The sequence below is a fragment of the Gadus chalcogrammus genome, chromosome 6, assembly GCF_026213295.1.
Source record: "Gadus chalcogrammus isolate NIFS_2021 chromosome 6, NIFS_Gcha_1.0, whole genome shotgun sequence".
NCBI lineage: Eukaryota > Metazoa > Chordata > Actinopteri > Gadiformes > Gadidae > Gadus > Gadus chalcogrammus.
Window position 1 is genome coordinate 5,678,105 of NC_079417.1, and position 69,930 is coordinate 5,748,034.

At 44.7% G+C, this 69,930-nt stretch overlaps 6 protein-coding genes and 2 long non-coding RNA genes across 11 annotated transcripts in view; 1 reads left to right on the forward strand and 7 right to left on the reverse strand.

Moving 5' to 3' along the window:
* whrnb (whirlin b) overlaps window positions 1-7,769 on the reverse strand; it is a 30,212-nt gene extending 22,443 nt beyond the window's left edge. Inside the window, exons 1-2 of the mRNA XM_056592376.1 lie at window positions 7,379-7,769; window positions 6,978-7,288 (exon numbers count right to left, since the gene is read on the reverse strand). Coding sequence (XP_056448351.1) covers window positions 6,978-7,288; window positions 7,379-7,769 — 702 coding nt within the window. The remainder of the gene's footprint in view (window positions 1-6,977; window positions 7,289-7,378) is intronic.
* Window positions 7,770-11,509: 3,740 nt separating this feature from the next.
* Window positions 11,510-20,755, reverse strand: noxa1 (NADPH oxidase activator 1). Of its 2 annotated transcripts, none has more exons than XM_056591907.1 (16): window positions 20,493-20,755; window positions 19,772-19,946; window positions 19,395-19,477; window positions 18,983-19,091; window positions 17,947-18,081; window positions 17,600-17,707; window positions 17,028-17,087; window positions 16,898-16,935; window positions 16,453-16,591; window positions 16,211-16,279; window positions 15,762-15,849; window positions 15,199-15,335; window positions 14,067-14,218; window positions 13,090-13,207; window positions 12,816-12,939; window positions 11,510-12,325 (listed from the first exon to the last, which is right to left on the reverse strand). In XM_056591907.1, exons 2-16 carry the CDS (start codon window positions 19,943-19,945, stop codon window positions 12,222-12,224), a joined length of 1,638 nt encoding a protein of 545 aa, XP_056447882.1. In that variant the 5' UTR covers window position 19,946; window positions 20,493-20,755; the 3' UTR covers window positions 11,510-12,221. The 2 variants fall into 2 exon arrangements, with proteins under 2 accessions (XP_056447882.1, XP_056447883.1); XM_056591908.1 differs by having other exon boundaries at window positions 11,511-12,325; window positions 15,241-15,335; window positions 20,493-20,754.
* A 942-nt stretch (window positions 20,756-21,697) lies between these two features.
* Window positions 21,698-27,626, forward strand: dpp7 (dipeptidyl-peptidase 7). The gene is made up of 13 exons (XM_056591909.1): window positions 21,698-21,879; window positions 22,047-22,179; window positions 22,273-22,412; window positions 22,828-22,991; window positions 23,387-23,522; window positions 23,760-23,841; window positions 24,191-24,357; window positions 25,103-25,163; window positions 25,647-25,765; window positions 25,951-26,107; window positions 26,411-26,475; window positions 26,553-26,623; window positions 26,732-27,626. Exons 1-13 carry the CDS (start codon window positions 21,799-21,801, stop codon window positions 26,832-26,834), a joined length of 1,479 nt encoding a protein of 492 aa, XP_056447884.1. The 5' UTR covers window positions 21,698-21,798; the 3' UTR covers window positions 26,835-27,626.
* On the reverse strand, window positions 26,049-40,641 carry man1b1b (mannosidase, alpha, class 1B, member 1b). Of its 3 annotated transcripts, none has more exons than XR_008895863.1 (15): window positions 40,412-40,641; window positions 39,589-39,732; window positions 38,564-38,672; window positions 37,531-37,661; window positions 36,810-36,976; window positions 36,383-36,486; window positions 35,703-35,882; window positions 35,133-35,281; window positions 34,527-34,715; window positions 33,708-33,898; window positions 31,955-32,075; window positions 31,040-31,234; window positions 30,265-30,396; window positions 29,700-29,974; window positions 26,051-29,564 (listed from the first exon to the last, which is right to left on the reverse strand). XR_008895863.1 is itself a non-coding variant. In XM_056591906.1 (14 exons), the coding sequence occupies exons 2-14, from the start codon at window positions 39,691-39,693 to the stop codon at window positions 29,762-29,764; spliced, it is 1,986 nt and encodes a 661-aa protein (XP_056447881.1). In that variant the 5' UTR covers window positions 39,694-39,732; window positions 40,412-40,641; the 3' UTR covers window positions 26,049-29,761. The 3 variants fall into 3 exon arrangements, 1 of the variants encoding a protein (XP_056447881.1); XR_008895862.1 differs by having other exon boundaries at window positions 29,696-29,974; XM_056591906.1 differs by having other exon boundaries at window positions 26,049-29,974.
* A 2,675-nt stretch (window positions 40,642-43,316) lies between these two features.
* Window positions 43,317-45,417, reverse strand: si:dkey-61l1.4 (collagen alpha-1(II) chain). Its single transcript, XM_056592377.1, has 5 exons — window positions 45,256-45,417; window positions 44,763-44,869; window positions 44,244-44,324; window positions 43,839-44,021; window positions 43,317-43,472 (listed from the first exon to the last, which is right to left on the reverse strand). The coding sequence occupies exons 1-5, from the start codon at window positions 45,413-45,415 to the stop codon at window positions 43,317-43,319; spliced, it is 687 nt and encodes a 228-aa protein (XP_056448352.1). The 5' UTR covers window positions 45,416-45,417.
* Window positions 45,418-48,117: 2,700 nt separating this feature from the next.
* LOC130383792 (uncharacterized) lies at window positions 48,118-48,590 on the reverse strand. The gene is made up of 3 exons (XR_008895851.1): window positions 48,555-48,590; window positions 48,327-48,380; window positions 48,118-48,159 (listed from the first exon to the last, which is right to left on the reverse strand). It is a non-coding gene; the product is annotated as an uncharacterized LOC130383792 (long non-coding RNA).
* Window positions 48,591-54,757: 6,167 nt separating this feature from the next.
* LOC130383961 (uncharacterized) lies at window positions 54,758-55,505 on the reverse strand. The gene is made up of 3 exons (XR_008895861.1): window positions 55,462-55,505; window positions 54,910-54,963; window positions 54,758-54,784 (listed from the first exon to the last, which is right to left on the reverse strand). It is a non-coding gene; the product is annotated as an uncharacterized LOC130383961 (long non-coding RNA).
* Window positions 55,506-62,383: 6,878 nt separating this feature from the next.
* The window catches only part of LOC130384268 (collagen alpha-1(XI) chain-like), a 14,253-nt gene continuing 6,706 nt past the window's right edge, over window positions 62,384-69,930 (reverse strand). Inside the window, exons 5-15 of the mRNA XM_056592382.1 lie at window positions 67,837-67,875; window positions 67,529-67,582; window positions 66,434-66,487; window positions 65,132-65,185; window positions 64,569-64,596; window positions 64,102-64,211; window positions 63,863-63,907; window positions 63,364-63,417; window positions 63,015-63,059; window positions 62,845-62,898; window positions 62,384-62,389 (exon numbers count right to left, since the gene is read on the reverse strand). Of these exons, the coding sequence (XP_056448357.1) occupies window positions 62,384-62,389; window positions 62,845-62,898; window positions 63,015-63,059; window positions 63,364-63,417; window positions 63,863-63,907; window positions 64,102-64,211; window positions 64,569-64,596; window positions 65,132-65,185; window positions 66,434-66,487; window positions 67,529-67,582; window positions 67,837-67,875 (543 nt within the window). The remainder of the gene's footprint in view (window positions 62,390-62,844; window positions 62,899-63,014; window positions 63,060-63,363; window positions 63,418-63,862; window positions 63,908-64,101; window positions 64,212-64,568; window positions 64,597-65,131; window positions 65,186-66,433; window positions 66,488-67,528; window positions 67,583-67,836; window positions 67,876-69,930) is intronic.

Genomic DNA, 69,930 nt, shown 5'->3' on the forward strand with positions numbered 1-69,930 from the left:
GGTTGATCTTCCCTGGGAAGCTGATCTAGCTGGGCTCACCATCCTGTCTCACTCTGCCGTCTCTCTCTCTGTCTCTCTGTCTGTCTCTCTGTCTGTCTGTCTGTCTGTCTGTCTGTCTGTCTGTCTGTCTGTCTGCCATACACTGATGTGGAATACGGTAAGGTCACAGAGAGACAGGACTAGCATCTCTGAGACAAGAGCGATTTCCAGAGACTGTTCAGCTTTCAGACAATTTCGCGGAATATCAAATCCAAACGAGGAGCTGCCATAAACTAAAACCCTTCAGACAAAACAACCGAAGAATTGTTGACAGTGACCTTGGTTAGAGGTTGATTGACAAGGAAAACTTCCAGATGCTGCTGTGATTCATTATTTATGTTTATAACTTTATGTTCAGTGCCCAAACTTCTGGGGGTACTAAGCACATATTTTCATTCATTAGGCATGCATAGATCTGGATTAAGTAGAAGAGACTAGAAGAGCAGGACACCTGGCAAGGGACCTCAGCCATCCCCGATGTAAGCTAGAAATAAATGTACTCCATGTTGAAATAATAATGATAACAATACAAGATTTTATAATAAGAAGTGCGTTATGCATATTGTAGGCCAAATATACATATTCATATACAAATGTAAAAGCTGATGTTGTTCATTTGTGTTATTCTCCACTTGGTGAGACAAGAGTGACCCAGATAAAACAAGCAAAGTAACTGTGTTAAAAATGAAAATATGGAAGGGAGAGGGGAAGGGGAGAAGAGGGTTAGAGATGAGGAGGGGAGAGGAGGAGGAGGAGAGGGAAGCGTGGAGGAGGAGGGGAGAGGCGAAGGGGAGAGGAGGTGAGGCGAGAGGAGAGGAGGAGAGGAAGGGGCAGGGCAGAGGCGGGGGAGAGCGAGTCAGACTTTAATAGCAGATGACCGTGGGTGCTGTCCATTCACATCGCTGCCATGCCATTACATCACTACCACAGATGTAGTCACCAAACAGGAAGCGGGATCGCATCCAGGCCGAGTGCCTACAGGTTTGGAGCCGACCAGCTCCGCAGAGTGGCTGCATAATGGACAGACTAGTGGTACTTTGGAGTGCGTTGTGGACGATATATATATCTACACACGCATTCTCTGCCCCCTCCAGCTGATGGCACCCGATGGAATAACTTGCTATTCTTATTATAGTCCAAACAAGGACCATGTGACTTATCCATTCAAGTTCAACAATGCAATTGTTTGAGTGCACATGTATTTTAGTGACTCCAAAAACACACACCTGATAGATACAAGTTTTTTCGGTATATATTGATTCATGATTTGAATGAGATCTCATTAGATATTTGATGTTGATATCATTATTTTAAATCATGTTCAATTGTTTACTGATGTCTTTTGTGACTGCTGTCTTTTTTTGTGATGTCTTTTGTGATAGAAAGTGGCACTGGTGCTAGGAGAGAGAGAGAGAGAGAGAGAGAGAGAGAGAGAGAGAGAGAGAGAGAGAGAGAGATTTTTCTTTCAAAATAAGAAAAATGTAACTAAGCCGGTTAGAAAAGGGCAAAATAAAAAGGGCAAAAACGAAAAAACAAAAGAGAGAGCAATGGTAGAGAAGTGCGACAGCAGAACTGGTTTGAAAAAGTGCCAGACTCAAATAGGAGCTGTTCTTCCCGTATTACAGCTGAAGTGTTTTATGGCCCAACCGCTGCTGCACTGCATCATGGCGGAAGAGAAAGAAGTCCGCTAATGGACTCCCACTCTCTTAGCTCTCTGCCGTTTTGTCAGACTTTTCTTGCCCTTTTGTTGTTGCTGTTTTTTTTACCCCAATGAAAGAGAGAAAGTAGGGCAGCTTTTAGCACCAAGTCACGCAGAACAGACAGGCCAAAGCAAACTCACATGAACTGCTGAAATCCAAAAATAACTGCAGGTTAAGTTTGGTGGTTGTTTGTGGGGAAAGGGGTGGGTATCTGGTGGGTGTGCAAGGTGAGACAACCCACACCCTCTGGACTGAACACTGCCCCTAAGCCCCCCTCGACGCTCCTCTCTCTTCTTCTGACCAACCCACCACCTGCAGGACAGCCTCCTCCATCACCCCTAGTCAAATGTCTCTATTTCTCTCTCTCTTGCTTTCTTTGTTTCTTTTTCTTTGTTTCTTTTTCTTTGTTTCTTTGTTTCTTTGTTTCTTTTTCTTTGTTTCTTTTTCTTTGTTTCTTTTTCTTTTTCCTCTCTCTCTCTCTCTCTCTCTCTCTCTCTCTCTCTCTCTCTCTCTCTCTCTCTCTCTCTCTCTCTCTCTCTCTCTCTCTCTCTCTCTCTCTCTCTCTCTCTCTCTCTCTCTCTCTCTCTCTCTCTCTCTCTCTCTCTCTCTCTCTCTCTCTCATGAGAGTGAGCAGGTGAGTTGCTTCCTTTCGTGTTAGTAAGTGAGCTGGTGAGTTGCTTACGTGTGTGCATGTGCGTGTGGTTGTGTGAGTGCGTGTGCATGTGTGTGTGTTGAGTTAAATTGCCACTTTTAATTTCGGCCCACCAGCTGTGTCCCCGAACGCTTTCATCTATCACTGTTACCACACCTGATAGACCCAGAAACACATGATCATTCAGATGTACAAACACAATCAAACACACACACACACAATCAGATGTACAAATACAATCAAACACACACACACACACAACCACATACAATCAGATGCACACACAACAATTATTGCATGTATCTGTACACACACACACACACACACACACACACACACACACACACACACACACACACACACACACACACACACACACACACACACACACACACACACACACACACACACACACCTGTGTTGTAACTCCATGAACTGCAGCTGGTCATGGTACTATTTTCCATCACCTTAAGCTTGTTTCCCATTGGCTACCTCCCACACAAACACATACACACACACACACACACACGCACACAGAGACACACACAGATGATTGTTAACAAGAATCAGCACTTTGAAAAATGGAGAGCTGTGTTCAAGGACACTCCACAATAGCAGCAGCCAACCAACAGCCAGAGATTTTAAAAGAAAAAAAACACCCAAGGAAATCAGGGGGCGGCGTGGGCGTGCGCATGTGTGTGTGTGTGTGTGTGTGTGTGTGAGGGTTTGTGTGTGTGTGTGTGGGTGTGCATGTGTTTGTGTGCGTGTAATCTATATTCTCTAGAGTCAGCGCTCACAGATTCATCCAGCAACGAGTTGTACTGCTGTGGCGAAGCTTCAAAACATGCGGTACGTCTGATGGTGGATCTACTAGATCTACTCAGATCAGTGAGCTGTTTCATCCGTGTGCGGACCGAGTACCAGACCCGTATCAGAGCTCAAAGAAAGGCCCAGCAACTCCTTATTTCCCACTGCTGTTATCATTACATGTTGCTCATCCTTTATCTCTGCAGGGAGATATCGTCTGTTTTCTCGAGCCTACGTCAATCAGGGTTTTCTATCCGGATGTAATCCTATGCAGATTACTTTATTGATCCCACGGAAAAATGTCTACATTTTCTACTCAGGAGAACACCAACTAAAAAATGAAAAGTAGTAAATAAGGAAATAAAAATTTAACAAAATGATGCATTTGTACAAAAAAATAAATGTTTATAAGGGCACATCATCGATGACTGGGCCTTCTGTGCAGGACTTGTGTAGAGGTAAATGAGTGTAACACGGACCACCGTCTGCGAGTGCCTACGCTACGTCTCCACGGCGTCTGCCAGAACGCCTGCCAGTGGCGCGACATGATTAGCACGCCGCTACAAAAGATGCTATTGACTGAAACCATTTTGTGCCATAAACCATCACAGCGGTAGCCGTGGCGACCTGCCCGCTGGCAGTGTTCCAGAGAGAGGACGAAACAAACAAGCTCCCACGACACAGTGATGAGATTAAAAGGATAATTAGTATTAATGATCATTTAAGTATGCTGATAAATACATTGTTCAGAGAACAACAAACCAATGGAAGAGGCTGGGAATGTAAAGCAGAGAGCAGCTGAAAGACAGGATGGATTAGGTGATAGTGAAACTTGAGAAGATACCAGGGGTTCAGGTGCGTAGGATAGTCTCTCTAGCCCAAAGCTCCTTGGTTCAAATCCCAACATTGAAGGCCTACCTTAAGGCATTCCTGAGCAGGATGCAGAACCTATAGCTACTGTAGGGGCTATGCTAACTGTTTTGGATGAAGGCGTCCCATGACCGACACACTGTAGCCGGTATCGGATAGACAACCCAGCAGTTGTTCACCTGTATTATCCCAGCCAAAGAGAAACACAAGTCTTGTGGAAAGAAAAGTCCTGCATTTGTGTTGCCTAATTTATTCTGTCCTTCAGTATATACACACTGTATATAACTATATAAATACTGTATACTGTAAAACTATGCACACATCAGCTTTGAAGTAAAACTGTAGATGTAGAAGTTGGCCTTCAAAAACACACCCACGCACAGACAACAAGATACATGCAAATATGCATGCATACACACACACACATAAAACACAACCATTCTCACCGGGTTATTTAAATGTTGCCGGTGTCATTAGCATATCCGATGAATAACTCGTTTGATGAGAGAAAAAGACAGAGAGACTGAGACAGAGAGACCAAGAGACAGAGACAGACACAGAGAAACTGAGACAGAGAGACTGAGACCGAGAGACAGAGAGACTGAGACAGAGAGATCGAGAGACAGACATAGAGAAACTGAGACAGAGAGACTGAGACAGAGAGACTGAGACCGAGAGACAGAGAGACTGAGACAGAGCGACAGAGAGACAGAGAGACCGAGAGAGTGAGAGAGTGAGAAACCGAGAGACCAAGAGAGCATCTGGGAAATAACACATATGAACAGGGAACATTATTGTTTTAATGACTTCATTAATATCATGGCTAGAGGATTGGGAGCTGCAGGACATTATTAGTTTCTTGACCTTAAGCGGCCTGCTGGGTTTACAACAATGGCCTATTTATTGTTTTCAGGGCCACGGTACATTGCTGTGTACTGTATCTATCTAGGGCAATATCGGATTGACACACCGCTGTAATACACCTCTTGTTTTACTGCAGCCGGTGGATTTAAAAAGGCCCGTCTGCCTTGGGACATGAAAGCTAAAAACACCTCCTCCCCCCGGTGTGCGTCGAACGCTGTACTCCGTCTCCGGCTGAATGATTGTTAGATCATTCAGCCTCCTCTTTATCTGCAGCTCTCTGGGCGGATGAATAGAGAACCCTGACCGTGTTATCCTGCGCCATTCCGCCCTTCCGTAACAACAATCCCCCAGCCTGCGCCTTTGGTGGCAGACTGAGATACAGGTCAGACTCGGGGAGAAAATACTGCAAACAAGGCTTCTTAGACCAAACCGCTGGGAGGACACAAATAAGTTGGGTGAATTGCAGGCTGCCCATCCCCCTAAAGCTTATGACACACGTACAGATGACATGCAGACGCACGGTGACTACAAACAGCTCACAGCTCGCATTAATATTCCAGCTCTGAGATTCTGTGTGGCCCTGAGAAAGTGGCGCTTTCATAGGCTTTACACTCCTCTCTCCTCTCTCCTCTCTCCTCTCTCGTCCTCTCCTCAGCTCCTCTTTTTCCTCTCCTCTCTCTCCCTCCTCTCTTACTCCTTTCCTTCCTCTCCTCTCCCTCCTCATTCAACTCCATCCCTCTCTCCTCTCCTTCATCTTCTCTCTCTCCTCTCTCCTCCTCTCTCTTCCTCCACTCCTCTCCTCTCTCTTTCTCCTCCCTCTCTCCCTCCTCTCCTCATCCACTCTCTCACCACTCAACTCTCTCTCCCTCCTCTCCTCACCTCTCCTCTCCTTATCGCTCCTCTCTCCATGCACTCTCTCTCGCTCTCTGTCTTGCTCTCCACATTGTATGACTGTTACATAACAGAATGAACCACATCAAGAACATCACATAGTGCTCGTGGACAGTGGGAGGTTGGCCCACCATGAGTTTATGATGATTTTTTTCAGAACATCTTCAGCAGAACCCCTTCTGAAAATGTCATCCACTGATGAATTTCTCTTCGGTAAAATATTTCCGAAACAAAGCGTAACTCCGCCCCTTGCAGTTGTTGGATTCTCGCCGTAAGATTTTGCTATGACATAGCGCTTGATCAGAGGATGTGTTAACACAATAGGATGGCTGATTTGCAAGACTAGGGCTGCAACATCTCAGCCTAAATTGGGAGATGGCAAGCGTCTACAGGTTTCATGGCAGGGGACTGGTTGTGTCAGCCAGAAGGAAAATGGGTTTGATCCCCAAAGTCCAGAATCTGTATAGGCATTCTTGACCCCAAGATGACCCTTAACCCTACCTGCTCATTCATAAGATGCATCTGAATTCACTATGAGTCACTTTGGACAGTTACGAAATAGCAGCAATTAAAAAGAAAGAACCAATAATTAACTAACCTTTTGCTCTCACAGCTTTATACAGCTACTCAGCACTTATTTTGTTGTTTTCTAGTTTGCTTTTCTTAGCAAAACAGAAGTATTTTGTCTGGGCTCCGATATTGATTGCACAGCGTTTGATTTTGCTAAGCTTACCTTTGTAAAATGATTTGTATAAAAGCTAAAGGAACAACACTGCTGGAGGGCAACAACGAACACAGAGCAGGGTCAGAACCTCCTGGAAGCCTTGACCTCGTTAAGATGACTGACGACGGAACAAACATAGATGTGATGAATGTGACACACACAAACACACAGATATGTTGACCTACACAAACAAAGAAAAAACACACGCGCATACACCCACACAAACAGATGACTGATTCCTTGTCTGTATCCTTATTATAATAGCCTTGTAAGAATACCAGTAACACACACACACACACACACACACACACACACACACACACACACACACACACACACACACACACACACACACACACACACACACACACACACACACACACACACACACACACACACACACACACACACACACACACACACACGTTACCTTGACAGCATCTATGTGAGTGACTCGGTCGAACACCACGTCGTTGACGGCCACTATCTGGTCGCCGATTCTCAGCCCCTCGCGCTCGGCGGACGAGCCCGGCTCAACGAGAGACACGTAAATCCCCACTCCGTGCTCCGACCCACCGCGGATGCTGAACCCAAGACCCTCGTGGCTCTTGCTCCGTCTCAGGGATACCTGGCGGATCTCCCCGAACGGCGAGTCCAGGAAAATGCTGCTGCCGAGGGTCTGGCCCCCTGGAGCGGTACCGGGCGCTGTCCCGGGCGCCGTCTCTGGAGACGCGCCGGGAGCTGTTCCGTCAACCGCGGTGCTGAAGCCATCGGGACATCCGGAGCCGCCACACTGCGCGTCAGGATGTTCGAGGAGTCCCGCGTTGTCACCACGACCAGCGCTTTCCAAAAGCGCTTCAATGTTGTTGGTTGGACTGTTGCTCTGAAACAGACCCAGGTCGGTTTTCAGGTACAAGCCCTCCGAGGTGTACTGGTCGAAGAGCAGCTGGTCGGAGCGCGGGATGACCAGGCGCAACATGGGCAGCAGTTGACGCTTGGTGTCCGTGTCGAGGATCACGCGCAGGGTGTGCACCAGGTCGCACACGTTGCGCTTGGCGTGGTACACGTTGAGACAGTGGATGAACCGCTCCCTCTCGGGGTCGCTGAGCAGCAGGTTGAGCGCGCGGTGGAGCCGGCGGACGTTGGCCGACAGCTTGCGGTCGCCCGAGCCGCTCGAGGTCACCGACGTGTTGAGTGAAACGCGCTCCAGTTCTGCGCTCATCCTACAGCACCGCGAGACTCACTGCGCCCTCGTCACGTTGGCAGGACAGAGACAGAGGAGCAGGGGTCCGGCTCGGGTAGCGCGTCCTGCCGTTGGTATCCCCGCGGTGATTCATTATTCAATGAGGAAATAATAATTAAACAGTGCCCCAAAGAAATGATGTTTTTCAAGCTGGGAATCCCTTTTGAATGTAATAAAAACAAGGAAAAACACGTGTGAATATTGTTCAGGTAAACTCGGTGATAAATATTGATCCAAGGTGATCGGTGTGTTTAGTTCATCTGAGAAAGTTTCAGCTCATCCAGGAACAAACAGACACAAACATACTCAACATACCTTTTCTCCTGACCACAAAAAAAACGGTCAAACGGTGTCCAGAAACCTGTCTGTCTTTAGATCCGGGACGGTAACGAGGGGTGACGTGGAGAGGAGACGGAGCGGATGGATTCACCTGCGCGTCTCCCGGAGGACTCGGCGTCTCGCGACCAGCTCCGAGGTCACCGGCGAGGAGGTTCCTATGACGATCGACATTTCCAACTCGCTCGCGCAAACACCGTCTTGGCAAAGGAAATGACGCAAGCGCAAATGCGGTGGGTACTTTTTCATTTAAGCGCGAGAGTGAGTGTCCGCATGTGTGCGTATACGTGTGTTCGTGTGCCTGTGTGTGTGTGTATGTGCCAGTATGCATGTGTTTATGTGTGAGTTCGTGAGTGCATGTTCGTGCTCGTGGGTGTTCGTGTCTGCGTAAATGCGCGTTGCTTAGGAACTGACAACACATATCCACACTTTTGAAAATGTTTATTTTTGGAAAGCATTTGAACCGATGACGTTAAGGGGTTGAATGGAAGCAGGAACCACAGAGGATGGCTTGTCGACGGAGAAACTCTCCGCATTATAATGAAGTCGCCTGTGTACACCAAGCCTCCCGACAGAGGCGCGCAGAACAGACGCGCACGACGCATCTAACCAAAGACCCTCGTAGATAACAGCAAAGCGAACATTACGGGCCTTTAACATTCATTGCTACACATTCTAAAAGTTTGATGTGCTTGTGGTTTTTAATACTTTGAGGTTTTATCAAATACGCGGCACAGATTCCAGGATCCGGTAAGTGTGTGGTTTTATCAAATGCGCTGTGTTGAATCCAGGGTCGAGTAGGTGTGTGTGGGGGTGATGGGACTGACAGCTCCTTAAGCTGATCAAGTTGCATTAGCAAACTCCTTCCGTCATAACCCAAGCCCGGATCTATTTATACACGGTTATTTATAGCTTTCATTATTGCTTCCTGTTTTTCATTCCCTGAAGGGTTGTGTGTGTCTACAGGTAGGGCTGCAAATCTCACACTGGTCTAAACGGTTCAGCGTCAAACTCAAACACAAAGCTGCCAATGAAGCGTCGGTAGCTTCATGCCAGAGAGCATGGCCTTGTGCCAGTGTTGCTGTGTCCAGTCTTGGAAGTCATTCATCATTCTCACAACGTATTTGGTCACACCTTCTAGGGCATTGGATATAGATGTGGAATCATGTGAATAAACAGACTGTTCATTGAATGGTAGGTTCATGTTTGGTCAATTAGGACAGCACATTGGTACATTGGAGATGGACTTTCAAATGTTGTGGAATGAGCATATAACTTAAGGAGCCTAACAGGCTAGACCAGTATCTTCTGTGCCAAGACCAGTATCTTTAGCGGTCTGTAGAACGTCTTTAGACTCACAATACTGGGGTCTATACTGAGTTCTAAAGACCATCCCAACAAAGGATGGGCCACATGTCAACCAGGTAAGGGCTGCTAACCCTAACTCACTCCTCCACAAACCACCAGGGATGTAACGGAACTCTTCTCAAGCTTGTTCATTTCTTGAGCCACTCAACTGTCCAGTATGGCCATGTGCTATGAACCCTGGATTCTGTAGTGCGATGGAGGCAGAAATACACAAAGGATGAGCTAGAGCCTGTTATATATTTTAATAGAGTTTAACTGTTCTTGCCATTAAGGAGCGCTTAGTTGGACACATTTCATCTCAAGCTTAAGAAGAAAGTGTCGCTGAAATGAGTCATATGATTGTATATGATTATGATGATTGGGAGATTTACACCCCAAAAAAGACGCATCATGTATCAAGGGAAGCTCATTGTCTGTCAGAAGTACAGCTGATGTACAGCCGGCTCATGCCAGAATAATGCCTGTATATTTAACTCATGAAATAAATAGAACTACAATGAATTGTCCCCAGTATAAAAGCTAATCAAAAAGGCATTGGCAAAGCTGGATAAGCACTTACACTTTAGTAAACAAAGAACTAAAGACAAAGGTAAACTTGACTACACTATCACTGGACTTAACTTAACTCATAACTATCATGAGTGTAACTCTTTTAAACCTATAAGAGAGCATTTGTCTTCTCGAACCCTCGCCAGGTTTAGGAATCAATCCGAGTGACTCTCCGAGTAGCAGTAACCTAGAGCCAGCCGCTGCGTTTGGTTTAGCCCAAAGGGAGCCAGGGCAGCAATTTGTTTAATTTAATGGGGTGTGGGCCTTTTGCTCCAGCATGGGTCACTTGGGTTCCCCAAGCAGTGGGGAGGGAACACTGGCCACTCATTAACAGGTGCTGCGCTGCACCACAGACGGGAGGGTAGACAGATAGGAGAGCAGAAAGACAGGAGGGTAGACAGACAGGAGAGCAGGCCGATGGGAGGGTAGACAGACAGGAGAGCAGACAGACGGGAGGGTAGACAGAGAGGAGAGCAGGCCGATGGGAGGGTAGACAGACAGGAGAGCAGACAGACGGGAGGGTAGACAGACAGGAGAGCAGACAGACGGGAGGGTAGACAGACAGGAGAGCAGACAGACGGGAGGGTAGACTGACAGGAGAGCAGACAGACGGGAGAGCACAAATTGGCAGAGCAGACAGACGGGACGCGCGGGAAGACGGGAGAGCCGACAGAGGAGGGGAGACAGACAGGAGAGCAGACAGACATAACAACCCAGTAACAGTAATACCCGGAGTAACATTAACCTCAGCTGCTAGCCTGTGTTGAGTGGTGGAGGTGGGCGGTGTTTCTCCCGCTCAGGGGAATAAAGCGGGTAATTAGGGGCCCGTGTTTCGTAACGCGTTTCAATGAAGCTCTCAGCGTCTCCGTGCCCTCCACCTCTCTGTGGCGGCTTTTTTTTCACACCTCCGTCGTTTGTGACGCCAGCTAAAAGCACCTGACATTTACCTTGTGGCAATTAGCACCCGGTCTGCGCCCCCCCCCCCCCCCGACGCACTGTCCCCCCCCCCCCACCCCGCAATGCCTGATGATGACAATAATGAAGACGATGTGATGTACTGCTGCAGCTGCCATCGCCTTTAGGAACACAAACACAGAGCTAGCCAGACTGGAAGTGAGTCACTTGTGTTTTAAAGGCAGATAACGAGCTGTAACTTTTCTCGGAGAAAGGGTTTGTTGGTGGATTGCCGTGATCTACAGTTTATCACCGGCAGTCGCAGGTTTGATTACAAAAAGGGTTAAAAGCGGAGGAGACTAAAAGAGAAAAGGATGATCCCATTTGGACATACACTGTGTGTGTTTGTTGAGTTATCCAAGGGGGAAGGGGAGGTCCTGACCTACAGCTCGCTTGTGTTGCGCGGTTCTACTGACTGTGGAGGTCAGCTGGTGAGTCAGGACACACAGCTGCCACCGTTTTAACACATAACCCTAGATGTGACCCAATATCCCCACTAGGGACCGTATCCTGAGAGCTGGGAGATTCCTCGATAAGAGTAAAGTTTTGTGAGCGTGTCTGGTGCTTTGGGATTAATAAAGAATGGCAGCCATCGTGTCACCAGCATTTTCCCAAAAGATAATTTATTCGTCAAACAGTAATCTTTTACGATTTTTTTTATGTATTTTAAGATAAGATCAGACACGATCAAAGGACCAAACCACATTAATCTAGAAGAGAAGGTCCCTAAATTAATTACTTGATTAGTATCAGAGAGTGGTGCATGACAACAGTTTGAATGTATTAAAAAACAAACATATATAAGGAATTCAGTCCGAACATTTTCTGTATAATAAGTAATAAGTCATAAGTAAATAGTAATATGCTCACTATAGAAAAATAACTACACTTGTATAGACAAAACCACAGCTTAACCCCCTGCAATAAATATTTCTTCTGTTTGTAGTTGTGGGTTGTTATAGTCTGGTTGCAGCCTGGTTTTGCTGTGGTTGCGATGTAGTTGTAGGCTGGTTATGATGTGGTTGTAGGTTGGTTATGTTGTGGTTGTAGGCTGTTTTTTCTGTGGTTGGGATGTGGTTGTAGGCTGGTTATGATGTGGTTGTAGGTTGGTTATGTTGTGGTTGTAGGCTGTTTTTTCTGTGGTTGGGATGTGGTTGTAGGCTGGTTATGTGCTGGTTGTAGGCTGGATAATGGCGTGGTTGCAGTGTGGTCTTAGCCTGTTTTTCAGAGGATGGATTTCTCCGCCACTGCGCTTTCACTGTAGACGAAACACCGAGGGAAGATGCCGATGTTTCCAGCACAGTGTCCCTCCAACCACTCGTCATTAACTAGAGGGAGCGAGAGAGAGAGCGAGAGAGAGAGCCAGAGCGACAGAGGAACAGAGAGAGAGTGACTGAGACCGTTTCACTGGCAAATAATGGTAGAGTCTACACAGTTAAGAAATCAATCATTTTGATGATCTTGTCCCTATAATCACAAAAAAACTGATTAGCAGAATTTGATGGAAGAGTGAATCAATTTCTCCTTCTTTTGGGAACTTTCACTTAATTGAGCAAATGATTGACATTTAGCCTCTTAATAACCTGATAATCAGTACATCAAAACGATTTAGAATATATATATATATATATATATATATATATATATATATATATATATACAAAGAGAGAGAGAGAGAGAGAGATTGACAACATCATTTGACAGAGAGGAAGAGAGGGTGAGAGAGAGAGAGGGGGAGGGGGGGAGGATGGGAGAGAGAGAATGAGGGAAGCTAAAAGGCAACACAGGTGTTTATTAGCAGTGTGTCTGTCCCCTCACCTTCTCCAAGGATGTCTATGGTCTCTCCCTCGCTGAACTCCAGGTCCTCAGGACCCTTGCCTGTGTAGTCGTACAGCGCCACCATGTGGTAGAGGATGGCACGGCCCGCCAGAGGGTCCTCCAGCTACAGTACATTATGGTATAGTCTTCACATTATCTCCTGAGTGTTCTCCTGTGTGTGTGTGTGTGTGTGTGTGTGTGTGTGTGTGTGTGTGTGTGTGTGTGTGTGTGTGTGTGTGTGTGTGTGTGTGTGTGTGTGTGTGCGCGTGTGTACCTGGCACCACAGAGTAGCTCTCCCCTCCTCTACCACGGGCAGCAGTGGGTACGACTCCTCACCCGACCCGCTGCCTGGCTCAAGGGGCGTGAGCAGTTGGGAGCCAGACGCTCGGTGCCTGGCGCGCAGTGAGGGGGGAGAGAGAGAGTGGTCAGCCTTAAGGTCACTGGTTCGATCCCCAATGTCCGCAGTCCAACCCTAATCTCTCGAGGATGCCTACAGATGACCCCTGAACACTACCTGCTCTTTGATGACATGTAGCTGAATTCACTATGAGACGCTTTGGATAAATGCGGCTGATAAATGCACATTCGATAAGTAAAGGTGAATAATAAAATACTTCATCTATTAGTTTAATTAATTACCAAAACTTCCAGATGGCGGTTTTTGAAAGGGACATTTTGAAGCGCCTCGTCTGTATGATTCGTCATGTCAAGAAATAGCAACGCAGAGCTGCACTCATTTGATGACCTACCTCCCATCATCATTTTGGGAAGCAACATCTGGTGTTCATTTACAATTCTTACCAATGAAAGTGACAGCTCATTCGTTTTGGTGTTTTGGCTTGAGGCCCATAAAAATGCTGAGGTGACGAAATCGATTACAGTGAAAATAATGCTGAGAGAGAGACAGAGAGACGCAAATACACACAGAGACAGACATACAGAAAGAGAGAGGTGGCTGGAAGAGGGAGAGAATAAGAGCAGATATTGAGAGAGAGAAATAGAGGATGGATCGAGGGTGACAGGTAAAGACACAGGGAGAGAGGTGGGGGACAGACAGGTAGGGAGAGAGATATTGATGGGGATAGGGAGAGAGTGGACCAAGAGAGAATAGGAGTCTATTTTTAAACACTGCAGGGCTCCTGTCGAAATTAAAGGTGACAGAAGTTGGCTGGAGGAGGAGGAGGAGGAGGAGGAGGAGGAGGAGGAGGAGGAGGAGGAGGAGGAGGAGGAGGAGGAGGGATCACTGCTCACCTGAGGCGGAGGTTGGTCGGCGGCTGGCCCAACTTGCGGGCAATCCTGTCCTGGAGCTCCTTGTAGGAGGCATAGGGGTTGATGCTGAGAGCCAGGGTGTACGTGAAGTGGACCTTCACCACCACCTGCTCCTCCCCGTCAGGCACATCCTCCTGGCAGGGGGGGGGGGGTCAGGTGCATATCAAACTCCACATCTCTCCACAAGGATGTATCTGTCTGACATGTTGCTCCATGTTGTTCATGTTCCACCGTGTCATGCTTTCGGAGATCCAACCAAATGTCCGTAGACAGTAGAAGAAGTAGAACGTCTATTCCGTTTCTCGGAAAAGGATGCAACTGAACCAAAGCAACAACGGAACCAAAGCACCTCAAAACTAGAAGCACTGTTAAAAGTTTCCGATGGTTAAAGTGAATCTCCACATTTATATTGTAGCCTTTCCCTTTTGGTTTCAGAATATTTTATATTACAGTTTTAATGGGTAATAACAAAGAAACCACTCTGGGGTGTCCCATTATTTGAAAATAATGCTGCTTGGTTGCTTATAACCGCCAAAGTACATTAATTTGCCAATTACAGAACACCCAAGGTTCATTCAGCTTATTACAAAGTGAAATAAGCAACAAAAAAAAGATTTCTTATGGGTGACTTTCATCTTCTACATTATAGTGTTATCGACCTTATCAGCTGAAATTTAAATATTCTTCCGCTGTGCGCAGTGATGTTTTTGCGTTGTTAAGGAAAATCTAATCATTAGTTCAATTTAAGTGTTGCTGTTAATGTGTGATTTGTAGGCCATTGATCCGAGAATGTAAAAAGGCAGTGTTATCCCGTCATTGAAAGATAATGGCCATCCTTGGAACGATATCGACCAATCAGGATCAAGTGGTTTGGTATCAAGTAATATATAGCATATTGAATTTTACATTAATTGAATTATGTTATGTTGAATATGGATGTATTATAATAATATTGTGCATAGTTTTATCTTGTTTTATTACCCTGTGTACATTTACATTTTACAAGTAGTCATTTATACATGTCTTAATAACGAAAACTATTGCAAATTAATAAAAAAAAATTAACTGGAGAGAGTGCAGAGTAGCCACAGGAATCGGACTATAGGATACGTACCGCAGTCCATCCCCTGTGTGGGGGTCCGGGTAGAGAGAGTACCTGGTCGATGCTGTCGGAGTTCGGCAGGAAGACGGGAGGGTCTTCGCTGGCCTGATTCCTCAGCGTCGCGTTGGAGTACGATGGGGGCGGAGTCTCTAGGGCCACAGAGAGACCAGAGGAACTCTTTAAGTCTTATTTCTTATTTTGTATTGAGGGAAAGCTCACACTTCTACCAACTAGCCGTAAATAAAGTGTAAATAAAGGTTTAAAATAAAATGCAATGATCTCTGGTACTGGGGAGGCCGCTATGTTTGCAAATGTTTGATTTGCTTTCACCGAATAGCAAAAAGATAACGAATAGGATGACTAAAAGATTTAAAAAAATGTTATTTTCTAAAAAAACGAAAGAAAAGAAATGTGATATGTAATTAATTTCTCCTATAAGTCATTCTGACATACGTTTAATAATCTCCCTCAAAGACAAGGCTTGTTCCCTGGGTGTGCAGGCACCAGGAGTCCCTCTGGCACAGAGAACCAGAGCTGGCAGGGGGGGGGGGGGGGGGTAGCAGAGTGAAACATACCTGGGGCGGGAGCAGCTGTGCTGGGCTGGGACCGTGGGCGAGTGGGTGGTTGGACGCCCGGGGGTAGGGGAATCCCGTTGGGAATTTTCTGGAAGGACAGAGAGAGAGAGGGAGAGAAAGAGAGACAGAGCGACAGATAGACGGAGAGAGAATGAGAGAAAGAGAAACAGAGCGAGAATGGAGATGAAGATACATCGAAATGACGATCTCTGTCTTTGAGTGATGAAACCATTGCAACCCGTGTCAGTTTATGATGATGACAGGTAAAACTTATATTTCGACACTATTTCTAGCGCTCCTCTCACAATGAATCTACTTGACTATCTTAAACATGAAGTGAAAGAAATTAACATGATCTTGAGAAGTATCTTAAGACTGCACTCCTCAAAGTGACTGCATGACGCATTAATTCGGTAGAATCACTCAGATACTTTATTTGGGGTTCTTACATCTCCCCTCTTGCCTTTGGCTTTCTTCAGGTCGATGGGGTCAAGCAGGGTCATGGGTAGAAGTCCTCTCTGAAGCGGACAGGGTCAAGAAAGGTCAGCAGAGGTTGACTTGCAGATAGGTATGCTATCGGCTGAAGCAATAGCTCGCCATCACTTTCCAATCAGTGGAGAAAGAGAGAAGCTAAAAAATGAATGACACCTTCTCCCTGAATTGAGAACCTTAAAAAGTTAGCCTTGCTCACCTGTCCATCATATATTACAGTTGCCATGCCGTCTTTATCGACCTCGTCGTAGAGGAAGACGGTAGCTCCGCCTGGAATCGTCAGCTGACCCCGCCCCCGGGCCATATAAGGAGCACGAATGCGCATGTAGCGAGTTTCGCTAGCATGAATTGAAACAGACACAAACACACACACACAAACACACATAAATACACATACAGAATCTGAGCTACGATTGAATGCATGTGAAAATATATATAGACACACAAACACACACAGTAGCCATCCTCCATTTATTCACTCCATCTCTCTAGGTCACGGGAAACGGTGGGTCACCTTTACTTCCTCTTCAAACAGGAAGTGAGGGATAGGCGGGTCGTGGATGCGTTACACAACACCACGCATCACTGCCGCCAAGCAGCACGCACGCACACACACATGCACACAGACACACAGCGCTACTCACTCTGCTCCCTCTTTTTTGGGTTCGTAGTATCCTGGTTTCTGTAGACAGGTCAGAGGTCAGAGGTTAGAGGTCAGAGAGTCTCAACCCTGGGACAGGCTAAGAATGGCGCTGGTCTGGGGGGTATTCTCACCTGCATCCTCAGTGGTTCAAAACCTCCGAAGTCATCGTTGGGAATCATAGAGGTGATTACCTAAACACACACACACACACACAAAGACTTAGACTAAGTTACAATAGGTAAAGTACTATATCACGTTCCATGTCAAGTATGATGTCAAGTACTTTGTGTTCGCAAGTAAAAAGTAGTATGTAAAGTAGTATGTAGGTACTATTTGATTATATCATGTATATGTGCCGTGTAGTAGGAAAAATCTGTTCTGTTAACATAGTATGTGACCGATATTTAACACATTTCTAACAATTGATTTTGAGTTAGTTAGTTGTATTCTCTCAGTCAACAGCATGCTGTGTAGAGTCTATAGTAACAGTGTAGACGGACAGATAATGATAGTGAATGAGAAAGGCATGTACTGTATGTGTACCGGTATCTCATAATTGTCGGTAATGACCATTATGCACTTAACAACCACAATTAAAAGAGTTCCTACGAACCATGTGTTCTGATTCTTATTGCATACTATAGCCGTTTGTCATGATGAGTAACTATTGATCGTGTCTCTGGAGATAAGGGCTCTCTGGTACCTTGGCCTTTCCAAGAAAGTCCTTCTGTTGGAGCTGTTCTACTTCCTGTTTCCTGGGCCTGAAGACAACCCCATCTGGCACCAGGATTGGGTTCAGAACCTCCCCCCTCTGACACACACGTACAGATGATTACATTTTCATGCATGTGAATATATACAGATATTGCAAAAAAAACTAAGCACACACACACACACACACACACACACACACACACACACACACACACACACACACACACACACACACACACACACACACACACACACACACACACACACACACACACACACACACACAAAATAAAAATAAAAATAAAAATGAGTGGATCTTTGAGGTTCCAGACTCACAGAGATGCTCTCCAGGCCAGGCGCGATACTGCTGCTCCGCATGGCTCCTTTCTCTAGGGAAGCGGACAGCAAGAGCTCCCTGGCTTGTTCCCACTGGCCCATCCGGGAGTACACAGCTGCTGAGTTGTACACCACCTGAGACCCCACAACGACCACAAGATCATCACCACCGTCACATTCATCACATTCAACTCCATCTGTGTCCCCATTTTACTGCTTCTTTTTTACAAGCTACAATAAACGGTTTTATCTGTAATAATAATTTTATGTTCTTATTTTTTATGTTAACTTTTTTTGAGTTTTTATTTTTATAGTTCTTTACCTTATTCTATCATCATTTTTGTTCATTTATTTTTAATCATTGTAAAGGGCATGATAAAATGTACTCTGTCTCTATATGGAGATCACATGTATTTCAGGTAGAATGACCAAATTGGGTCAATCATTAAATACCGTTAAAAATATTATTCATCAATTCTAGCATTGACTTTCATTAAACTGAAATAAAAAATACAAAAAAATATATTGTTAAAGGCAGATAAAGTCTGTCTCCCGGAATGAAGAAGGAGAAGTGCTGCCTTGCTAGGAGAGATAAAGGAGTTCCCTCATAATAGAGATGAGGAGTGGTCTAACCTGTCCTGTGAGTTCAAACAGAGTGGTAAGATCTTGCAACTCATTCCTTAATTCTCTTTCAACAATCTCTTTGTTCCCCTGAGCTGGACCGGCCTGTGAAACCGAAACTCCCCTCTGCGCATCCCTTAAGACCGCCTGAGGGGTTGGAAGCGCTGACTAAACACACCCGGATATTTATAGTTTGATGGGAAACCAGGGAAGTTTGCCTTTGAGTTGTTGTAACGTGTATATAGTGTGTGTATACATGTGCTGTATGTGTATGACTGTTTTCTGAGGTCATACACACAATGTGTACTTGGGAAAGAATGAGGAGCGATACATAAGTCGGGAAGAGAAAAAGTAATCAACGAAGAAAACATGAAGGGAGACAGACAGACAGACAGACAGACAGACAGAGACAAACCTGCCAGCTGAACAGTTTATGGGGTAGGCCCAGCTGCCTGTAGTCTATCACTGTATTATCTCTCATGTGTTTCTTAGCCCAGATGCAGTCAGAGAGAGCATCATCCAGCCTGCGGATCAAATGAGAAGTCATACAAGCATGCTGATTGGACCCAGAGATTAGCATTACACTCCTTAAAGAATGCAGATTTATTACTAAATGCAGGACTCAGCTTGTATGTATGTAATAGAGGGAGGATCGTTTTTTGGTTAATGATGAATAAGTTTAAACAATAATAGCTAGATTGCTAGATTAAACAGATTTCTAAATAAAGTCAGGTGTATCAGACATACTCTCAAAAAGGGTAATCTTGGCAGCAAGAACTGCCGGTTGTGATATGGTTTTGCAACTAGTTCTTCTGGTTGTCCCTTACCTGTCCAGCTGCAATAGCACTGCAGAGCGCTGGAAGAACGCCACCGCCAGACGTCCATCCTTGAGGATGACTTGGTTCAGCGCCTGGACGACATCGCAGACACAACGAAAACAAGACTTAACAAGGCTTTATTTCTAGCGAGATCTGGCAACTAAATCTCTCGTTGGGATCCCAGACTCAACATCAAGACATGTGTTTTAATACGTCATTCTTATTTTTTCACTTCCTCCAATAAGTGACATTGCATCGGTAAAGCCTGATTTACAGTTCTGCATGCCGCATGTTACACCCGGATACAAATCGTCATGGATCTTCACACCGGTGCCTTCCTTTATACTTCCCCGTCAGGTTAACCTGCACACAAGGAAGCAGTCTACCTGTAGCGCAGGCTCCAGCTCCTGCAGGGCGAGGTGGGCGGAGGCCTCTATGAACAGGGTGCGAGAGTTGGGCTCCGCGACCGTACCCGCCAGCTCCAGGGCCCGGCGCCAGTCACGGGCGTCCATGGCCCTCACCGCCTCGTCCCACAGGCGCAGCAGCTCCGTGTACAACATCCTGCACTAGAGAAGAGTGCAGGGTTATAGTAGAGTAGTAGTAGAGTACAATAGAGTGTAGTAGAGTATCCGAGGGCCACCCCATACCACAGCCGCCACAGCTCTGTGTGCAACATCATGTAGTACAGAAGAGTAGTAAACATTTGATATACTATCGTACAGGATACTGTAGTTTAATAGTGCATCAATATTGTTTTGAATAAGTATTAGTGAAGCATTATAAAGTATTGTACAGTATCCTGTAGAATGTATTAGTATAGTATCATATAGTAATGTACAGCATACTGTAGTATGTAAAAGTATAGTATTATATAGTATCGTCATACAGAATTCTGTAGTACGACTTTTATCTTTATCATAATTTTACACCTAATTTCATGTAGGTGTGTCCCGATATATAACTAAGTCTACCCGAATGAGTACTGTCAACTACAATGTGAATGTAAAGTGTATAGTTATCTAAACACGCCTGTGTTTTGCGTATCATAATTTAAGAAAACACTACACCAAATGTTAAAGTAGTGTTAAATGTCTTAGTATCACTTACCTGTGACAAACGAAAAAGCAAATCAGAGTTCAGTCACTTTTCACTTCGGGCTGGAGCAACTGTTGTGTCTGTTCTCTATCTAGCAGGCATCCACACCTGCGGAACTGGCCGACCGGGAACGTCCCACCCCCTCTCAAACCAGCTCCCTCCTACAAGGAAGTCCACAGTCCTCAATCCTCAAATACACCTATTAGTCTGGAAGCTGACTGTGTGCACGTAGCCTAGTGCCTGGAATGCACCAGGAAATAAAAGCAGTGCAGTCAAATTGACAATTGGGGCATGTGTTCATTTCCAACAATCTGTGTTGTATCTATGTTGTATCTTTATGGCTCATGCAATAACGCGCCTGACTATCCCTGAAGGCACGTGGGGTTACTTTTTTAATTATTACTATTACTTTGACTGTATACTGACTCTCCGTTGGGACGTAATGCGGTTTGTCACCAACACAGCTACATGTGTAGTAAGGTTAATGTAGGCCCCTATATATATATATATATTTTTTTTTTTTTAAGAAGCAACTCTGATGGGCATTCGATAACAATTATTTTCTCCGTTAGAGTTTTTTTTTTTTCACCGTTCCATCTACATCAATCCCTTGATTTGTCCCTACCCTAAATAACAAGGGCAAATTAGATATATTATTCTATATATTTTACTTTTGACGTACTCATTTCTTATTGTCTGAATGACATGATTCTTGAAAAGCCGCATGATGGTTCTTGGATTCGGACAATTGGGCCTATAAAATTCAGTGACGATCAACGGCGTTGCAACACACATCATGAAAACCGAAAACGAGAATAATGGTGCCTTCAAGTCATTTGGATGGATGGTTGATTAGCGGTGGGAATTTTCCGATCGTCCATGTTCCCATCTTTACAACACTAGTAGACCTCCGTTTAATTGCACTGCTTGTGTTTTTCTAGCAGCATCTTTGAATAGTTAGAAAACTGTGGCATGAATGAAACGACATCATTATAACTACAATAATTACGATCTACTTACATTGAACGACAGGTTTCAGCTGAGGAAGTGTCCATTATTAGTATTTACTCATTATTTGTTAGCTATTCAGTCACGTCATTATTATTAACCATTAGGTGTGGGTTGGGGTAAGACACACGATTCCTGGTTCTAAATTATGAATTGGTCGTTATTATATAGTTAGGTTGAACGCCGTTTATAAGTCGGAGGTCCCATATTACTTGAACGCATCATTCAGCATGTGATCCATTCGTTACAACTACCACAACAAGCTCTGAGCACTGAACTGATTGAATGGGAAATCAAACACTCCTTGAAAATGAATTTTGTTGCAATCATTCTAACCCTCCTGGGTGTTATGGCAGGGGTGCAAGAGAGTCTGCCGAGCCGTTATTTTAAGGTAAATAGTCCTCCGACTGTGCGTTCCCCCTATTGTTTTGTTCTTACGATTCCCTTGAAAACTTCCCCCTTGAACATTTTTCTTGACTTTTCACACATTACAAAACAGCAAACAAAACAACAATGACACCATAACGATGCAGCCCTAATGTGTGGTTTTTATTTTAGTCTAAAGGACACCATGGACGTAAAGCAGAAAATGAACCTCCTTTTACAGAGAAATATTTCTCTCAGATTGTGGACCACTTTAACTTCAACAGTATGGGCAACGGGACGTTTAACCAGCGTTACCTCATAACAGGTAACACATTTGGTGTATTCTGTTCCCACCGATTCACGTTTATTTATATTGGGTCCATGAACCGAGCCCTTTGTATTTTCTTCCCCCGTTTAGAGAAGTACTGGGATAGGAAAAATGGCCCTATATTCTTCTACACGGGCAACGAGGGAGACATCTGGGACTTCGCTCTGAATTCAGGATTCATCACTGAGTTGGCCGAACAGCAGAGAGCCCTGGTCATATTTGCTGAACATGTAAGAGAATGTTATTAAGTGGATGGATTAAAATTACTTATAGCGTGGGGATATGAGAATAGGGTCGAGGTTGATATGTGTGATCAACACTACAGTATCTTAAGACTTGTTCCCCTATAATATAAAGTTCTCACTTAAGGTGTAATTTTCCTGGTTTAATCCTGCCTCTCAGTATTAGGCATTGAGTTGTACTGTTCTTATACACTCCTTTCTTGTTCCGGTTTCACTTCCTAGTAATTTTGTGTTGCCGTTTTGCACGAAAAGGCATTTTTTTAAACAATACATAGACAGTATTTTGAATATTTATATTTTGTAAAATACAAAACCAATACATTGGGCAATAAATATAGTTCTATGTTGAACTAACCAAGAGTCATCCTTTTTGTTAATCGTTTTGTGTTTTCGATTCTTCCAGAGGTACTACGGCAAGTCCCTACCGTTCGGCCAGGAGTCGTTCAACATCCCCCAGGTGGGGCTGCTGACAGTGGAGCAAGCACTGGCTGACTTCGCCCTCTTGATCTCCCAGTTGAAACAGGAGCTGGGGGCCTCAAACTGCCCGGTCATTGTGTTTGGTGGCAGGTGAGGGAGAATATCTAAAAGAAAAACGACGTTGTCTTAGTTTTACATTTAGCCATTTTACATACATTTAGGCTTTTCATTCAAAGCGACTTACAGGTGAGACTGAGAAGATAAATGGTGATTTGATCAATGTTTTTGTAGCTAGACACATTGTTAAGTGCTGCATTGCCTCCGCGAAACAACAGGAAGGTTGCAGAGTTGAGTGTTATACAGCAGACGTATCATCCCCCAGTGAGTCAAAACGGTACGCTGCTTCTCATTTGACGCAAGGTTACGTGAAAAATACCCTAGATCCCCAAAAGTTGGAGTACGCCTTGAATGACAGGTATCTGAATTCAATGCAAGTGGCTGTAAAAGCGTCCTTGTAACAGCCTTTCATTAATAATCTCCTCCAGCTACGGAGGCATGCTGTCGGCCTACATGAGGCAGCGGTACCCCAACCTGGTGGCCGGGGCCCTGGCGGCCAGCGCCCCGGTCCTGTCCACAGCCGGGATGGGAGACCCCCGGCAGTTCTTCAGAGACGTCACATCCGTGAGTCAAACCCCTCATTGCTGTGTGTAGGCATCCCAGAGCACATCTTGCCCTGAGATGGCTATCTACCTAGATAGCGGTCATGGGGGGGGGGGGGGGGGGTCAAACCCAGAACCTTTTGGCAGGTGGAAATAATCTGGGGAAGTTGTTACGGTTCGCTTTCATGCACTCAACACCACATCACCGCATGAGGTTTTGATATGTGAGGGTTTCAGTGTGCTGTATGTTCTGCTGCAGGACTTTGAGGGCTATGCCCCAGAATGCAGTGCGGCAGTGAGGGGAGCATTTCAGCGTGTGCAGGACCTGGCAGAGCACCAGGGTAACAAGAAGAAGAACAACACTTGCAATAATCAGAGCTATTTACTATCCAGAATACATTTATCTCACACAGTTTTTCACTTACACTTAAGTCTTGTTTTACAATCTGAGCCTGATGAGAATGAGATGTGGTTAAGCCAAACATTTTGGATACGGACGATCATCCCACGTATAATAAGAATAACTGATGAAAGTACTTCTGTGTCTGTACCGTCCGCCTATCTCTTCGTTCATGCTAACCATGTACGCTATGGTTTCTAACTTGTCTGCTGCACTGAGGATTACAGTTGGATATGAAGTCATTGATGATTACATTACCCCCCCCCCCCCCCCCCCCCCCCGCCCTCTAGCCTACGATCGCCTGCAGTCTGCCTTCGCCCTGTGCAAGAAGCCATCGTCACCAGGAGACGTCAGGCAACTGAAAGGCTTCCTGAGGAACGCCTTCACCCTTCTAGCCATGCTGGACTACCCCTACAGCACCCACTTCTGGGGGGACATGCCCGCCCACCCTGTTAAGGTACCACCATGATAGTTGTTACTATTATTATTATCATTAAACAAGCAAGGTTATTACAGCACACACTTCTGGGGGGGACATGTCCCACCCACCCTGTTAAGGTACCACCATCAGTTTTCATTATTATTATACCCAGCAAGGTGATTACAGCCTACACTGGGGGGACAGGCCTGCCTCTGCACGGCTATTGGGCCGATTCTAGCATATCTCTGGCTTTCTGACGCTCTGCAGGCATATCTCGCAAACCGCACGTCCACACAAGTGTTACAAACCGCGTATATAAATGCCGTGGCTTTGCGTTGACTGTCCGCACGCTTCACAAATGGCACAACTTTCAATGCACGACCTTGCATCACAATTAAAAAAAATATCTCACTACTACCCAACATTAGGACATAGTTGCTTGATTCTTTTTTTTAATCTTACTGTTGTATACAACGTCTTACTGACGTGACAATCAGCCAATGCTCGGAAAAATAGGTTAAGGTGCAGGATAGTTTAGCGGTTAAGTAGTCTGACACCTAAAGGTTCGGGTTTGATCCCAAATGTTTACAGTCAATGAAAGGAGCTTTGGCTAAAAGCGTCGGCTAAATGACTGAAAGCGATTCACTCCTCTACAGTTAGCCAGAAAAACGATAAGGGGATGGCTTGTGCTGCAAGCACATGTATGATATCTTTGTTGTGTGCTCACCCACCTCACCTCATGCCCGTGTTGTCATGGTAACGTGCGCCGGCTGCTCCTAAGGTGGCGTGCGAGGCGATGCTCAGTGGACCCGACCTGCTGGCTAACCTCAGGAACACCTCAGGTGAGCAAACACGGGGGCGTATGGGAACGATGAATATGTAATTTAGTGGAGAGAAACGTATATTATGTCACATTTATAGATCCAAGGAAGAATGTGTCCCGTGTCCACAATCGTGTTCAGAGGCAAAGACAAAACAAATTGACATACATTATCAAAGACATATGTAATATGTACCTATCAACTACTATACAGACAGTTTCCACACTATGACATTGCGTGTGGCATTGAGGACAATACAACACAACCCAAGCATAAATGCTGTAGCATTGAGTTTTACCTGGGAGCTCGGATAACTTTCCAACAAGCGCCCTGAAGAGGGCAGTATTGCACTTAAAATAAATAACCTCTTCTCTGCTTATATTTTTTCAAAGTGTTCTATAGTATAATATATTGTACAGTATTATTTGGTAAATACTACTTTACTGTACTTGTGCATACCGTGCTACGGAAGGGTTGAACCCTAACGCGTGTGTACCAATGCAGGCATCGTATACAACTCTACGGGGGAGCAGACCTGCTTTGACCTGTACAGTCTGTATGTGGAGTGTGCTGACCCCACCGGCTGTGGCCTGGGGTCAAACAGCCTGGCCTGGGACTACCAGGTGCGCGCACACACACACACACACACACACACACACACACACACACACACACACACACAATAACATTACACTAAATTCTGCCTGAACATCGCTGGTATAGTCAGTTCCCTGATATGAGAGGAACCAGAGGGCGAGAGTGCCTCTCGAAAAACAACCACTCACGTGCGTCGGTCGCCTCTCCACAGGCGTGCACAGAGATCGAGCTGTGCTACGAGAGCAACAACGTGACCGACATGTTCCCGGCCATGACGTTCACCCCAGCGGAGCGGCTGGCCTACTGCTCCAGGCGTTGGGGCGTCACCCCGCGACCGGGCTGGCTCCGGACCCAGTACTGGGGAGACGGTGAGACCCCCCGGGGACGCCGGGCTCCGGATGATGTGGAGCCACAGCTTCTAGACACAAGACTCTTGAATGACATCAGGGATGAACGCAATGATTCACTGTAATATTCTAAATTAATGAAGCGTGATTGGAGGGGCATTTTGGTTTTAACATGATTATGATTAGCGGGTTGGATTCCCCCTGGAGCCAACCATGCTCGAGATTTAAACACCCATGGTACTGCAATATGTTTTGGATAAACGCTTTCCCTTAACGGCATATATTATTTATAATCACCTTAACCATGTTGTTTTTCCCACCCAGCCCTGTCTACAGCCAGCAACATAATCTACTCCAACGGAGATCTGGACCCTTGGGCCAATGGAGGGGTAAACACACAGGCCTCATCTCTTTGATTATATGTGATCGTCCGGGTTATAGTAAGATCTCCATCTCTTCACTTCAGGTGCGGACGTCTCTTGGCCCCTCAGTGGTGGCCATCAACATAACAGACGGAGCTCACCACTTGGATCTGAGGTAAAGGGAGGGGCGTTCATGACTCGCTGGGAAAACCCAATTTCAGTATCCGTACCCGTTCAATCCCGCCATAACTCCTATTCATACCATTCTTCTTCTGGCCTCTAGAGGATCAAACGACGCTGATCCAGCGTCCGTTATCAGCGCCAGGAAGACTGAAGCTAACCTCATCGCTCAGTGGGTGGCAATGGAAAGGTTGAGGTTGAAATGAAATGTAATGAAATATCCAAAGTGTGCAATAAAATCTTTTTTTAATCTCATTTCTCTTAATCAAAGCAGATAAACCGGTCTGTAAACAAGGTGACAATTAAACATTGTTGTGTTCATGGCAGTCGATGTTCAAGTGAACCAACACAAAATGGAGATCTCCGTGAAAGCACAGCCCTTGAGATTGGAATAAAGATGAACTACACACTCAACATTGAGTTGGCTACCATCTGGAGAGGTTAACAAAACAGCTAGTCAGATTTAGTGCTCTTTGAATGTAAACATCAAAATACTCTCAAAACAAAATTCCAATATTAGGATTCACTCAAATTTGACATTGCAACAACATTTGTTTTTTTAATTTATAAAAGATTATGCATATAAACAATTATTAAACGCAAAGAGAAAACCCAAACTACTTCCGATTGACCTTTGGTAGAGCAGTAGTAGCACCAAATTAAGTTTTTGGTAACTAGGTTGTGAAATTTTTTGACCTGTAGATGGTAGCAAACTCTAAAAGATGTGGTCTCATGTAGTTGAGCTTTAAACCTATTTTTGGAACAGACCAAGCTACGATTTCTGGACCCGAAGTGAATTCAAGGTAATAAAGATACACAGGAGTTGTTAAAGCACATTTGGAGCCACTTTTTGGCATGTAGTTCGAGCAACACAATCAACAAAACCTTTAAAATATGCCTTCCATTAGGCAGTTTGTACATGTCATGACTACTTTACCTGTACTCATTTCATAGTGATTTCAAAAGGCTTTCATAATAAATACCTGAACATTGTTCATTATTAACCAAGATCCCCAAATATTATTTTGAATAGCAAGCCACAAAGACAGCAAAGCTTTACATTTTTGCAATGACATACAATTCAAATTGTAAAATGCCATTTGATGCACAGGTAAGGGTCTTAATCAGCCAATCTGTAAGCTGTAGGACTGCTACACATTTTCAAGTGAAGTCGTTAAGACTAGTTTAAGACTTTATCAGTATTTCAGTCGTGATATGACACGTTTACATTTTCATGACCACACAAAAGGGCTAATTGTAGGGGAATAAAAAATAACTTGTTTTTAGACATTCAACATTTCAAAGTAGCATGAAATGGATGTTACCTATGAACCATATTTTTTCTCAACATCTTGGCATAAGTGACCAAAATCCCCTAACTTGTGGTCATTCGAAAAAGCTATTCAGCAATGTCCAAAATATAGCCATTACTAAAGAAGAAAGTTGGTGTTGTTTATAAATCAAAATTTTTGAATTCCTTGCCACTGTAGTGAGCTATAAAACCTAAAACCTACGTTTTGAAAATACATTATCTTTGACATTGCCAGTATTTAACATACTGAGCAGAGGTGGAACCTTCAAAACATATTTCTGGGGCACCATATCAAAAGCTCTGAGAACGTAGTCTTCATCACTGTTTGAAGGGGACAACATGGCTTTGAAATTATGGCTTGTCTTCAAATGTTCAGAATCATCCAGAAAGTTGGGCTCAGGAATGTCCAAACACGTACGAGGGACTTGTCATTTAAGAAGTGAGCCCTTGTTGACAGGACACGCAAACCCGGTTTAGACTTTGTTTTGTACACTTAAAGACTTTCTTTAAAAGGAAACTCCAGAAAAAAAAAAAAAAAAAAAAAAAAAAAAAGGTATTCACATTTCTTGTTGCCAAAAAATATAAAAAACATTATCCTCTGTGTTCATAATATCCAACTGTTTCGATTGCAAATGGAATTGTAGTGTCTTAGAAATGTGTATACCGTAGACATGGACAGTTAATAGTGGTGTTGTAAATTGCTGTCTGAAGCGACTGACGTCAAAGGCACGCAGAGAGACCACGCACGTTAAAGAGGAAAGATCAAACCATTTCTGATAAGGGGTGGGTATCAAACCGGTGTGTTTGGTCTCGGTACAAAACTCTTTCAAAATAAGAGTCCCAGCTTATCTCTCACCAACACTATTTACAAGAAAGATAGCAATTTTCTCTTGACTACAATCAATACATCCATCAAGCCAAACAATACAAATATAATGAAAGAAAATCCACTATCTAAACTACCTTTTACACGACACAAGGACACATAGACATACATCACTTGAATATATAATTATATGAACCTTAATCTCAGGTACAGCTGGTCCTCTCACTGAAACAGCACACATCTTTACCCCTTACCACCACCGCGATGGGGTGGAGGAGGAAAAAGCTTCAGACATTCAGTAAAACGTACATAGCAGCAGCTCAGACAACAAAAAAAGCCACCAGACAACAAAACCAAAGCTACACGCATACAAAGTGCTTCACAGTATCAAAATGGCAGAGTTCCTGATTTAAGAAAGAAGAAGTAAAGGAATCAATCCACCAATCATGTGAAAAGCTGAAAATCCCTGGACCAACTACTGAGAAGTTCAGGTTTCAGCAGTTGTGCTCCTTGCTACCAAACCGTGATGGTTGCTAGCAATGGCCATTTAAAATGTCACACAAACACCAACAAATCAGACACACACACACACACTTCAATACCAGTGTTGTTTGCATCTTTAAAAAAGCAGGTCCGGTCAAATGTAACCGATTAAGGAAATCATGGACTGAAATTCATGGAAATTCTCGAAACCCCCCCCCCCCCCAAAAAAAACATTGTCTGATGACGCTGTGTCTCCCCAGCGTCATCAGGATATGTGGGTGGTCTGTCCTGACACACTAACCGGACATGTCGAGCCTTCAAAGAAAAAATACAAAAAATGTCAGAACCAAGGATTCATGACGACAAATCTAGGTTTCTTCAAGCCCTGAGACAAACTGCCAACCCTCCACCCCCCACCCCCACCACACACACACACACACACGCACCTACACTCTCTGCCAGTCACAAGCCTCGATGTTGGCTGAAGTCCACGGTGAGTGTCGGTGAGGTCTTCACTCCTTCGGCTCAGAGGGCCATATGGGTAGGGGGTGCGCCTCGGTGTTGAAGACGTAGCGGTCGAGGCTGATCAGGTCCAGGTCATCGGAGAACAGCAGGTACATGTACTTCAGTGTCTCCCCCAGAAAGAAGCTCTCCATCTTGTCCCGGGGCAAGGGGAAGTCAGGGTCGCGCACGTTGTTGATGGAGGTGTACCCCCCCGTTGACACCTGCGGAAAAACATGCCAAGATATAATAGTGTATCGTTTCACTGTCAATGAGAAAATAATACACCCGCAGACATTGATATCGGTAGAGGTCATTAATGAATCAAGATACATCAGGTGACCCAAAGGTAGGGCGGGAGACGCTGCTCTAAGCGCTGCTATTGGGTGTAGTTACTAGCCAATTACGCGCTTCCAGCAACACCATTGGTCGAGGCACAAAATGCCACGTTCACCCAGATTTTGCTATAGGATTTAACATTATTAAAATTCTGTTAGACTAGCTATAAGCGTACCTTGGTGTGCTTGTTGAAGCTCTGCAGGATCTCCCAGCCCCAGTCCCGGTACTTGGGGTCCTTGGTGAAGCGGTATAGGTAGAACAGACTCTCCACCGTCTCCGGGCGCAGCAGGTTGTGTCTGTCAGCAGGCTGGGGGGGGGTTGGGGGGGGGAGGATGAGGCAACTCACATGAGGTCTCATATTCGCACCTGATATGCATATTGGGTTGCAGGAGAATGCTCAGATAAGAGATAAATATTTGATGATCCAAATATTCAAAGACGAGTCAAAAGCCACGGGCAATTCAGACAGTGTGTGGAAGGACCATGTGATTACGCTGACAGCGACATTACCAGATGTTGATTGGGAACAAACAATTTGCGTGGCAGCCGATGCACAAAAGTTACATTTTCAGAGCTATAAATGAGGCCCTAAGGGGTAGGGCACCACTGCAGTGCGGTGTGTCGGGTCACCCTGACCGGAGACAGACGTCGAGTCTCTGCAGACCACATGCAAATACGGTGATATGTAAATGCACACCGGGTACACACACACACACACACACACACACACACACACACACACACACACACACACACACACACACACACACACACACACACACACACACACACACACACACACACACACACACACACACACACAGGGCTTTTTCCGTTTTGCTTGTTTTCTACTAGAGGAACAACATGCGAGAGGTCGCCATGACAACAAAACCTTGCCATGGCCCATGACTAGTTCTCCACATTTCCCTGCTAAAGGCCTCCTCTCTCACCTTGACCTCCACGTCCCGGGTGCTCCCCTGGTGGGTGTTGAAGTGGACGATCTCGGGGCTGAGGCCCGTCTCCATCTGGGCGTACATCTGGTAGCAGGTCTCCATCAGCAGCCGTGCCAGCTCTAGGTGGTCGTCAGGGAGGCCGTGGTGCGCCCCCAGGGCCAGGGTACCGGGGAGGAAGCACACCAGATGGTCCTGGACAGGGGAGGTTATCAAACAGGGTCTTCCTTAAGGAGCAGGTGGGACTCAGGCCGGTGGTTCCCAAACAAGGCAACATGGCCAACTTAGGGTCCCCTGATATTCATACGGGGTCGCAGGAGAATGCTATAGATGTTTGATCCATTTTTTTTTTGATCCATGGGCAAACAAGTACTTATCACTTGATGTGAAGAAGAGCCTTGTGATTACATTCACCGGGATACTGAAATGACCGGCCAGTTGTGTAAAACCTTTTGTGTGGAAGCAGGTGCAGGAAAGTGAAAAAAATGTCATCGCTAGAAATTGGGTCACGGGCCAAAAAGGACTTGGAACCACTGGGTTGGGGGGCCACTTGATCTAGGATGCCTCCAAGCAGACTGCTAAGCCTGGAAGTCAAACCCCCAGGATATACCAGCTGGGAGTCCAGTCGCAAGAGGCAGGATGTGAATAATTAATAAGAACAGAGATCTGCTGAGATAAACAAGCCAGCCAACTCAACTGGAAAAACAAGTTTGTGAGCGAGGGGATATATGATATATGACTGCCCCACACACAGTGTCGATAATAAATGTTAAGTATGAGGCAAATACGTTTTACAATGCCGGTGGGTCACAACGCTCAGAGCGTCGATTTAGATTGTTTAAAAACTAAATTCTGGAATGGATTTAGACATACTTTTCCCAGATGAATTGACCAGGGACGCCCTGGACTACTGACCATTTTGGGGCTGAACTGGCCGTGGGACAGTTCTCCAACGAAGGTCAGACCGCTGGGAGAGGACTTCTGGAGTAGGTTCTTCTTCACACCTTCTATAGCCTGCAGGTAGTCCTCCAGAAACCTGGTGTCACACACACACACAAGAAAAAAAAAAACATTCAATCACTCACACAATATACGCTATATAATGTTATGTCATTTATTTGAAGGTTAAAAAAATATTAATTTACATGAATGGGTTGAATTAAATGACCCTGTAGGGATTAAAGAGAAATAATTCCTGTTTGACCCAAAGAGCTCAAGTTCTTTTTTCGACTAATCCTAAAGTCACTCTCCCTGCAGTGTATTTCTAATAAACCTCCAGCAGCACAAATCTGCTTAATCTCAAACAGTCTCCTCTGGCTGGGCCTGGGATTGGAGTGAGGACTGTGTGCGTGTGCGTGTGTGCATATGCGCGTGTGCGTTCGTGTACGATCGGTGTACCACAGCTTGGATTGCTGCTACGACAGTGCATGAATCTTTCATGTGTAGGAGCTGCTCTGAGCGTGTTGGGCAAATGAATCCAGACAGAGAGACATTAATATTTCAACCCACTGCTGGTTGTGATACCAGGGCAGGTCTGATGGAGTGGCGGAGGGATTAGCTCTCACATACGGCACATCTTACTGATAATTACTAATGAACTGTTTAGCAGACCTGCTACGGAGCCTAGTGAGTAGCATATAGGACGGGTTTACCACAGCATTTTATTAGAATGCATGTCTGCACTTAAAATCGTATTTTCTAGTCTCTAACACATATGATACATGAATGTATCATTGATTTGTCAATATGCTTATCAGGGCAAATATCAAAGCAAAAAAGTCATTGAGATGGTATATCTTCATGACTCAGCGTGCTAGTGTGCTGACCACGTAGTTAGTATGTACTGGTAGAAAGTTCCCACCTGTGTCAAGCACTATAAATGGCCTGACATATTGAACGCATTTATGTTATTTGGAAAAACTCAAGACGGTATTTAATCCCCACTTCAGAGGTTCATGCCACACTTATTTATACTGCCAGCATTAGATTCTATGGATTTTCTCCGGATTTATATACAAAAGGTCAGACTGGTGTCAGTTGACTTCAGTTGAAAGTGTGGACCCAGCCAAAATGCCTATAGTCCAAAATGTCAGCCAATTATTTTCAGAAACTACACGTCTGTGTTTAAAGTGTTTGGTGTAGGGGATGTACGCATGAGTTTATGATATTCTGACTGAAAGAGCGTATGAGCGATGCAGTCCGACTGGGTACAAACTTATTAAATTACATGATCATTACTTTACACCAAGTCTAAAGTAACAGCCCTGGTCGTATCTGGTGACTCAGGTCATGTTCATCGATATCATTAAGCACATTTGCACTGTTTGTAGGAACGCACGTTGTGTTGCAGTTTTGCAAAATAACCACAAAATACTGGAAATAAAGTTGAATTGAGATATGGTACTAACAATTATTCTATCACAAAATATGATAACAAGGAAGTGAGCAGCCCCACTAGCTGTATAGCAGCCCCGCTAGCTGTATAGCAGCCCCGCTAGCCGTATAGCAGCCCCGCTAGCCGTATAGCAGCCCCGCTAGCCGTATAGCAGCCCCGCTAGCTGTATAGCAACCCCGCTAGCTGTATAGCAGAACACTACTGTATGTCACAGGAAGGTTAATTTGCTAAGCTGTAGAGGATGGTGAGAGTGAGTGCTAAACAAGAGCTTACTGGTGCTCCTTCTTGCCCCCCTGGATCCACTGCTTGAGCAGGTACTCGTAGTAGCTGTCTGCGCGCGCCCCCAGTGTGAAGATCCCCTGGCGGGTGAACTGTCCGCTGTTGGTGTTGATGAACATGGGCACCAGGCCGTCCTGCTTTCCCTCCAGCTGGTGGACCTGCCTGGCCACCTCGCCAACCGCATCCTGCAGAGCCAGGGAGAGGTTACCGGTTCTGCCTGGGGGTCACGGCCAGAGAGAGGGTGACTGTCTGGGGGTCACGGCCAGAGAGAGGGTGACTGTCTGGGGGTCACGGCCAGAGAGAGGGTGACTGTCTGGGGGTCACGGCCAGAGAGAGGGTGACTGTCTGGGGGTCACGGCCAGAGAGAGGGTGACTGTCTGGGGGTCACGGCCAGGGAGAGGTTACCGGTTCTGTCTGGGGGTCACGGCCAGAGAGAGGGTGACTGTCTGGGGGTCACGGCCAGAGAGAGGTCACAGTCTGGGGTTCAATCTCCAGACTGAATTGTTTATTGATGATCTTTAAATGTTACCCAAAAATGCTGAAGTTCAGACGTTTGAATAACCATGTATCGCTGAACATCAGTGATATTTCAATTATTCGTTTTTTATATATAAATATATAAAGGCAGTGCCTTTAAAAGCCTTCATTATCCATAGACAGGTAATCGACCTCTGACATTAACGCTAGGCGGCACCACCGTGCCGACTAGGAGGTAACAGCAGGTAAACAGTCATGACAACATGATCTCTTTGACCGGGTGTATGCCCTTGTGTCATATGGGCATGTTACCTGCTGATGTGTGAGTGTGTTTACCTGGTACTGCTGGTCGTGGGTGAGGCGGGTGAGCTCTCTGAACTCCAGCTGGATTGTGGTCACCTCGGCGACAGTGCTGTCCGAGGTCCAGCGGGGGGGGTGGGCGGTGCCCTTCCCGATGTTGACGTCAGAGTACGGGATCTTGGACGGGGTCTTGAAGGCCGGCATCAGCCGCGAGCCGATGTCTGTCTGGAGGACGGAAGAGACAGGGAATTAGGCCATTAATCATTCATTCATTCAAGTCTGAAGCTTCTCCCATCCGAGCAGTTTCAAAGACGGCACAAAGGGCTGATAGGCTCGGGGAAGACTCAAACGGGGGTGAGTACTACTCAAGCAACCCAAAACATATCCTGAATCTCAGAACAGTTTCAGAAAGGATTCAGGGGCTTGAAGGAAACAAAAGAAAGAAAGCTTCCGCGTAGGGGGAACACAGCCAAGTACCGGTACATTTGATTAACAAATGAAAGTAAGTGTGTGTGTGTGTGTGTGTGTGTGTGTGTGTGTGTGTGTGTGTGTGTGTGTGTGTGTGTGTGTGTGTGTGTGTGTGTGTGTGTGTGTGTGTGTGTGTGTGTGTGTGTGTGTGTGTGTGTGTGTGCGCGCACTCACAGCCTTCTCCAGGAACATCGGGTCCCCGCTCAGATGGTAGGTGCTAAGCAGACCTCCCAGGATGCGGATGGTGGTCTCAAACAGGTTCACGTCCACATTCTTGTTGAAGGACAGCTCAGTGCTCACCCACTCCCTGGCCTCCGCAAACTCTGCAGGCGGAGAGGGTCCACACAAGTCTATTATTCACTTTTAAAACACAGCAAAATACAGAGGACAGACTGAAGACATCTCCCTCGAGTACAGACCTACAATTATCTTGTTGTGTTGTTGTGTGATTATTATCACAACCAATGATGGAGAACAAGAGCAAGTGCAAGTGGGGATGACCAATTCACATTCCTTAACCATCGGAATCTAACTACCCTTGTTCATTAAGTTGTAATCGTTGTAATCCATGTTTTCTCTTCCCGCCCAATCAAAGATTAATACTTTGCATTTTACATTCAAGACATTGGCTCGAGCATTTTAATACGAATACACATCGGCCCTGTTCCTGTTCTTTGTTACTTGGCTAGCAGCCCAGTTAAATAATAATGATAGCTTTAATTATTGAATGAACAAGGAAGTCACCCTCTTTCAAGCCCAGGATCCACATGGTGTCCAGAGCATCGATGAGCGTGAGGCCCAGACCGAACCACTCTGCGTAGGTCTTGCTGATGGGCTTCAGCTCGTCGTGGCCCCAGGCAAACTCCTTGTAGCCCCGCCAAGCGTGCCGGAACGACTCCCGCACGCCCTCGAGCCGAAATGTTTCTGAAAGGCGCAACACAAGGCGGGAGTTGGTTAGGCCGGCAGGTACTAGCGTACAGACTTTCCCCTTTAGGACAGCCTAACGCTAAGCCTCAAACGCTTTGAAATTGGTCCCATTGAAAGGCGCATTGGACATTTATTTATTATTCATAATTCGTGTTATTTTTTGCGTTGTTTTTAGGAGCATTTGGTGGATAGTTCTACTTGACTTTCGATTTTAAAGTTGGATTTGTAGCAAATTGACGTTGAACGGTTCAAAGGCAGAGTTCAATTTTGAACGTAATTGACCAATCGGGATCAGGTATTCAACAAGACTGTGGTATAAACTCTCAATAATGTCTACCTCAACCGTTGATAATGTTTATGTATCTAGATTTGTAATACTCTTAAATTGTGCTGCATCTTAATGTCAAGGGGGAGACAACACGCACACCTAAGTGTGCATCTAGCATGGTGCTAACGAGGGCCTGGGGAGCACACTGTTGGATAACAGCCTGTATTACCCATCTCTTTGGGCGTCTTCTCTATAGGCAGCGCAGGTGAGCTCTCCTTGCTGTTCCCAGCCTCGGGGTCGTCGATGGGCTTGTCCGCCTCAATCCCCGCCCCCCTTTGGTTGGAGAAGAGGAAAATACACGTTTCTGAAATGCTTATTTTTCACATAATTAGAAAGTATACATTGCACAATCGTCACCCGTTACATTTGTACAATCTTGATAAACCCAATAGAACAGAAATGTCCACACAACTCACGGAAAATAATAATATTTACAAACATACACACTTCTTTATCATAGCATGCTTGTGTGTTTGGATGAATCATTTATTTCAAACCGCATTCTATGAAGAACGGACACTTCATTGATCAGGGAAACTGTGTTTTTTTAAGTAATAATTCTATAAAAGCTGTTCTATCATTTGTTTAGTCCTGACCTGATAACAGGCTCCACCCCCTTGTCATTTGACTCCTTGTTCTTCTTCTCCTCCTGTCCTCTTCCTCCTCCCACCCCCGCCAACAGGGGGCCCGACATGTTCTCCCTCTTCTCTTGACGCCCCAACAGCACTGGGGGCCCGCGCTTCTGGGGCCTCTTCATCGGACTCTGGAGGAAGAGGAGGAGACGAAACCAGAGGAGAAACAGGTTGAGGAATGGAAGTGGAAACCGGAGGTGAAACAGGAGGGGAAAAGGCAAAAAGACAGCTGGGGTAATGAAGTAAATATCCCTCTGCCCAGCCCCGGGAGACATTTCCATCACATTTCCATCAGTCATTTAAAAGACGCTTTTAGTCAAAGCGGCTTCCAAGGGAGGCAACAATCAAATCAATAGGTTAATTATATGTAGTATATACTGTATGCAACCCCATTAAGCCACAATGTCATTCACGCTTTACATAAGGCAGGATACATTATAAAATACTTTTAACAGACAATGAAGACAATACATAAAAATCCACCTGCTATTGTGTGCTATCCATGTGGGCCACCCGGGTTAGATTCTGATGGATGGTTTATCACAGGATGTCACGTCTCTCTTTCTACCCACGTTCTGCTCTGTTTTCAGTCACTAACCTTTCTTTAAATAAGGCATAAAAAGTGTTCCCCCAATCCCCCCAACTGGGTCTATGTGACCAGGTGATACATTGGACCCCCTCCTACCTGAGAGGGCAGCAGGGGGGGCTCTGGTCTTAGAGGGACTTCAGGTTGGACCTTCACTGGCTCCTGCAGAACCCGAGGGGGGTGCGGCAGCCCAGCCGCAGCCCCCCGTTCCTCATCCACATCGACAAGGCCTGGAGGAGAGAGAGGGGTTTCCGTACGTTAGCTGGACGTATCAGGGGTCACAGCTGTGGACGTATGGTCTCATGGAAAGGGACCGACTTTGCATGTCGGTCTCTCTCCAGTTATTTTGATAGCAAATTGTTGTAGGCCGTTAAAAAACGAATACATTCAAATGTGATGTATGTATGTCGTACGTATTTGAGATGTTGTAGTATTAATAGACTTTGTTTCCGTAGCACCTTTAAGAAATTGTGAAAAAAATGTGTTTTCAAGTGCTTAACATGATTAAAAACAGTAACAGATAGACATTATCCATTAGGATTAAAAATACAGGACACAATGAGAGATGGTTTGTGAACCAGCCAGGGAACACAAATAAAGCAAAATTAATGAAATGACTAAATTAGATAAATATTTAATGAAATTATTAATAATATAGAAACGACATATCATAAAACACTGGTTGTTCCAATTACTCTGTTAAATTATCCACACACACACACACACACACACACACACACACACACACACACACACACACACACACACACACACACACACACACACACACACACACACACACACACACACACACACAGAGTAGTAGAGAATACAATTCAATAATGAATCATTTCAAATTATGTGCATAACCACCACCTCAACTGTCTGTAATCTTTACATTTATTTTCTGTAGATTACCAGAAGTTCAAACCTTATTTTAAATTAGTTTTTATCTCGTTGCAGTACTCTTCTGTACTTCCCGCTGTGACACACACATGTCGTGTCTGGGATAACCACATGATATCTCAACTCTTATCCGAATGTAGTAGCTAGCTACTGCACTACCTAGCGCAGAGGCTTGTAGCTACCGCTAAACCGACCACCCTGAGAGGTGGGTCGGCCTGCCTCGTACCTCTGAAGTGTTGGTGGACGGCGGGGTAGGAGGTCATGCCGAAGACGAGCAGGAGAACCAGCGCAAACAGGGCCAGGCTGCGCTGGAGTCGGGACAGCTGCTTCCATTTCTACAGTGGCAGAACCGCAAACACATTATTGGCAGGCTGTCGCGACACATGTTCGTTATTGACATGGATGAGGCGTTATAACGAATAGAACGCAACGGCAACAACAGGGAAAAATACGCGGAGGGGAAAAATATACGAGAACCACGGAGAGAAAACGTTGGGACGTCAGATGGAAACTATGTCTAGCTTCATCGGACACAAGAGGTTGTTCATCAATCGAAAATGATCGGATTCATTTAGCATATTATGTTTTAATTCACCAGCAGCTGACGTTTAGGTGCGGTACATATGTAACTTTTATAAGTAAGTCAGTCAAAACCCTGTAGTTATATGAGATAAGATCACAAATATCAGCTGTACAGCTGAGCAGAGAAATATCTCAGACTATACCCAATTTATGAGGATATTGGCAATATTAAAGGTTTGCTAAAAATAATAGCATGCAGGAAATCTACCACCTGCTTATGCCTTGTGTTACCATCTGTTTGTATACCCAAACGAATCATTGGTGTGCGTAGAAGGAAATCTAATTGTGTAGGTAGGCTGTTTGCTTATATTTCCAGGGCAATATGGATTGGTTCAGCATAATTAGGCTTGTGTGTATTAACTACGTAGACAAAATTTCTGCAGTACAAATGTTGTGTATCGGGAAAGTGGGACAATGGTGGAGTCTAGTCATGTTATTTGTATTTGTCAAGCCCTTAATTAGAGTTCCAGTCTCAAAGAGCTTCACTGGACCCAATTTACACAACAGTCCACTAACTCCAAGCCCTGTGAAGTGCAAGGGAAAAGGGAGTATTCATTAACCTTGAGAAGATACACAGAAGAAGAGGGGTCCCTCCTCTTCCTTCTGACTTGCGTCAGGGAAGGAAATGATAAGGTTCCCAATAAAAAATAAAGGAAGTTTTGTTCTCACCCTCCAACAAGAGCGTCTCCGCAACTGCTTGCTGTTGTTGTACTTCCCGCCGCTCTGCTCACCGAATGTGACCGAGACGTAATCCTTCCTGGCCGGGGGGTGCATGGCTCCAGCACAGTCCACCGGGGCACCATAGACACCCAACTGTGTACAGCACAAACATAGCTTGTTCTTTCATTTATTCTTTGATCTCAGCAATGGTTTAAAATCCAAAACGAGCGTTTAAGCTTTACACTACTTGTTGGACGTGATGCTGTCAAGAATGTATAAATGAATCAAATAACAATAGCCTGTATACAATGATATTAATCATACATAACGTAAACAAGTCAAATATGATGCTGGGCAATTTGACATGCATGATACAAGTAACGTTAGGCTACTAACGTTATCTATATTATGACTGTCAGTCACATCCGTCCATCTGTAGTCTAAACATCCCCCGTGCGCTTGTTTACTTAATCAGAAAGAACAGATACCGACAGGACAAATAATATTTATGAAAAAGTATTATAATGCACCATTGTTTCAACTTAAAAAGGTTAGATTTATGCCGGAAGGGATTTACGCGTATTCATACACAGTACAGCACTTGCGACGCGCCAGCAGAGCGACCTCCCAGGGACAAGGAGAGTCTTCGCCGCCTCACAGTTCGACTACAGACCGAGGCTTCAAATGAGGCCTTAATGTATCCCATGCGCTCCAAGTAAAAGAGGCGTGCTTTAAAAAGACATCCAAAATATGCCCAAAAGGTATGCAATGTATGTGGTCATTACAGGGGCATAGTTAAAAAGCGACTGGGATAGAAATTGTATATACATACCTTGTCAGGGTGAATGTGTCTTGTGGTAAGTATCAGCAACACACTTTACATCGCGTCCTGTGTTGATATCGAGGCGACAATACACACTCTTCTGCGATCCAGTCAAATAGTACGAGTGAAATCGCTGCGAATGTGACAAATGATATCCACTTGTAGCTTTGGCTGTGTCCAGTTCCTTGTAACGCTGTTGTTGAAGTTGACAGGTCCACCTATTACAGCGCCGCCCCACCGGACGCGTAAGCGCAAGGAAATGTGGCCATTCAAAACACTTGCGTGCGATAGGCTGCGAGTTATACCGACCCATTTGTGTAGTGATTGTCCTTGGTTGCCCAGAAAACTATAATTTATAGTTATCTGGTCAACCAAATGACAATCACTATACAAACCAGTGTTTTGTTTTCAAAATACTAGCTTTATAGACGGAATGAAGCTAGTATTTTGAAAACAAAACACTGGTTCAGTTGTATTACAATTAACTATCATTGTCAAATAGGAATTAGCAAAATGCTTTAAAACCATGGTAGCATTCGTCCTTATGCTAAAATATATGATTTCAGTGTTAATAAATTACCATCAATACCATCAAAAATAAAGAATGTATTGTAGTTCTGTAGCCATCTATTAATCGAGCCATCCATTTATTTATTCATGTGCAGCATCAGCTGAAAATACAAAATATTGAGGAAAATAAAAAATATTTAAATTGAGGCAGAAATAACAATTGTCCTGAAACAAGAAAACATAAATACTTAATTCAAATAAATGTCAAAACATAATAGGATATATAAAATTAAATTACAAAATAATACATTCATTGAAACTGAATGTCATTAAAATTCCCACGCACTCATAAAACAACTCCTAAAACAATATTTACAGCAGTTGCCTTATGCACACAGTACACACAGTATTTACATTTCCGCTATGACGGGTACATTTAATCGTATTAAAGTGAACATTAATTTACAACATCAACATGCACATGCACAGAAAAGTTCCTGCAACTTGCTGGTGCGTTTAATAGACAATAGGAATTGTATTTGAGACAAATATGTAGATTATGAGATCGAAATTCAGGAGTGTTTTTACCAGAGGATACATTTGAGATCGAAAAGGTTTGGTGCCACTATGTACTAGTGGGATGTCGAATGGACTACTGAATGTCTAGGTTAAAGTGAGGTCACACCTGGACAAAATTTAACTCCTTGCGAAATCATCACATAGATTTAGGTAGCATAAACATTGACCATAAAACGTCAAATGGACGGCTTTGAAAGCAGGGGTGAATCATTGCAGTCAAGGCTCATTGGAGTCTAATCATCAGCCAATCACTGCTGATCACAGAGCAGGGGATGGATTTGACCACACTGGCAGTGCAGTGTGAAAATGAGCATTTCCAAACACATTCCAGGATGCATTTTTGCATGATCTGTCATCACTCATCATCACAAAGTCTATTTATAGATACACAACTTAAAGGCAGAATTTAATGGGTTTGCTTTGAATATGGGTGCCATGGCAACAGTAATGGGTAGAGCGTGTTTTTTTTGGAGAAGCAAAATGCTGATCACGACATGACGGGTCGGGTGTGTTTGATAAGGTGTGTGTGATCCCGCTCAGAACTCAGTTTCACTTGTGCCCTCATTCCCCATTCCCCCACTATTTAGGAAAAAAGTATACGGTGAATTAGGACACCAATTAAGCACCAGATATCTATTGGCAGGATGTAAATGAATCTCATAAACAGGCCGACCCTTTATAAGATGTCCACCTGTAAGAGCTCATTTGCATAAAACAAAAAGTATCTGCAGACTATCTCTACCGTATGATCGGATGATAATGAAAACCTCTGTGCTGTAATAACTGCATCAGCACTGTACACTTATTTGATGGTGTATTACGGTAATGAAGTAGTGCACTATATACGGAACTAGGTTTGTACATTTTAGACAGCCCTCAAAATGGTGAAGCCCTAAATAGTGCAAGTAGGCCAAACCGAACCAAGCACAGGTAAAGGATCCCAGGCCTGAATAGGGCTTCTTAGGGGGTTGATCACTCACGTCTTCATGTTTCACAAGCACTTCACCCCCACAGGCTTTCACGAGCTTACAGTAAATATCCAACCCTGCCAGTCGAGTAATCCCAGTGTTTCTCTCTGAACCACTGAGATTGGACAATTCTTGCAAAAGTTGTTTGCGATGTAAATCTCTTTTCTTAGGTTTTAACTCGGATAGGATTCTTACATAGCTCAGTCATTACCCAGCAATAAGATGTTTGCGATGTAAACAACTAAGGTCTGTCAAGCAACTATTCTTGAACTTGGTTAAAACTCAATCATTACCCTGTGTCATTTTTCATGTCAACACCTTAAATGGGTAAGGGAATGAAAGCTCTACTGAGGCATAGGCAGGAACAATAATAAAGACTTTAGATGTATGATCATTCACTTTAGGTGACATTGAGGTTCATGGAATGCTTTAGAGGGGGTTATGTTGAGGTTTAGATTGGCCAAATTACTGTAAGAATCTGGAGCAGAGCAACGCGTCTAGGGAATGTGTGTAAAGTTGCAACCAACGAGGGCTTAACCACAGCAATGTGGCTTAGAACACGAATACCCGAACAGAAAACATGTTTGTAGGAATGACATAAATAAACAGTTTCAACTATACAAACATGTGAACACAAATGTACAAATGATAGCTTAAAAAAAAAAATCTCAAAAGGCAGCTCCGGTATAACCTCCCGTCTCAAATAACGTCTTTGACTGAAACCTCCGACTCCTCCTGGCAGTATGGGCTCCCCAGCTGACGCCGCGGTGCTCTCTCCTGCCGGGGGGGGGGGACCGACCGTCGGACCCGCATCCTGGCTGCAACCCCCCGTCGCCCCCCACCCCCCCCTGACTCCCCTAGCTGAAGCAGACGGGTCCGACGGTGAAGCCGAACCCCTGGGTCAGCCGGTGGTTGCCCAGTACCCCCACGTCCCTGAGGGGCAGCAGGCCCAGGTCCTCGCTCTCAAACAGGAAGACCGACTCGGGCTGCTCCGGGTCCCGCCCGTCCCATGGCTGCGGAGAAAATCATCAATGCAGTTTTTTTTTCCCCCCGGGGGCCGTACAGAGTTCAGTGGATCTCCTCTTAAGTCCCGGACGGCTGGATCTGAGTTGGCAGAGTACCTGCGACTGACTTTTTTTTTGTAAAAGGATTTAGCTTTACATTTATTTTCAATATGCGTGTCAACGCAATAACTTTTAGGTATATCTTTAATCAGGGACTTTTTTTTAATCAGTAAAAAACGCCTTCAAAAGCGACATTTTGATTTGTTTCGATCGAGGTTAGGGGTTTGACTCTCAGTGTGGCCGCCCATGCAAGAAATAAAAGCACTGCACCCGTGCATTGTGTGACTGCCTCACCTGACACGGTGCATGGCTTACCTCACAGTCGCTGAGCGCCGCCAGATAGCTCTGTCTCCGCGTGTCCGCCAGGAACTTGACCTGCCTCTCCCGGGACCCCTGCCGGCCCCCCGGCCCACAGGAGTAGCTGACCCTCTGGCTGCAGAACCGGCTTCCCAGTCTCAGGAACCTCATCTGCACCACGTCCGACCCAGGGTACTCAAACTGGGAGGAGAAGGGTTTGAACACAGGCTGGAGATGAGAGAGGGTCGGGTTTCCCAACAGGACTTTCAACGCAACGCAAGTGGATTGATAGCGCTATTTAAAAGCATATAGCGTTGAGGCAGACCTCCTATCTTCTGGACGCTGGCACTAGATATGTGGTGCGTAAAAAGCACTTCATGACAGCCAACTGCTTATTGGAAACATTGGTTGTTTGGTACGAACCTGGAAGCCACCTTTAAAGGTGCTTAACCACTGGAAGGCCACGTCGGTGCCGGCGTCTACCAGCCACGGCTTCACTGGAACCTGCAATATTAACAATGTTTGTGTTTTTTGTCCCGCCCTAAATATTCAAAGGTGACATATTATACCACCAGGTGTGATTTGTGATTGTCCGTTACAAGCCGTTTTGAAAATCTGCCTCTTCTGACATCACAAGTGGGCGTGTCCACCTAGATGTGTGCTGGATAGATCAGTCTACCAGCATACCCAGTGGACTGTACCAAACATCGCTCATCTATCCGTCATACATCTAGTTGGCACGCCCACTTGTGATGCCAGAAGAGGCAGATTTTCCAAACGGCTTTTAAACGGCTAATCACACTCAAACATGGTATAATATGTCACCTTTAAGGTCCTGATAATGGACCTCATATTGACTTAGCATCTTAACTATGATACAAGAGCCCTCGTAAACACATACAAAACATGCAAAACATGCTTTGTGTGTGAACATGGTCCTACCTGAGAGCGCAGCGGCCTCAGGCAGGTCTTTGGTTCCTCCGTGAAGTCGCAGTACACCTGGAAGGCATCAGCCGGGCTGCCCTGGTTCGGATCCACGTAATAATTCCCTGGAAGGAAAACCCTTTCAGCAGCGTTGCATCATACCAACTTTGTGTACAATATTGACAATATCTCTGCATTTTCACGAGCAACTTTAAATGATATTTGGTATACGGTACTGGTATATGGTAAATGGTATAGATTGTATACACATATTACTTCTTTGTTTTTGCCTTACTGTATTTTTGTGCCACATGTTTTATTTAAATGTATCTATTTTTCTATTATCTTGAATTCAGTAATTGTAGCCATTTCAACCAGGACACCTGCGCTGTAGATCATTCTGAATGTAAATTGTAATCAAATGTAAGGCTCCCTAAAAAATTGTTTCTAGTAAACATACATGTAAAAAACCAACACGCTGCGATGGAGCGAACCCCAGCAGTGCCCTCACCATTGGAAACGTTTGGGTTGACCAGCCACAGCTCCAGGCAGGTGGTGGCGGGGTGCTCTCTGCTGCCATCTGGTGGATCCAGGAACCAGCGCAGGTCTCTCTGAAGGGAGGCCAACAGAGTGCGCACCAGGAGGTAGTTGGGTTTGCCTGACACGTACATGAGTTCCTACAGGTTGGTATGGATATTCATAGGTTTTAATGTATTGAAAACATCACATGGTTAAAATCCCACTTTAAGTTGACACACTAGCTCATATGGGTGTGTTCACTGTCATTCATTTAAAACACTTGTAGCCAGGAGGTATATGTAACTAAATGTACATTCTAATGGTTTTCGGTTACTTGCCTTTATATTGGTCAGGGTGAGGTTCAATGAGGTTCCAGGGGGTCCGGGAGGGCCAGGAGGTCCCTGATACAAAACATGAAACACAGTAAAGTTTATCTTGGTTTCTCCATACTATGGTTAAATAAGTAGGGACATGTTCATCTAAAGAGACTGACAGTGATTTGTTTTTCTTGGATACGGGTCATGAAGGAGCAGATAGGGTCTTTGGTTTTATTTTTTCAGTAAAGAGGTGTCAGTGTCAAAATGATGTACTTGAAAACATTTGTACTCACAGGTAAACCTCTCTTTCCTGCAGAGCCGGAAATTCCGGAGAAACCTTTTAGACCCTGATAGAAACATATAGCATCCAATGAAAATATAGCATTCAGTGGCTTACACATAGAAGTCAGATGCTAACACAGCATTCAGTAGCCACCACAAAGCATGGTGCCTATCATAAGGCATTTAGAGACTACCACGTAGCTAAAGGAGGTTCACTTTTCTCCAATTTGTTTAAGGTTGACCTACCTTGTGTCCAAACAGCCCCTAAAGAAGGTGCCATGAAACCAAAGTTAAAGTTTGTCACCTGAACATTGATTTCAGGAATAAACTGAAAATGTTGGTTTGTGATCCAGGAAATAAGACTTACAGGTAGCCCTGGTAGACCGGCCCTGCCCCACCTCCCATCTGGGCCGATATCTCCCTAAGACACCAGACAAACCAACAAACAAATAAACACCATGGCCCACAGGGCCCCAACAGTGCTGTTCTCCACAGTGAGTGAATCAGGACAGTGTGGTCAGACGTGGGGGTACCTGCTCTCCTTTCGATCCTCTACTGCCTTTCTTCCCAGCAGATGCTCTGACTCCCTGTGGGGACAGCAAGAGGCCAGACTGAGACTGTGTCCACACTACTGCCATTAAAGGTCAATACGTTTCCATCCATAACAGCATTGTCCGCACCACACTAAAACAGCGTTTTCAGTTCATGCCCGGACCACTTTAACCGGCCAAATCGATACATTTAGGAGGCAATCTTAGAACGTCTACATTTATTGTGGACCAAAACAGGAACATGCAAGGAAAAGAAGGTAAGAAAAGTGTTTTCAAATGGATCTGCACTGACATGGATTTAAATGGATGGTTTGAGGCAACTGTGAGTCCATGTTCATCAGTGAACCACAAACAAAAACTGGACATGAACACACACCCAGTACTAGTCTGTACTTTGTCTCACCTTCAATCCTTGTTTTCCAGAACGGCCATACAACCCTCCTTGTCCAACTTCCCCCTGTAAGTGAAATAACAAGTTTCATATTTGTTTTGAAATAACAAATATATTGGTAAGTATACACTACAAAGTGAAGGAAGGTTAGAGATGGGCACGTACCTTTAAACCCCCTCGACCCCGCTCCCCTTTAACGCCTCGTAGCCCGCCTGCACCCTACGCACACACACACACACACACACACACACACACACACACACACACACGCACACGCACACGCACGGTAGTAGTACTAGTATTAGTAAGATACGGTTCCAATAAGATCTACCTGATTTGCATTATCTATTTACCACACAGGATTCCGATTAACGTTTTAACTTAAGTCTTAGTGTTCGGGTTTTCAACCGGAAAGTCAGAGACAGGGAATAGAAGACGTACGTAAGCCCCAGGTCTTCCCAGAGGTCCGAGTGGACCAGCAGCTCCTCTCTCCCCCTGTGAACCAGAGCAGACCCCAGACCCAATGTTGAGGAACTTTAACCTCCGGAATCGGTCAATGACCCATTTCAAATCATTTTACATACGATGGTTAGATCAGCCAACCAATTGGACTACACTTACTGGTAGGATAGATAGATCAACAGAACAGCCTACCCAGCGGACTGTACCAACTGGAATAATAGAAAGACGGACTGCACCACTATAGGGTCGATTTTTAAATGAATGGCATTGGCTAATCAACATCACAGCTGATTTTGAAATAGGGGGCTTTTAGATATCAGGACCATAACTAGTCTGTAAACAAGCATCATGACCATAACTAGTCTGTAAACAAGCATCATGACCATAACTAGTCAGTAAACAAGCATCAGGACCATAACTACAGTCAGTAAACAAGCTTAATGACCATAACTACAGTCAGTAAACAAGCTTAATGACCATAACTACAGTCAGTAAACAAGCATCAGGACCATAACTACAGTCAGTAAACAAGCATCAGTACCATAACGGACCGTAATGACAGTCTGTCAACAAGCCCCAGGACCATTACTAGTCCATCAACAAGCACCAGGACCCTGAGTACAGTCTGCAAACAAGCATCAGGACCATTACTAGTCTGTCAAGCACCAGGTCCATAACAAACTAACTAGAACTCACCTTCTCCCCATGGTCTCCCCTCAGCCCTCTGCTCCCAGCCTTCCCTCTCTTGCCCTGGGAGACCGGATACAAAATGAGGGTTCAGTACATTAACTAATTTCCTCATAGTTCCTGGAACTCAAACGCGAGACACGTCCCCTCACCCGCTTCCCCGTGCGTCCTTTCTTCCCTGCTTTCCCGATCGGACCGTCGTCACCCTGGGATGGAGAACAGAAACATCACCAGCATTACAGATGCTTTTAATCGTGTTTTCTCTCCATTTGTTTCAGGTCAGCCCAGAAAAGCTTATAGCGTACATATGTGGAGTGTGATTGTAGAGAGAGAAAGTAGAATTTTAGAGACTAAAGATGAGATTCAGTCTGACCTTTTGTTTTTTCTTTCCTCGTCTCCCTTCAGGTCCTTGTTTCCCTTTAGGGCCCTGAATAAAAAACAATGTACATATTTTTAAGTAGACTAAATTGGCTCAAACACTTAAACGTTTTAATCACATTTAAATTACCACGACACATCCTTGCAGAAAAAACAACAACATATCATCATAAAACCAGCCCAGGAATATTCTGGAGACAAAGATAAAGAAGCAATGACCTACCAGAGGTCCCGGAGGTCCAGTCAGTCCTGGAGGTCCCATCTCACCCACCGAACCCTAGACCATCGAGAAGACCAGAAACAGCTTCTAGAACATACCCAAACTACTTGGTGTGACCTCACATTTTATGTTTCAAAAAACAAAGGTATGATCATTGTCACGGATTTTGGATTATCAAGATAATATTTAAGAATAAATGTATGAATGAATGAATAAATGAATGAATAAGGTATAAATAAGGCATTCCCGTTTGTGGAAATGTATATGTGTCACATGACCAAAAACCAAAACAACCGGTTCCGTTCTCTACTTAAGTGAAACGACAAAAAAAAGAAATGCTTTCAGAATAACAGTCTTGTCATCGCACATCTGTTCCTGATGTTCCCGTAGGTCCTTTGTCTCCTGGAAGCCCTTCGGATGCCTGAGAGAAGGTGAGAGGAGATGTTCAACATTCATCCATCCATCAGGGTCAGCCATTCGTGAGGACTCAAAAGCTGATCCCAAAACGTTACCAAAATGTTGATTATTTTCTTTGGGTGCTATAAATACATACACATAAAGACAATAAATACTATCGACTCCATCAGGGTTGACGTTAGGGTTGGTGAAGAATCTATCTAATTTGACACAAATTAATCAAGTCTACACTTCAGGTGAGTGATCAAGGTGGTCCAGGATAAGCCAAGATTAACAGAGGAAGTGCTCCAGACAACAACATTATAACTTTGCAGATCGGTGAGGAAAATGCATACGTCACAAATATCTAAACCTTGCAACAGAATACGGATTTCGATGATCTGACTAATTATAAATAACGAATCTGCAATTCGTTGCTGTATTCTTGAATTGTACCACCGCTTTTGCACTGCATAGTTAAAACTAACTACAGATATAGTAGGGCAGGCTAAAACATTTGTCGTGTGCAACCCCAGCTCCGAGTACAGCAGCATCAACACCATGAGATTCCATTCTTTCTCATCTACAACTTCTGCACTGCACAATGCTGTACCAGCTTACATCAAGTCAAACCCAACCCTGAACAAGTTCAAGGCAGCACTTGATAGCTTTCTGCATTAGTTTTCCTGACACTCCTCATAGCCCTGGCTACACTGGGGTAAACTGAAATCCACTGTTGGAGTGGGCTGGTAGCAATGGGCAATAATTGCTATCTAAGAGAACGGTAGTGGTGGAGCTACTCCATATCTTGGCCTGGAAGATCCAGCTCGAAACCTACCCTAGACACCCATGCCGCATCCTTCAAACACAAATATTTTTCATGAATCAGACCCCCTCCTCACCGGCTCTCCTTGTTCCCCTTTCACTCCAGTCTGGCCCCGGGCCCCCTCGGGTCCAACAAAGCCCTTTGGCCCGAGGTCGCCTCGGACCCCTGTGGATCCTGGAGTCCCCTAGGATGAAGAACCGTTTATTATTATGCTAACCAGGTAGGGGACACGTTGCACGAGGACATGGCTTCCGATGTCCTAGGCTGTGGACATTCGGGATGGAACTCAGAACCCTTCGGCCAGAAGACTATCATGTTGGTTAAGTTCTATTCTTCTTCTGCTCACCTTTTGCCCCCACGTTCCAGGATCTCCTTTCGTCCCCCTCATCCCTGCGACTCCCTGTGGTTACACAGTGAACAGGCATCCAAAAAGATGTTCCATTACTGGCTGTCCTCTTTGCTGTGTAGTCCCGACTAATACAATGAGGTAGTGGACATTGGACTAACCTTAGGACCTAGGGCTCCAGCAGAACCGGTCGGACCAACGAGACCTTTAACTCCCTGAAGAACCCAGGAAGGAAGTAGAACGGAGAGGAAGTTGAACAGAGAGGAGGGTAAGAATAATCAGTATACATCTTCCTATAGATTATATATATATGTATGTATATGTCACGTTTTATAACCTCTGACCTTTTGAAATGAAAACAATTTACAACAAGGTAGAACAAATCAAATGGGCGCCATCTACCTTCGGTCCGGGTATTCCATAGTTTCCAGCCCTTCCAAAATTACCTGGGAAACCCTTGAAAAGAAGAGATGCAGAATGCCATTAAAGCTCCAGAATACAATAGCGAAGAACCGTTATCCTATACTTTAACATGGTGATGCAGTTGTGGCAACGGCACGGTAGTCTAGTCCAGGATCTTACCCGCACTCCCATCAGACCGGCTATTCCTATCTTTCCAATGAGACCCGGTTGGCCCTGAAGACAAACGACAGGACGATGTTAACGCTTGCTATTGGGTGACAAGACAGGCTGACCAACAGGCTGACGGACGGACGGACAGAACGTACCGTTAGTCCGCTGTAACCCTTCTCTCCCTTTGACCCCCGGGACCCTGGGTTGCCAAGGAGACCCGGGCCCCCCTCAAATCCAGAAGCCCCTCGATGACCCAAACCTCCCTGGGAAGAAAACGAGTTAAAATAAAAGACAAAATGTCCAAATTTATCAAAGTTGCAATGTTGGCAGCTGCTGAAGTACAGCGAAAAAAATAAAATAAAAATTTCTTATACACGTTCATTTTTTTTTGTTTGATACTTGTTATCGGCTTGGTTTCTTTTATGGACAAGATGGTAAAGAGAGACAGGAAAGTGGTTTGAGGAAGAGAGGGTATTTCATGTAGCATAGGATCGCAGGTTGGAATCAAACCTACGTGGTGTGCGTGTTAGTGGGTTGATTCCAAACAGAAGAGGTATCTTTATTGCTCACCTTTAGTCCTTTGGGCCCAGAATCTCCCATGATGCCGAACGCTCCATCTTCTCCCTGTAGAGGAAAGACGGTTCATCATAGTGTCTACCATAGAAGAGTTTGAATAATGAAATGCAACACAACAAGAAAGTTAGAGCTGACCTCGTTCCCTTCAGGGCCCTTCTCACCCAGAGGCCCCAGAGTGCCCCCTGGTCCGGGCTGTCCTTTTAGCCCCACGAGGCCCTGTGATCCCCAGGAACCTGGATCTCCCTGTCTTACCGGGAGAGGAACTTTAGTTTAGTTTTCTTTCATTGTATCTTGTGCCAGAATCTCCGATTTAATTAACCGATTGGTTATGAAACGGTATCCAGCCCTCACTTAACTCACTTCACGTTACTGGCTTGAATGCATGAATGAATGAATGAATAGTTTTGTTTGTTGAGAACAATCAAACAATACTAATTAAATCTTGCATTTATTACCCTTATTGTGTATGTAAATGTATTTCCGGTATATTCTTTTTCATTTTATTCTTATTTTCAAATTATTATGGTCATTACTGTGCCGTACTTTCTGCTGATATACCTGTATTTCCAATCTGAGATTATTAGAGTACATCCTATTTTTATCAGTATTTGTATGGTTTTCACAGACCTGGGCACCCTTTAGTCCAGATGAACCAACTTCGCCACCTTGGCCGGGTGCGCCCTGAAGGTGAATCAAAACATACAAATCATTTAAATAACAAGTCGTGGTCGAGTGTGTCGGGGTGGGAGTGTAGAGGGCTATAAAGCATGGCGTAGGAACCAACCTGTGGACCATCTAACCCTGGGGGACCGATGTTACCAGCGGACCCAGACGCGCCCTAAAGAAAGAGATTGCAGTAATAATACACCTCGATTCTTAATATTTTTGCCTCTGAAAAAAGTGTATTTTGTTCTTTATTTCTTTATTACCGATCCTCCCTTCTCTCCACGCTGCCCACTTATTCCATATAGTCCAGATCCTCCCTGTGTAATCAAACAAACAACATTTTAAACCATCACTTGATATTTGTATGTATATGCATTTTTTATTCATAAGCCACTATCATGTGTATGCAAACATATGTTTAATTAATAAGCCTCTATCATGTGCATGCATACATATGTTTAATTGATAAGCTACTATCATGTGTATGTATACAAATGTTGAATTCATAAAAAACTATGATATTCTTGTATCTACTTTGTATGTTTTATTCATATGAACTATGAAATGTTGGCATGTATTCATATTTAATTCATAACGATATATGTATGTATGTTTATGGTTTATGCATGAGGAACAATTGCAAGATGGAGTAAAATAGGTTAAAGAAAGGGTTCGAAGTTGGCCTTGTGAGACCATCCAAGTTGTGAGACCATCCTGATCATCATCTTACGTTTTGCAAGATGTCCTCTGTTTCTCAAAGAGGCTCAAGCCAATCTGCTCCTTACTTCACTCTCACCGAATCCAGTCGGAATTAAAGCAAAGACATATTTCTTTTAGAATGCTACACTTTTTGTTGCATAATTTGCCAGACTGCAGTGCTCCTTGTTCTTTATGAACTCCCTCGCGGTCTGGGACCGGGACCAGAGAGAGAATTGGACCAATCAGAGCTCGTTCTTTAAGAACGAGCTCTGATTTGTCCAATCCTAATTATTTTTTGGGATATGCTTAAACGGGACCGGGACCAGAGCGATGAGCAGAGAGAAACAGAATGGGAATTTTTCGAGATCGGGATGGTCTCAGGAGGCTAGCAAATAGTACCTACTCACTGGAATCCCTGTGAGCCCTGCGGGCCCCTGTGGCCCTGGTGGCCCCTGGCTTCCTCGTGGCCCGAGGCCTCCGATACCCCCGCCTGGCCCGTGTCGACCTGCCGGGCCCTGGGTTCCGGAGATTGAACATTGAGATCCATGAGGAGCTTCATTCTGTACGCTCACTGACCTGAGATCCTCAAAGAATAGACGGTGGCTGCTGTTGTCGCTTTATTGCTGCAATGGTTTCTTTTCGACTATCGACTTTTCCGGAAATGACATTATTAATTGCATTTAATTAAGATTACATTTCCTATTGCACTGAATAGTTTCTCATCAAATCGTCCAAAGTCCAGAGATATTCACTATTCTAATTATTTTTTTCTTACAATTGATAATGTATAACAACAAAGGGCATAAAATATGCATGAATACTCAAAGCTATTTTATAATATATTATATATTATAATTTAGATTATTGTGGTTATGAAGATCAGCGAGTAGAAGGAAACCTTAGCTCAGAGTCAATCAGTCACACATACAGAATTGTCTCTCATCAGATGTTGATAGTCAGAGCAGCGTGGACACAAACACGTTGAAACCAATGTCCACCATGTTGAACAGAAGTAAATTAACGCAGCACAATGACTCACACGTGGGCCGTGATCCCCTTTGGCTCCGAACTCCCCTCGATAGCCCTGCGGTAGAAACACACCACAGCGGTTGGTTTATTAAAAAGCTGGTTTCAGATGGGAGCTGAACCGTTAGCTGAACCGTTAGGAACCAGAGACCCAGATCATCTCACCTGAGGCCCAGGTGTGCCTCTCTCACCAGGAGGTCCAATCAACCCCTAGTGAGAAACAAACACACACATCACACACTCCCCGAAAAACCTCCAAACTAAATGCAACTGTAAATGGAAAAGATTTTCAATCTGATAAATAAATAAAAAAAATGGAAATAAAGTGTGAAAAAACAAGATCAAAATAATAAAAAGTGAAATAAATACATAAAACAATAAATAAAAGGACATAAATGCAATACTCACTGAAGGCCCTGGCTTCCCCCGGCCACCAACCCGCCCCCTCACACCCGCGTCGCCCTTCAAACACAGTTCAAGGTCAAAGTTCATTCATACACACACCAACCGTCCAATGTTGTTCTTCCTACACATCATTTCAACTGGTCGTTATCAAATATCTTATGTTCAAATCCAAATCCATATGAAGTTATGAATGTAAACGATTGAACATCAACATATTGTTCCAGGATAGCCATTAGATAACTATCAACAGTTTTCCAACCAGCTCAGGTGTACGAGTGTGTGTGTGTGCTCTCACCCGCTGTCCCATGTGACCTCGTGTCCCCACCAACCCCTCTGCTCCTGGGTAACCCTGTGAAGCAGACCATAGACTCTGCTTTAGTTTCCATGTGGAGCTCAATAAACACTTTTATGTTATATTACTGTTCTTATCCTATTTCATTGTCAGAAAAATACAGGTGTGTTGGATTACAATCTTGCTTAACAATGGACTACACAATGCCATGTCTGTTTAGTCCTAAGAATCACGTAGGTGGAGCTTATACGCCGGTAGGTATTGTCATATAGTTAATGTACCGACCAATACTTGTATAGATGAAAACGTATGGTAAACAAAGCAATCAAATCCCAGTGTTAGTTATGAGAACCTGTTTTATTAGGATCACTTACATTCATGCCCACTGGGCCCTGGGAGCCATCGACACCTGGTTTACCTGTGAAGCCCTTCAAAAACACGACACGTTATCTTCAAAACCTGGAAGAGTACCCTCACACTAAACCACATGCATTGGTTTGCTGCCCCCTACAGGTCAGAAAGGTAAGATGCACATTATGATATTCAGACTCACCCTCTCGCCGCTGGGGCCACGGAGGCCCTCTTGGCCTGTCTTCCCTGGAGGACCCTGTCAGGGGAACAGATAAAACCTTCAGAGGCACAGAAAGGAATACGATAATAAATGGTAAAGGAGGAAGAACGACAAAACAAAGGATATAAGGAAGGGAGGAATGAATGATATAAGGAAGGAAATAAGGATGGACAGATATAACGAAGGAAGGAAGGAAGGAAGGAAGGAAGGAAGGAAGGAAGGAAGGAAGGAAGGAAGGAAGGAAGGAAGGAAGGAAGGAAGGAAGGTAGGAAGGAAGGAAGGAAGGAAGGAAGGAAGGAAGAAAGGATGGACAGATATAAGGAAGGAAGGAAGGAAGGATGGACAGATATAAGGAAGGAAGGAAGGAAGGAAGGAAGGAAGGAAGGAAGGAAGGAAGGAAGGAAGGAAGGAAGGAAGGAAGGAAGGAAGGAAGCAGGGATGGAAGGAAGTTTATCAGGGAAGGAAGAAAGGGAGGAAGGACAGAGGGAAGGAAAGGTCCTGGGACCTGATGGGGGTAAGTGGGGAAATCCATACCGGAGAACTGACAACAGCAGGCAATCCTCTCTCACCAACTACACCCGCAAGCCCCTGAACACAAAAACACAAAACAGTTCAACAGTTTGTTCAACACAACCTGGAAGAGATCAGAGATTACAATTCAAACTGTTACATTTTACGACCTGGAAGAGATCAGGGATGACAATTCAAGCAGTTAGAGATTTCAACCTTGAAGAATTTAGAAAATCGTATAAAGACGTAACCAAATATATTGACGACATTCTTGTGTACAAAAAGTGGCTTAAGGAAAACATCCTCGCCCCATCTGAGGGGGAAGTGAGCGGTGTGTTTCAACGAGCCGTATTACAAGCTGCAGATGTTTGTTTTGTAAAAGGAGAACATAGATACATGTGGATGGAACTCCTCCGTGTAATTTGGCATCTTCCTGGGGGGAATGTTGTTCAAGAATGTCCTCCATGTAATCCAAGACCGCCTGAGCTTTCATTTCAGTATTTGGTTTCTCTAAACATCTCTTTGAAGCACGGAGCGCGGGCAGCAGTAAGCCAGGTAGTATGAACTTGAACTATAGGTGTTTATGCTCAGTGCTTGCCTGAAAACACAATTAACGTGATTACTATCCCCTGGAGACCTCTCTGAGATCGTGCAGTGTGTTGGTTCGCTGAAGTGGCCCGTGGAAGTGTCGTCAAGCCCGGCAATTCATAGTGACATTTTAAAGACTGTTTCGCGATTGTGTTGCAGCTTGTGGTTTGAATTGGAAAAAAACCTGGACTGCGTCCTCAGGCAGAATGCGTTCCTCAGAATAGTAAACTCAATAAAAAGCCGCTGCACCTTGGCTCGAGGCAAATAGGTGCAACCTTAGCTTTTTCCATGCCCTTGAAATAGATGGAATGGATAGGTTTAGATGAATTGTGAACATTTTCCTATATTTCATGATCTAGCTCTAGTGATCAAGAATGCATTTTGTTGGGCTGTACTGTTCTTTTGGAATTTAAAAAAGCACGTTGAATCTGTTTGCACTAGCACTGATTAAAATATTTTTTGTTTCTTTCTGATTTCTAGAGCTACTCTGTACTACCAAAAACAAGACTGAAGACTTTTATGTTTGCTTTAGCTTTCTGCTAAATCTTAAATACATTGCACTTTCTAAAAAGCTTTTTTAACTTTGCCTTTATTTTCTATTTTAATACTAAAATGCCTTTTTAACTTTCTATTTTACCCATTTCTTTGCATATGTTTTCTTTTACTTTATTATATTTTATTTTATTATTTTATTTTATTGTATGACAATTATTTTATTTTATTGTATGACAATGTTTGTATGTGAAGCAATTTAAGTCTGCCTTATGTATGAAAAGTGCTATATAAATAAGTTGCCTTGCCTTGCCTACCAGTTGTTGTTTTTTGAAACAAGGACACACAGCCCCTTTTTTGTAACTACTCCAATTTAGATAGTTTGTTTTGATTGTCCTCTGCCTCATTTGTAAGTTTAAGGAAAAAAGTATCTACTAAATCACTAAATGTAAGTGTGTTGATCGCTAGGCGATCTTGCGGTCGGTGTTAGAATATGACCCTTCGACAAAGAGTGCCGGAGATTGAAACTCCAACGTCCTCCATCTGCCTACCTAACTCCTACCTGCTCATTAACTCTATGTACCTGTATTCACTGCAAGACGCTTTGGATAAAATCGCCTGATAAAGTACTAAATAGAAGTACTAAACATTAAGGTAATTCAGCTGACTAACACAGTATTCCAATTTCCGATACATTAGTAACTAGTAGTGGGTAGGAGCAGGGAGACACCTTCTCCAGGGTGCCTACATTAGGGTCGGAACCCAGGCCCTCTTAGCCGCTATTAGAAGCTGAATATTACAGGGCTGTCACTCACCCGGTCTCCTTTAGGCCCGGGAGCACCAGCTGACCCAGCAGACCCCTATAATAGGTCAAAACACCACACATCACCACGGACACTGCTGACAGTTACTGAAACGTTGAGATATGATTGGTTTAGCTCGGAGGGGCTGCCGATTGCTCCTCCCAACCGGCAGGTAACATCAACTGGAGTCAAAAATGAAAAGTTATAAAATGGGAACCTGTGTACCGGGCTTTCCTTCTGCTCCCTCCGTCCCAACTGGACCTGGGTAACCCTGAAACCAAACACACACAGAAATACAGATACACATACAGTATTTTTAGATACAGTGGTATCATTATCTTGTTTTAAATGCCACTACAGTAACCAGGTTACAGAAGCAGGTTGAAGTGGTGACGAGGCGCTAACACATTTATGTCCGAGGGTCTTTTGGTTGAGCACACACACACACACACACACACACACACACACACACACACACACACACACACACACACACACACACACACACACACACACACACACACACACACACACACACACACACACACACACACACACACATAAATACACATAGACAAAAAGACAGACAGAGACACACATTGATACACATGCCCAGGCCACAAAATCTAGATCAGGTCTACTCTCTGCATGCTTGGGTTGGTGATGTTGGTGTAGGGGGGAATTGACAGGGTCTGTGAGTCTTACCGGTGTGCCAGGTATCCCATAGAGACCAGAGAGTCCGGTACGACCCTGATAAGAATTCACAACAATACATTAATAATAATAATGTAATGTCTATTTGGTAACAATGAAGTAATTGTAGTGATTAAGAATTGTTATCGTCTTTGGGGCAGCAACAGTGGAAATAAATAATCAGGACAAAGGAACCGAGTGCGTTGTAAATGACAGACCAGACACACAGTCCTAATAATGGTGTTTAAGTTCGTTGTACCAGAGAGAGCAGCGGCAGTCACAAAGATGGGAATTAAGTGTGTTTCGTTTTAGTCACGTGACCAACGTCGTAACAATAATAGAAACAAGGCTGAAATATCATCAGTTTAATAAATACCTTGAACCCTTTTAATCCTAGCTCTCCAAGCTGTCCCGTGAGTCCTCGGGTTCCCTTGAATAACAACAGACAGCAACAGTCAATAGCATTCATTACAATTATATAGAATATACACAAAAGGCTCCGCTTGACTCTGGTTTTCAACCATATTTTACTGTTACTGTGTGTTACTTCAGGATGAACGACATGGATTGTGGACCTATTAACCTTGTCTCCCTTTCACTGATTGTTAAGTTAAACCAGGGCTTTTCCAAGTGGTAATTCCAGCCTGGGGCTGTAACAGCACTGTGGAACTTCATGCATTGGAGCCAGAGGGAGGGCAGGTGTGAACATTTAACTTCAACAACAATTTAGAGACGCAAGTCTTCTTACTGAAAAGAGCACACAGCGAAAAAAACCAGAACGTAATTTGTTATAATGACATCACCGTTAAGCTAATTAAGAGCCTTACTAGAGTTACGTCATTGTTTTCTCGGGCGACCTGATGACAAACGAACAGTCACAAGGTCACCCTGTGACCTTGTCACAGGGTGAACTTGTCACAAGGTATGTTTGTTTGTCTCAGTGCACAGGGTCGCAGGGTGACCTTGTGCCCTTGTGTTTGAGCAGAACCAAAAAAAATCTTCACCTTTAACCCCTCTCTCCCAACACCTCCCCTGAGGCCTGCTTCACCGTCTTCACCCTGGAGAGAGAGGGACACACAGACAGAGATGGACAAACAGGCAGAGAGCAAAAAGGACATCAACAGAAAAGAGAGAAAACAGTAGACAGAAAGAAAGAATGGAAGAAAAAAATGAATGAATGAAAGAAGATCACAAGATAGATGTAAACGAGTGTAACAGTTGCTCTACGTAAACTGCAGAAAAAAACACTTTTCAGGTGTAGGCGAGGATTTTACTGTTATTTCACTATGCAATGAAATTGAGGTGTGATTTTGCTGGGGTTCCTACCTCAGCACCTAGGAGCCCACGAGGGCCTCTGGCTCCAGGAATCCCTGTCAGGCCCCGCCCACCCCCCTCTCCCTGCTGACCTCTGACCCCTGCTGAACCAGCTGGTCCCTGAAAGAGGAGAATTTCGTATCCAAGCCAGCTCATCTTTCAATATCCCTAAGTCACTAAGTACAAGTACCGCAAGGAATATTTACTTCTATAGCACTCTTCAAAAATAACAAAAGACAAACCACTGTTTGTGTTATAATATATGTATATTCCAGTTGCCTGTGGCAAGCAAAGTTTTGGCCCAACAATTTTTATTATAATTTTGTATTTTTTCATTAATTATAATTGTATTTTGCAATGTATTTGAATTATCCTTACTCTGTCCCCCTTCAGTCCAGGGTCTCCGGTATCCCCATCTAATCCTCTGGGGCCCTAGAAAGAGAGAATTATTGGAAATCAGTTTCCTTGTAATGCTACCATAGTTCGGAAGTAGACGATTGCGGTTTACGTAATACCGGGAAATAAGAACAAGGAGTGCCTAATCCAATCTTGCTTGGCAGAAGCAGGGGTACATCCAGAGTCTACAGACCTTATTCACCAAGGGGCAATGCCGTTTAGTTGGATGGTTAAACCATCCCCTGGTTGGTTAAACCATTCGGAAACCATGACAACTCAATGCATCATGTTTAGTTCTGCATTCCCTTTCCCCGCCCAGGTAGTATGTACAATTAATTTTCATCGAGGCGTCGTGGTTTCCCCACCCAACCTACCCACATGGCCCGTGGTGAATTAGGTCCACTCTCATTGAGCACGTTCAGTAACTGGTCTGTTTGAGAGGATGAGGAGCGTGAGGAAGGGATGTACTAACAGCTGCCGTGATAATACAACATCAAATGGAAGACTGTGTCACTTTTGGTGGAGGAAAAAACATTTAAAACACAGTGATTAAGCACACATGTCCGGTTCCACACGACCAACATTGATGTCCAGAGATTAAACAAGACCGTGCATATGTTATGAGTCCAAACAGTGGGGTGGAGCGTAAACTCAACTGTTAATAAATTCCACTGCAGTTGCGTCAGTTAGAGTCAGACTGCACATAGACATATCACCATCTCCAAGGATACAGTCCTGCTCTAAAACACACATGCACACACCCCATGCTCTCTGTGTGTGTGTGTGTGTGTGTGTGTGTGTGTGTGTGTGTGTGTGTGTGTGTGTGTGTGTGTGTGTGTGTGTGTGTGTGTGTGTGTGTGTGTGTGTGTGTGTGTGTGTGTGTGTGTGTGTGTGTGTGTGTCTGTGTGTGTGTAATGTCATGTCTACTGTTAATATCTCTTTCTCGTGTTTATTTATTTAAAGATGTTATCCATTGCTTTTAAGCAACCTTGAGTACCCTGAAAGGCTTCAAACAAATACAACGTATTATGATACAGCATAATACATTCCACCACCATCACCATCATCATCCTCATCACCACCACCATCATCACCACCACCAATGCCACCGTCATCATCCTCCATTAGATGGCACTAGAGGTAAAGTGTGGTGCAGGCACGGTAAAACCTTCACTTCAGTTTATCGTTTTGTAAAATGAGAAGGAAAACTCTTACTTGGTCTCCAGGATAGCCGTTTGGACCAGGAACTCCAGTCCTTCCCTAAAATAAAGGGGTGAACAGGGGTCAGATCAGTGGATTTGGGAGGTGGATATTCTTAAAAAGGTCATCTTGAAAATCTACGTTTTGTTTTCTTTGGACGTATTGTCGCGGACACCCAGTTCAAACCATTAATAACACTGCAAATACAAGGGCTTTCATCAGTGGTCTGTAGGCTCACCAAATCACCATTGCGTTACCTCATTTGGCAATAGATAGTGACTTATCACAATCCATAGACATATATTGACATTGAACTTCAGAGATCGCCACTTTAACATGGATACAGATTCAGAGTGGAGACTCCTCCGCCAAGTGTTTTCAATCTTAGGAAAGTGGTCTTAGTTACTCAATGTGCCAACAATGCTAGATATCAAAAGAGACCATGGACATTCTTTTATCGGTTTTTTAGTCATAGGCATATTAAGTACACATATGGATCCCAAATGTCCATTTATTAACTCTATCTCCTCACACACATTATTATTATTTATTTTTTCCTTTCTTGTAGTTCTGCCCAAACACGCCACACAGCAAACTCTCGGTATACGATAGCCGGCTTGGTTATAAAACCCTCGGTGACGGATCGATGTAGAGATATAAATGTTTTCTTGTTCATAAATGCTACCGATGCAGTGGGCCTGGCCTCCACTTTACTGCATACTCTCAGAGGGTTAAGAGACCGGTTGTTCAACGTTGAAGGGGATGGAGTTCCAATCTGGGAGCCACATGGAGATTCCAGCCCACCTCATACCATGCATCCACATTTTACTGGACCATAATTCATACCTTAAAGCTGGCAGCCCTGGTAGAGACAGATAGACATTATGGTAAAGACTGAAGGATGGACGAGGTGGTATAGGAGCCACGAGAAATGATAAATGATTCCATGTCCCAATGAACTGGGAGCTCCGCCCTTATAACCGTATCACACACGCAACCGATGTATGACCCTATAAATAGCCCACTCTTTGAACACGCTCAGCCTTGTTTCAGATGTCTCAAGCTAGCCATTAAGTGTGTCTGTCTTGAAAGAATCGGATGTGTTTTGTATTACGACACCATTGTTAGATATACACACACACTCACAAAGTATTTGGTGCAAAGCATAGCGATACTACATCACTATCAAGTGTGATGTTTATAACATTGGCACAGGACTGATGAATGAATTGTTGACCGTTCATTCATCTCTCATATGTTCAACAATTGCCATTTTATTAAGAGGCTTTTTATCAATGTATGCTCGAGATACACGTGATGAAGAAGGAGGGGTAAGGGGGCATCTTGCTCAAAGATGCTAACAGGTAGACGACACACATTGGGGTTTAAACCCATAACTTCTGGACCACCCTTACAGCTAGACACCTACTATTAGTGCTGTTGTATATTTCCTTCCACCCCTACTTCTGAGTTTGACAACAGAAATGAGAAGAACCACCATAAGTGAGCATCATAGAGAATCTCAGCGCAGATCCACTATTACTGAGCATCGGACGGTAACTCAGAGGAGATCCACTACTAGTGAGCATGGTACAGTAACTCAGAGGAGATCCACTACTAGTGAGCATGGTACAGTAACTCAGAGGAGATCCACTACTATTGAGCATGGTACAGTAACTCAGAGGAGATCCACTACTATTGAGCATGGTACAGTAACTCAGAGGAGATCCACTACTAGTGAGCATGGTACAGTAACTCAGAGGAGATCCACTACTATTGAGCATGGTACAGTAACTCAGAGGAGATCCACTACTACTGAGCATCCTACAGTAACTCAGAGGAGCTCCACTACTGCACAGCATCGTACAGTTACTCAGAGGAGATCCACTTACTCCTACAGTAACACAGAAGAGTGTCTTACCATGTCACCTTCAAAACCAGGCAATCCTTTTCTTCCTATTGGTCCAGGTCCACCCTGTCAAAATCAGGCAAAGGTACATAACGTAAATATACTATTTAATCAAGAGAATTAATATAATGTAACAAGAAATAAATAAAAATGAGGTAAACGTAGGGGGGGTTAAAACTTACTGCAACACCCTTTAGACCTGGAGGGCCACTGATTCCAGGCTGACCCTGAACACAACAAAAAAACGTCACCCCTCTTGTGTCATCATCAAAACTCGACTTCTTGATAAAAAAAATATATTCAGTCAACGTATTAGCCAATAAACCTCCCTTTCTGAATAGAAAATGTGCTCACGTATACCATTTCAGATTTAATTTACTTTGATGATAGTTTTGTAGCTTTGGTTTGAAATGCATATTGCCTGTTATAATAATATCAATGAAAGATTGAAAGGTAAAGTAAAAAAAAAAGGTGGTGTTTGTTAACCTCTAATTAAGTTGACAACAAGCTTGTGTGTGCTATAACTCTTACCAGGGGCCCTCTGGGCCCGGCAGGGCCCAACCCACCCATTGACCCCGGGGGGCCCTGTGGAGGAGATAATATATCAGTCAGTAACTGCCGCTAGCTTTGCATAAGGCCATTAGGCCACATTTCTACGGTGGGGAAGATACTCAGAGTTAAAGAAACAAGCAGACTACAGCAGAAATCAAAAGCATCAGAGCCTATGGGAGACATTCAAAATGGGATGAGACAGTTGGTTCTTATCATCTTTAACAGCATCTGCATTGTAATCGAGCCTGATGTACGCAATAATGACCAGCTCACAATCACACCTTAAAAGACGAAAGCAAGTGCATTATTATACAGAGACAGGCTATTAGTTAATCACTAAAACGCATCTCACTATTCAACAACCCAAATTAAAACACGCATCTCCTGCGAACACTGGGAGACACGTGCAGGGTCTGTGCGGTGTCTTCCCCTGCCTTTGACTTTAACACATTGGTTGAGCAGCGCAGCAGGGGCCTACCTGAGGGCCCCTACGTCCCCGGGGACCTGACGGCCCTGGATCTCCCTGCACAGAGACACACACGGGACGCATTAGAAACACGCACACGCACACACACACGCACGCACGCACGCACGCACGCACGCACGCACGCACGCACGCACGCACGCACGCACGCACGCACGCACGCACGCACGCACGCACGCACGCACGCAACGCACGCACGCACGCAGGCACACACGCACACCACACACACTCACTTCAGAGCCGTTGACCCCCTGTGGTCCGATCACTCCCGTGACCCCGGGAGCACCCTGAAGATTCAGGGAGAAAACAAAAGGATGCCTTATCACCGATACGATCAGATGTACTTTGTGAACGCAGAAGGGAGATAAGGCTGTCACTGCAGAATGCCAGGACAGTGATAGATTAATGATGACAAAATGTATAAATAAAGTGTAAGAACTCCAAAATGATACGCTGGGAAAAAATGGCTACACACAAAACAGGCATATAAACTTTATATGAAAAAATATATATAAAAAAAATCTAAAAATGTATTCAATACAAAATCTATAACAATTTTAACTTTACATACAGTTGAGGTAAACATTACGGACAGCATATTATTCATACTATAACATAATAACATACTACAATATGTAGCATGTCGTGGTTGAAGTGTGTGTGCAGTATGATCAGGTGCTCACCACTGGTCCAAGTGGACCATGTAAACCCTCGTCTCCTTCTTCTCCCTAATAAACAAATCATAAACACACAGAGGTCAAAGAGCAACCCGAAACTCATCAGCATCCTCAATAACAAACACACAGAGGTCAAAGAGCAACTACAAACTCAGCATCCTCGCTGGTTAAACAGGGAATTGCAGTTTGCTAGCAATCAGGTGCTTGTTGGAAGTGTGTGTGTGTGTGTGTGTGTGTGTGTGTGTGTGTGTGTGTGTGTGTGTGTGTGTGTGTGTGTGTGTGTGTGTGTGTGTGTGTGTGTGTGTGTGTGTGTGCGCTCAACCAAAAGACGTATGTTACTGTTATATATTTTACCATTTAGTTAAGATATAAACAGGATAAAGTCACCTGTATCTAAATTGACTTATAGTCTACCCCACACACGCGCACACAATTCCTCACATTGACAGCTGATTTCTCTGAACATCAACGAAATGTGATGGTGGCGCCATGTCTTTGTGGGCGTGGACATTACATACAAGGCTTACATACCAAGGTATCACTCGTACAGGTATTGTTACCCCCACCCCTAGGCGAGGTGACTTACCTGTGGTCCGGTCGCCCCAGGGAGACCCTGAACACCCCTCTTGCCCGACAGACCCTGGATCAAAAAAGATGAGCCCACATGGCAAGACATGACAGATATGATAATAGGTATCCACAGATACTCTGCGAATAACTTAATATATCATGACTTTGTTCTGATAATCCTTTGATTAACATGACATAATGTGTCATCAGGAAATACATTGAAGCCAAAATTGTAGAGTGGGCGTGGCGTGATGTCGGTCTTACAGGTGGTCCGAAGGGTCCGGCGTCTCCTTCTTCTCCTTTAAACCCCTGCAACACACACACACACACACACACACACACACACACACACACACACACACACACACACACACACACACACACACACACACACACACACACACACTTGATTTATAAGTTTAAGTAATCTGGGAACCAGCGGTCATACAATTCTATAGAAGTGCTTAAGGGAGACAGCACAGAGCCTGGGCCGGAAACTAAAGGGGGGGATACACTTCATCTCCTGTTTCCTGATATAATCAGCCAAAGAACACTCATTTGTCAAAGCCGATGAAGATTTCCGAAGGTTGTAATGTGCGTGTACAGTGGCCAGTCTACACGCATTGTTGTTTTGAACCCTTTGCAGACAGTGTGTTATAGTTTACTACTGCTTGCCAAGTTTGCGTTTGCTGTGAGGAGGCAATTATATGCTTACAGTTCCCCGCCTCAAGCAACATGATTGGTCGAGACAAATATGGAGATGAAACAAAGTCAACTTTGAATATCAATTGAATTGAATTGAATTGATTTGTGAGACTATGAATGATATTAATGACTTTACCAAGCTCGACAGGGTGATGACATCAGGTCTCAAATTTATGACACACACACACACACACACACACACACACACACACACACACACACACACACACACACACACACACACACACACACACACACACACACACACACACACACACACACACACACACACACACACACGCACACACACACCTTCGATCCGGTGTTCCCTCTGTCCCCGCATGGGCCTGGCTCTCCCGGAAACCCCTGTGGTCAAGAGAGAGAGCTTAAAACCCTTTAAACCCTGCATTCAAAGAAAGAGTTTTAAACCATTCAAGATATAAAGGGAACTCTCTGTGTGTGCTCACAGGCCCAGATACTACCTCCCCCAGCCCGGCTGCAGAGGGGCGTAAGGCTGCCCTCTCCCAGCGTGGAGAGTTATGTCTGGTTATGTAAGGTATACACTTATATAAGAGACAGATCTATACAGGTCATATACAGAGGAGTCTCTCACCTCCTCGCCCGGCTCCCCCATCGTAGCAGTCTCCCCCTTTGACCCCCGCTGGCCCTGAGAGTGGGAAACAGATCAGGCGTCAGCGACAGATGGGTCCCAGCGGGCCCACCGTGCCTAATTCTGGGGTTAGATAACAGGCCCAACACCGGGCTCTGATTGTGCGGTTTGGTCCCAGAGATTAGCCCCACGAGAGGCTGTGAGCGAGATGAGTACAAAGACAGAGCGTCATGGAAGCATAAAAAAATGTACTCCTCCTTCCTTACCCTAAGCTTAATTTCCCATCTGGGATCAATAAAGTGAACCCTTGTTCTGATTAATTTCGTTTTAGGGTCCCCTTGTCACCATGAGCATAAGGGAGACATTAAATGTGTGAATCAGGGGCTAAGAAACTAGATATTCATTCTGGCCATTCAGAGAGAACTCCTTAGTTTGTGGTTCCTCAAACAAAAACGCTGCTGAGAAACCAGTACGTAATGGAAAGTGGAAAACCTACCTGCTAACTCATGTAAATGAATACATGAATCCACCAATCAACACATTGATTTACCAAAATGTTAATTAGCTGATTGGTTAATTAATAGATGCCCTTTAATTGATTAAACAGAAACCCTTAAGAGGGGGTTATAGCCCTTTATAACTGGTCCGAGCACCAATGGGTGGTGTTGCTGATGGGTCCTCACCTGGAGCCCAGGTGGGCCGTGTAGGCCCCGGGCCCCGCCCACACCTGGGGCCCCATCCCGGCCATTCTTCCCTGGATTCCCCATCATGCCTTTCGGCCCGGGGTAACCCTACAACATGCATTGAAATGAGCAACATGAATAAGCCATTCCTTAGTCAGAACATTTCTGCTTAATTGGCAATTAACTGACTAATTAAAAAGGCCCGGACAACTCATTAAGGCCAATCGCTAAAAATGTAAACCGAATTGGCTAATCACCACATCTCCGTGCCGGCCGGGCATCCCTCTGCTTCCCTGGTCGCCCGGAATTCCCTGCAGGAGTAAAACCGGATGTTTCACAAAGCGCTCGATTTAGATATTAAAACAACAATCAATAAAGATACGGCTGCCGAGACGAAAGAGGTAAGACGACGCACGGGAGGCCCTGGTCGCCCCGTCTCCCCGATGGCCCCGGGGTCCCCCGGTACCGTCTACAACCAAACACAAACACAGGGACACCCTCAGTGACACCGCAGTTAAGGAACAAGCTGATGATACCACAACAAAAAAAAGCATAATATATGACTCAATGATGGAGTGTGATTTAAAGTGGAAATGTAGAGTGGTAAGAGTGCATTTGTGCCTGTGTGTGTCTGTGTGTGCCTGTCTGTGCCTGTGTGTGTCTGTGCGTATGCGTGTGTTCACTGCCTGCATGACAACCTTATGGAGCTGGGTCAGAACTCACCGGCCAACCGGCTCGCAGCAGATGGTAGAAGTAGGAGTTCTGGAAAACACAAATATAACAGTTAGGTTTGATTCCCTCTGTGACTCTGTGACTCTGTGACTCAAATTATACACTTTTCTTTTTCATAATATCTAATTGAAATTATAAAAGATGGTATTCACAGCCTGAACTAGAAAAGGGCTGAAAAACAGATCTAGGATCTCTAGAGCTATTATAACCTCTATCTGGTTTAAACCGTGTGCCCTGCATTCACCAGGCAGGTGAGCGATCCATCAGTTTAGTAGTAGCAGAGTGAAGAACTACCATCAGAGGCCAATGTGCTTTCTGCAGAACAGGCAGCTGGTGGTGGTAAGCTCAAGGACAGTGCTGCCCCGAGGTAAAGGACGAGGTGTTGAGACGAGAGCAAGTCCATTCTTCTGGTTTTATGGATGATGAGATCGAACCATCGAGTGGTGTGTGTGTGTGTATATATGTGTGCGCGTGTGTGCGCGCGCGTGCATGCGTGTCTGACGATCTGTCCCTCTAGCATGGTGGTAGAGTCACAGACACCATGCAGCTCAGCTTTTCTAGGTTATATTTGTCTTGGACTAGAGTGCTTGTGCTGGCCCCCTCGGGACAACGCGTGTGTGTGTGTGTGCGCGCACGTGTGTGTGTGTGTGTTCTCAAGTAAGTGTGTGTGTGTGTGTGTGTGTGTGTGTGTGTGTGTGTGTGTGTGTGTGTGTGTGTGTGTGTGTGTGTGTGTGTGTGTGTGTGTGTGTGTGTGTGTGTGTTTGAGTGTGCGTATGCTATCTTAGCGTCTGTGTTTCTGTGTGTGTGTGTGCTCCAGAGTGAGTTTGTGCTTCTGAGCGTGTGTATGTGTGTGCGTGTGTCCCCGAGTGAGTGTGCGTCAGTGTGTTCCTGAGTGTGTGTGTGTGTACGGTGGCACTGAGTGTCAGACCTCCCCTGGTAATCTTAGCTACGGGTCTGGAGCAGCTTAGCAGCCAGTCAGAGCAGCCACTGTCTCCCCCGATGAGAGGGCCAACACTGGGCTCCATTCAGCCCCGACGCGGCCTCCCGACCACCGCAAGGGGGGGGCGGCGAGACACAGCGCTGACCCAGGAGAGAGGGCCGGGAGGTGGTGGTGGTGGAGTCTGGCGGGGAGGGCCGGGGGTGTGGGGGGAGGTCTGTGATGTGTGTGTGTGGTATCGGGGTGTTTGAAGAGGTTGTGGTTGGGGGGGGGGTGACCATGGGTGGCAACGGGTGTCAGGGTGGGGGGTCTTGTTGTGTATATGTGTATAATGCCTGGAACCGACACACAGGAGTGAGAGGCAGCGTGTGCGGCCGGATCCGTGTGCGTGCTACACTTCTTAAAATATAAGTTGCACTGACTGTACTGCTGTGTTCAATGGTTTACATTGACTTTGTTTAGATACACGTCATTAAGGATCAGGCAGGGGTTAGGGTTAATCTTGCTCAAGGAGGCCCACAGGTAGACTGTAGACTTTGGGGATGAAACCCGGTAACGTGAAGGTACTGGGAGGCAACGTGTTTTACTATTAGGATATTGTACACAGATGAGTTCACAGAGTTTTGTTGGTGTACTCCAGTCGAGTGATCAGATGGGGTTTGATACAAGTCTAGTGATCAGATGGGTTTGATACTAATCTAATAATTAGATGGGGTTTGATACTACTCTAGTAAACAGACGGGTTTTTCATCGTAGCCTAGGGATCAGATTGGGTTTGATACTAGTCTATCAGATCAGATGTCAATCTTAGAATTTCATACATAGTGATGAGGCAGATTATTCTAAAAAGTTGAAAGCACACTCTCAGAATGAAACAGAAGGGATGAAGTTGTTTTCCTTTTCTTTCTAAATATAAGCATTTTTTCTAAATATAAGCATTGCAATTACTCCTTCTGATTGGCTGAAATCAGTGCCAGGTGATGTCACTCTGCACCAATACGAAGGATCAGAAATAGTGTGTGTAATCATTCTAGAACTGTAGTCTGTGGGTTGGTTTTAGTGTTTGGTTGGCCTTAAGATAATAACCAGCTAGCTAAACCACTGTGGATGTTCTTCACTCACTGTTCCAGTTCCAACTTGAGCTAGTA

What these genes read in the sequence shown, in the direction of transcription:
- dpp7 (XM_056591909.1), top strand. Translation starts at nt 21,799, where the DNA reads ATGAATTTTGTTGCAATCATTCTAACCCTCCTGGGTGTTATGGCAGGG. An exon ending in CCAGCGTTACCTCATAACAG is followed by an intron (nt 22,180 to 22,272) that starts GTAACACATTTG and finishes TCCCCCGTTTAG; the next exon opens with AGAAGTACTGGGATAGGAAA. An exon ending in TCTTCAGAGACGTCACATCC is followed by an intron (nt 23,523 to 23,759) that starts GTGAGTCAAACC and finishes GTTCTGCTGCAG; the next exon opens with GACTTTGAGGGCTATGCCCC.
- si:dkey-61l1.4 (XM_056592377.1), bottom strand. Translation starts at nt 45,415, where the DNA reads ATGTACGTGTCAGGCAAACCCAACTACCTCCTGGTGCGCACTCTGTTG. An exon ending in CAACCCAAACGTTTCCAATG is followed by an intron (nt 44,870 to 45,255) that starts GTGAGGGCACTG and finishes TTTTCCTTCCAG; the next exon opens with GGAATTATTACGTGGATCCG. An exon ending in TGAGGCCGCTGCGCTCTCAG is followed by an intron (nt 44,325 to 44,762) that starts GTAGGACCATGT and finishes TTAATATTGCAG; the next exon opens with GTTCCAGTGAAGCCGTGGCT.
- noxa1 (XM_056591907.1), bottom strand. Translation starts at nt 19,945, where the DNA reads ATGTTGTACACGGAGCTGCTGCGCCTGTGGGACGAGGCGGTGAGGGCC. An exon ending in ACTTTCTTGGAAAGGCCAAG is followed by an intron (nt 17,088 to 17,599) that starts GTACCAGAGAGC and finishes GTGTGTGTTTAG; the next exon opens with GTAATCACCTCTATGATTCC. An exon ending in GAGCTACTCTGTGGTGCCAG is followed by an intron (nt 12,940 to 13,089) that starts GTACACACGCGC and finishes AATGTACTGTAG; the next exon opens with CTGGAGGACCCTCTGGCGGG.
- man1b1b (XM_056591906.1), bottom strand. Translation starts at nt 39,693, where the DNA reads ATGCACCCCCCGGCCAGGAAGGATTACGTCTCGGTCACATTCGGTGAG. An exon ending in CCCACGACCAGCAGTACCAG is followed by an intron (nt 33,899 to 34,526) that starts GTAAACACACTC and finishes CTGGCTCTGCAG; the next exon opens with GATGCGGTTGGCGAGGTGGC. An exon ending in GCCAGTTCAGCCCCAAAATG is followed by an intron (nt 31,235 to 31,954) that starts GTCAGTAGTCCA and finishes TCCCCTGTCCAG; the next exon opens with GACCATCTGGTGTGCTTCCT.